Here is a 64,746-nt window from a genome sequence, read left to right on the forward strand (position 1 = left end):
TACCTGGATTCACTGAGTGTTATTTAATGTGTAGAAGGTTTCACAGAGCATTGATTCTCGAACACTGAAAATTAAAGCGTTTTGGTACTGACACAATTATTCATATCGATACAGAAGCCATCCTCCTTTAGTCATACGATATGATGAAATAGTACTTCAGAAACAAAGTAGTAGAGAAGTAGATGGCCGTATCTGAAACTATCATTAGTCGTTAGACCCCCGCATTCACCTGATTGTGTAACTTGACACACGCTGTCCAGTTGGTGATTGAGTGCACGTCTTATCAGGTGGAAGAAATGACTGATAATTCCATACCTTTTTGTTAAACGTCAAGGTTTATTTGATTTCTTTAGCGACGTCGGAGATGTTGATTATTTTATGTCTAACCTGAGTGTCGGTCTCGGCATGAATAATCTCGATTTATAAAAAGGTATGGAGTATTGGATGTAATATAATAGTATGCATGGTATAAGGTTCATGAATAAATTTACCCATTTAGTTTCTTTGAATTTCTTTATGAATACCGCAAACACATAACACATAGAATTCCAGTTTCAGTGTAGGAATGGCCCCTGTTTGGGATAATCGATAGCTGGTTTCTGGTCTTCTCCCTCGCATGGGCGTGGTCTAGGTTTCGCAACTTCTTCTTGGGTGGCGTCAAACTGACTGGATTGTGATCGCTGTACTATCCTGCTCAACTTGCAGTATCTCAATGAATATGTGCATGCCACCCCTCGAGATGATTTGGTGGCGTCGACCCACTGCTCAGGGATATATTTTGTGCTTCATGACAAAGTCTTTTGAGTAAATGATGGTCGGCTACCCTCCAATGAATGGACGTTCGACGTCCGGTCTTAATCATGAACTTGTATTCGGAACAAAAAACATGTGTTTAAGAATAGAGAATAAACTGTACACCAACCTGCGCATCTGCAAAGTCGGTATGTTGACTTTACTTTACCTTTGGTGTCTTCCATGCAGACACTTGTACTTACATCAGGTTTGTAGAATGTTCCACTTACAAAGTAACATTTTGCAATGAATATAGATGAGTTCTGACATACAGCATCTTACTGCCACTAAACAATTTCAGATTAGCTTCCACGTATCAAATTCCAAGGTTCTACCGGTGTATCTACAGAACATGTAGAAGTTGCAATCATTTCCCAGGAACCGGATGAATATATTATGTGGATTTCGCTCAAGGCTGAAGGCTGTAGTACATATTAGACATGGCGGCGTTATTGCACAGATGTTGTAATCATTGTTCTGTCTATCACGGATCAGCCGGGAAATGCATATTCGACAGGGTGCAAAGAACGTTGGTGCAAGAATTGAATAATGGACGTGTAATATCCATGTTTTATATTATGGCATAATCGTTTACTTGATGCATTAATTCATTCATCAACTTCATCGTTAACTATAATGATCACGGGGAAGGACGACGTCGTTTAACGTCCTTCATTCATTGATGCACAACTTGAAAAGAAGAATGAATGACGTCAGGGAATGACGTTGCGTTACAGTCGGGTCGTTTCTTGAAGTCTTCCTCCTGGTGTTTCACAACCAAATACACATGGTAATTGATGACTGGTTGGTGACCCAGATATTTACTGAAATGTACCTTTCCGTCGATTTATGTTTTAACGAACATGTAACTTCACATGTAACAATGTAACTCATGATCACTTTATTCTGATAATTGCATGTAACAAGGATTTCTACAACAGGTCATATTGGTTTTAACATTATTATGCAACATTTTAATACAATGTATGTGAACAATATTTTTGTCATGAAACATTATGAAACAAGGTTGTTGTTTGTTGTTTATTATGCTTATTATAACAACTGTATAACAACATGATCCTACACGCACTGATTAAATAACCAGACAGTTGGCCTGTGATGGTATTTCCACATTCACCGAAGGGACTGGTCCCTGCCTAATGAAGGAAACCTTTGAATACACCTTGAACCTCAGGAACCAACAATGTAAATTATTGATGCGGGGGCTGATACGGAATAGGTTTATATCGGCGCTTTAAGACATCTATGCCATATTTCTTGAATCAATTATTCTTTAAAACAAATTCCATCCCGAATATCCAACAGTCGGTCTTTGAACGCAAGTGTTTCCCTTCTGAATATTGTAATATACACGAATTTAGATTATGTATACTCTGGTATACAGTTTATTCTGTGTCGCCATGAATGTGAATGTGTCTGTACCCATGTTCGATCAGGGGTTAGATCATACGTCGCAATTAGCGTATGGAAAAATGGGAAATTGAAAAAAAGATTAGGAAATCTTTAACTACCAGGATGACCTACATTACTAATGCTCTTCCTCGAGACAAAACAAGCGTTCTTTAACTACGTAACTACTTGAAAGGGTTGCCAGGTTACCCCATCGCGTTGCCCCGCTACATAGTAACAGCCACCTACCCATACCAAGTCTGGAAGCTGTCTACAATGGCCCTAGTATAGTGCTACACACCTGTCTGGCAACAGGAAGTATTCCGAGATTCACCAAGCAGACACCTATGTCATAATAACATCAGCTAACCATCTCAGGATTAAATTTCAATATTCGGTTGATAAATAGCATAAATGGTCCTTGAGGATTGAGAGACTACATATGAGATGAAGTCTTTGATGGTCATTTAGAAGTTGGGAGAACATGAATACATGCAACTTTTTATGGATAGCAACTTCTTATATTCTTTGTATGACGTTTCAGAGCTACTTCTTACTCCTTCATCAGGTGAATGCATATTTTGGATGAAGGAGCAAGAGGTAGCCCTGAAACGTCGTACAAAACACATAAGAAGTTACTATCCATAAAAAGGTGTCATGTATTCATGTTCTCACAACTTCTAAATGCCCATCAAACACTGCATTCACCTGATGAAGGAGCAAGGGGTAGCTCTGAAACGTCGTACAAAGAACAAATGAAGTAACTGTAGCTATCCATACAAAAGTGTCATGTATACATAAGAGATTGATATTCTAGAAATGCAATATCTGCATTAGCAGTGATTTCAGCCACACCACACAGGAGAGGATGTTACTATTTACTGGTGTTCACAGTGTATAATCAACAAGCTATCACAGATCAATCTTTGATGTGCCATCATATGGCGTGTTGGACACAGGCTGAGTACCAAGGGTATATGAGGACACTGCTACTGCTGATGACAGCATGTCAGGACGTATGTCGATCGGATGGACAATATGGCGGACGGACACGACGCAGTATAGGCTGCTACACTACATCATAATACACGCATCTGTTCCCATCAAGGCGAATGGTAAACGGGTAGTGGTCATGGCCTATGGCCCTTACAGCACCTAGGAAAAGCATACATGTTCCGTTTGATCGCTTATTGTCACTCTCAATGAGGAAATAGTACATCGGTTGGCTATATACTGACACAGAACGAACACATTGGCTATAAAATGAACTTCTAGCGTAAATAGACTCATACTATCTACAGTATTCAGCCACGTGATATTTATATCATGTGAATATATTGAGAGACAATGACGCAAATAGCTTTATCAATATGATTGCCATGGAAGCCAGATTGTACTAAGAATGGAGACGATTTTCAAACCAATGGATACTCGTCAATATTCAGTGGACGATATCTTCATACAGATCCAGGGTATCTATTATGTCGGGCTGATTATCACAGGTACACACATAGAAGACTTATTGCCTACGGGAGGCTTTCTCAATACGATGAATATGCAGAACCAACTATGTAATATAACTATTTAAAATAATTCGATTTTTGTCAAAAATGAGGGGGACACGTGCACATCCATAATGCAAGCCCCCTCCCTTACATATCTATAAATCAAAAATGTACATTTGCGACACATTATTGGCCCCGTAATCATCTTCTGTACCACACAGAACATCACACAAACATGCACACACACACACACGCACGCACGCACGCACGCACGCACGCACGCACGCACGCACGCACGCACACACACACACACACACCTCACTACTAGTAGCTTAACAGATACATGTGATCATACAGTTACACAGAGGGACAACCGACAGGACTCACAATGTACCAATGAAGCACTACACCTGCATTACGGAAAGCATCTTCTCGAGGCAAGGGAGTTAACTGACTGTGGAAGTCCAGATTCCACCATGGCTGAACTAGGCAAGACTTATTGAGTTACATTTTGGCTGAACTAAAGAGTTTATATATAGTCCAATCAAATGCGCGCAACAACATAACAACTGCCGTGCAGATTTCGGTCGACTATAGGATTTGCAGAGCACAAGTCCGTCGACTGACCATCGACAGATATATTCCAAATCTTTTTATGTTTTTTATCAAGGTGCCCAGGTTATTAGGTGCAATTCGCAAGATAGTTCCGTTTTATTACGATAAAGATCTTGATTATCGATCAGATTGTCTTGACAGGGCACCGCCATTTTGTTTGAAGCAAATGCAAGTGATATGAGAGGTGCAATCTGATTGGTCCATAGCGAGGACGTGGAAGGGATATAACTCGATTGCGATTGACCCCAGAAATTCCAGCCCAGTACGGCAAGGATGGACTTTTACAGTCAGTTACGTCCTTGGCCTCGAGAAGATGCAAAGTAAGGTGAAATCCAAACCCAGTACGTCGCCGGCCTGCTCAGTGGTATGCGGGATACCCCGACATTGTGGCGGATACACCATCATAATCATCATAGCACAAGTCTCACATTCACAACACCCTACATACTTTGTTCGTGTACGGCCCGCCGCTGGCTACGTTTCAGCAGTTCATTGAAGACATAAATAATACAATCAGGAGTGTAATATATGGACATTGATAAATGGACATCACGTGATCACATGGAAATTGCACTTGGTTAAACTGGATGGATATGATGTAACAAGCACCATCTGCAACACAGAAGATGGCGTGGAGATGATTGTTTTGTGAAGATAATTGATTCCACGGAACCCGGTTTATCCAGACACTCTTAATGTTTAACTTGGACATTACAAAATCGGATACAGCGAAAGTAGGATATTGATAAAGTTAACCCGACATGTGATCAACGGTGATTAAAGCTACTGTGAAAATCGCTTTAGATGCAATAGCTTCTAGAAAGCAATAGATAAATTGCGCATCATTTGCGCATCATTTGGTATATGTTAAAGACACTAACTACTTGGTCACGTGACACTGATAACATCTGTCTTGGCTACGTCCTGTTCGTGTGGAATTCCTGTGAACAATATGTGGACAAGGATGGACAGTTTGGCAGGAAGTCCAGTTTGGGGCCGAATTCATATTTCCTCCCGCCACTGATGATCCTCATTTTCCAAATCTCTGCCTCGTTGCTGCAAGAAGTCTCGGAAAGAATCTTGTGACTCAAATATGTTGACCTCGAATGGACTTCCGGGAACATGTTCACCCGACCAGCGGACACTGATGATATATTGACCTTGTTCTGTTGGGTCATACCGACACAGAATGTTCCGGTCACTCTGACCTTCCCGCCTCATGTCGACCTTGAAACCTCCTGCAATGGAGACAAGAGTGAGTGAGTGAGTATGGTTTTTACGCCGCCTTTAGCAATATTCCAGCAATATCGCGTCGCGGGAAACCAGAGATGAGTACCGCTTTAACCACTAGGCTAACCGCTCGTCCCCAATGATGACAAATATATATATATTCTACTGTCTCTACAAAAATAACAGAATGTTTTAATCTCACATGAGCCTTAATTTATCACATCGGATCACCTTAACGCCCGAAGCGACTAAGGTAAATATGATCCATCTGTCCGTGCTGTTCGTTAGCTGTTTGCAGTTACTTGTTTACTACATCAAATACGACCCGCGAAGATCCGGGTTAGAACAAGTCTTCAACAACCCATGCCTAAAGTAAAAGGCGACTATATTTGTCGTAAGAGGTGACTAACGGGATCGGGTGGTAAGGCTCGCTGACTTGGTTGATGCATGTCATCGAATCCCAGTTGCGTGGATCGATGCTCATCTAGTCAATCACTGGATTGTCTGGTCCAAACTCGATTGTATGCAAACCGCCGACATATATTACTGAAATGTTGCTGAGAGCGGCGTTATATAAGAACAAACAAACATTAAATACACCTAAACACAAGAAAGAGTTTACCTTTCGGGCCTTTGATCTTGACAGCCAGCTGCCCGGCCCCCGCCCCGTGGGTGTCCACCAGGAATTTGCTCTCGTATATCTGTATTAAGCCATCGTCCAGCCCGGGCCCGAAGACCTTCACCTTGGACGGGTCCGGGGGCTCCCCAACACGGAGCACAAACGGACTACCTACAAGTGTTGAATGGCTTCAGTGGTGGTTCTCTTCGTTTATGTTTTTTTTATGGATTGTTCGGTCATCATATTCAACGCTCCAGATAACTTTTGAGCAATAGAGTTCTTACTCGAAGGTTCCTGTTTTAATTGGGTTATTACATTTTTCATTGGTTAACCAATATTTTTTCACTCATGAATTCATCACGCTATTTGTTTTTCCTTAAATTGAGTAAACATTTTGAGATTTCGAAACAAATTAAACAATGTTTTAGCTCCGTTGTACGCATGCCGAAAAGGCTTCATTTGGTATTTACGCGTGCTGTTTTAATAATTTGAGTTTTTTAGTTAATGCATGAGTTTCTGTACCCAAGTGAATTGAAAGTAATTGGGGTTTGAATATGTTTTTGGGTATTTTACGCAAATACGTAACTCTGCAGTCTGTAATTCCGCCACACCCACCTGGCACTGTCTCCCCGTCATAGCGGATCTGAAGCAGATGTTTCTCGGCGTCGACAGGTGTCACCCTCACTGTAGACAGTCCTCCGCCGTCGTCCTTGACGTCACAGTTCAAACCCGTGCGTACTCCCGTGCACGTTGCAGTTATCTCCCCTGTGGGTGACATGACACATTACATTCCAGACTGTTATACATCTCGAGTATATATAAATATGAGAAACTACCAGTATATCAGCTTCATCCTTTATGGATATATACTCACAAAAGCGGTTAAAAGCGGCGTAAAACCTAACTCACTCACTCACTGTAGAACCAGCTGAATATCACACAGCCGTATTACTGATGTCGTGACTTACCTGGACCTGCTTCCTTTGTGTTGACAAGAAACGTGAGTACTTGTCCCGCTATTCCCCCTCGCAGACCCTCCCCGGTCACCTTGACCTTGTTGACGTTTCCTTTCGGGGTCACTGTGATCTTGAACGGACATCCGGGCACTAGGTCATCTGACCAATACACGTAGAGCAGGAAACCACCTGGGAGAATAATGGCGACTGAAGTATCGTAACATCATCAACAAATGATGGAGAGAGTGTGTCACATTGAATTTATACATTAAAAGCTCACAGAACACATACGTACGTTATTATTTATATTTAAATTATTATTCCACTATAACAATGTAACCTCTAAGGATCCAAAGAAACCATTTTGTATTTTACTCTTCTGATTAACTAAGGAAAACAGGTAACTGAAACTAAGGACGCACGTTTGTTGTTCCTGATATCACTTTACCTGGGAGTGGCGATGTGTAGGTACATCTGTACCGGTCGTACTTGATGGGTTTCATCTCCACCTCCAGGTTGTCGCGGACACCCTGCATCCGTACCCTGCACACACCTGCAACACACACGTGTCATGTACCATACACCTGCAACACACACGTGTCATGTACCACACACCTGCAACACACACGTGTCATGTACCACACACCTGCAACACACACGTGTCATGTACCACATACCTGCCACACACCCACGTGTCATGTACCACACACCTGCAACACACACGTGTCATGTACCACACACCTGCCACACACAAACGTGTCATGAACCACACACCTGCAACACACACGTGTCATGTACCACACACCTGCAACACACACGTGTCATGTACCACACACCTGCAACACCCACGTGTCATGTACCGCACACCTGCAACACCCACGTGTCATGTACCACACACCTGCAACACACACGTGTCATGTACCACACACCTGCAACACACACGTGTCATGTACCATACATCTGCAACACACACGTGTCATGTACCGTAAACCTGCAACACCCACGTATCACGTACCACACACCTGCAACACACATGTGTCATGTACCGTAAACCTGCAACACACACACTTCATGTACCACACACCTGCAACACACACGTGTCATGTACCGTAAACCTGCAACACACACACTTCATGTACCACACACCTGCAACACACACGTGTCATGTACCGTAAACCTGCAGCACACACACTTCATGTACCACATACCTGCAACACCCACGTGTCATGTACCACACACCTGCAACACACACGTGTCATGTAACACACACCTGCAGCACATACGTGTCATGTAACACACACCTGCAGCACACACACTTCATGTACCACACACCTGCAACACACACGTGTCATGTACCACACACCTGCAACACACACGTGTCATGTACCGTAAACCTGCAACACACACGTGTCATGTACCACACACCTGCAACACACACGTGTCATGTACCGTAAACCTGCAACACACACGTGTCATGTACCACACACCTGCCACACACACGTGTCATGTAACACACACCTGCAACACCCACGTGTCATGTACCACAAACCTGCAACACACACGTGTCATGTACCACACACCTGCAACACACACGTGTCATGTACCACACACCTGCAACACCCACGTGTCATGTACCACACACCTGCCACACTTACACGTGTCATGTACCACACACCTGCCACACACACACGTGTCATGTAACACACACCTGCAACACCCACGTGTCATGTACCACAAACCTGCAACACACACGTGTCATGTACCACACACCTGCAACACACACGTGTCATGTACCACACACCTGCAACACACACGTGTCATGTACCACACACCTGCCACACTTACACGTGTCATGTAACACACAACTGCCACACACCCACGTGTCATGTACCACACACCTGCAACACCCACTTGTCATGTACCACACATCTGCAACACCCACGTGTCATGTACCACACACCTGCAACACACACGTGTCATGTACCACAAACCTGCAACACCCACTTGTCATGTAACACACACCTGCAACACACACGTGTCATGTACCACACACCTGCAACACACACGTGTCAAGTAACACACACCTGCAACACAAACGTGTCATGTACCAAACACCTGCAAAACACACGTGTCATGTAAAAAACACCTGCAACACACGTGTGTCATTTACAACACACCTGCAACGCGCACCCGTGTCATGTACCACAAACACCCATAACAACATATGCAGGTGTCATATGTCACACACCTCGAAGCTAAAGAATGCTCGAAATGAGACATGAGTTCCATTCAAATACCACTACTGGCACAATGTCACCCCTGTAGCTGCAGGTATATATAGTAGAGATTATCATAACACTCAGCGATGTAATTGTGGTAACCGAGTGACACTGACCAGGTCCCGCCTTCTTCCCATCCACGACGAACTCCGCAGGTACAGTGGCCCTCGCCGACTCCGCCCCGTGCCCCACAATGTTCACCTTGGTCACGTCGACCGGCAGGGTGGGCCCAGGGCAGTAGGCCAGCAGGGGAGACCACTCCAGCGGCGCGTCAGACCAGTAGATGTTGATGTAGTGGTCACCTTACAACAATGAAACAATGTGTGTTAGAACAACACAGAGTATATTACCCCAGTGCTGTGTCTTGAAGTGGGATGTTTGGTTGATATATTGTCAATCTCATTCAAATCAGATCTTAGATCTGGCTACCGCTAAACAAAGATCTGAGGACATCCCACTAGGGGTCACGTCAGAACGACCTTTCATCCGACCAATCAGAGCGTCGCTTACCAGATCATGAAAGTGACAGTCGGAATGTGATTTCTAAACACGGGGTACTCCGAACGATAGTTACGGGCTTAACTGAATCCATACAATCTGGACCATCTATTAGCCATACCAGAATGTCTTTTGTTCAGGTTTCGTATTTGTAATCGAGAATTTGTCAAAATATGTTTCGAAGCGAAGTCGCCAATTTGAAATGAGTGCCGTAAAGCACGAGAAAGCTGCCTTCTGATTGGCTGATGTCAACTTCTTGTCAGTCATTCGGTTGGTCGGTCAAAGTTCGCGCAAGGTCGGTCTGACGTGATGCGTAATGGGATGTCCTCAGATCTGTGTTTAGTGGCAGCGAGAATTAAGATTTGATTTGAATGAGATTGACAATATATTGTATTAAGATGGAACATAGCTTGTGTATACAGTTGTTCACAATAATGATGATGATGATGATGATGATGATGATAATAATAACTGTCATGAGACACTTTAGACGATAATAAAAAGGTTTGTAAAACACATTATGGGATCCAATGCCAGATTCGGCTTGATGACGACGATTGGTGTGACATTACCCCTGCTTGTGTGTTCACGTGTTTCACGTATATAACTGCTTGTTGTTACCCTGCCTTGTGCTCTGCATACAGGAGAATATAAAAGGACTGGTCGGATCAGAGTCAGTGTACTGTGTCCGAGTGGGGTATTCATGTTAAACTGGGGCATGGTGTCTCAGTGGACTGGCACTATAGTTCGGCATTAGTCCGAACTAACTAGCAGAAGCAGACACGCACGCACGCACGCACGCACGCACGCATGCACGCACGCACGCACGCACGCACGCACGCACGATGCAGCTCAGTGGAGGAAACACATCTGACTCTCTCAACCACCCTACTTATTGCATATATGAAAATATTTTACCCCTGTAAAGATCCAGACAAGACCTACCTTCATGTTTCGCTGTAAAGGATATGGTTGACTCTTCCTGTTTCTGATTCACGTGAACTGGTATCTTCCCCACGGGTCCGAGGATCTCACACGTCATACGTCCTGTACAGAGGTACCCGGTAGAATATACAAGTTATACTCTCTTTACAGGGGTACCCGGTAGAATAAACACGTTATACTCTCTTTACAGGGGTACCCGGTAGCATAAACACGTTATACTCTCTTTACAGGGGTACCAGGTAGAATAAACACGTTATACTCTCTTTACAGGGGTACCCGGTAGGATAAACACGTTAAACTCTCTTTACAGGGGTACCCGGTAGAATAAACACGTTATACTCTCTTTACAGGGGTACCCGGTAGGATAAACACGTTAAACTCTCTTTACAGAGGTACCCGGCAGGATAAACACGTTAAACTCTCTTTAGAGAGGTACCCGGTAGGATAAACACGTTAAACTCTCTTTACAGGGATACCTGGCAGGATAAGCACATGTGCTCAGCTACTGAAACGTTTAATTCACTTTATTTTGACAAAACAAAAACACCATCGATGAATAGCTATTTACAATACAATTAAGGAGAAATGAAAAAAGGCATTCAGCAAGAAGGCATTGTTTAAAGATAACAAGTATACAACTTAACACTGCTCCAGCATAATCAGTGTCAAAGTTCATGACCCTGACCATCCTTAACCCAAGAGACACTGCATACATATTAGGTAACTCATGCCAGTTCATTTTATCTATCACGCAAGAACATATTGTGCTTGAATAAAGATAACGGGTGGCAATTAAACAGATTTTACCTGGTCCTGCATTACTTGTGTCGAAGTCCAAGGTCGTGACCCTGTTGAATTCAAGGGCAATACGGTCCTGTTCGTCCTTGCGGTCCTCAAGGTCATCCAGCAAGGTCACGCCAGAGCGGTCAGTGAATCCAGGAAAGAACGGGCTACCTTGAAACAGATCCATTCGCGTTCGCAGGTTACCTTGCTGTATATTGTTCATTGTACAAGAAGTAGTGGGGTAGCCTAGAGTTTAAAGCGTTCCCTCGTCACGCCGAAGGCCCGGTTCGATTCCACAAATGGGTACAATGTGTGAAGCCCATTTCTGGTGCCTCCCGTCGTGGTATTGCTGGAGTATTGCTTTATCACTTTAACAGATTAAAGGCAGGACACACGACGCAGATAACACTCGACCATGCCGTTATCGGTACTTTCTGATTTGTGGTTTGTGTTGAAGAAAGCCGAATGGGACACAGTGTCAACCAACAAGCGCTGCAGAAGTTCGCCGAGACCTTGACGAGATTAGGGTGACCCACATACCTCAGGATAAGATCAACGTTCAGATCTCCCATTAATCTTACGACTAAAACCTCTTGATATTATATAATGTTAACAACACATAGCAATACACAGAGATGCTTGTAGGAGCATGTGTATTGTACTCATTTCACGACATGAGTATCATAATTCTTGTATTTACCGAGCGAGGTTTTTTACGTTATTTTCATTTATGTCTTAATCGTTTTCAGCTCCCCTTAAGAGAAGAAATCACGAACGCCGTCTTAAGGGCATTCACACGGTACAACTAGTTGTATCCAATTTATTGCATGCAACATATTGCGTCGTCTGAACAGGCAAGTCTGGCCAATGTTTGACGAAGGAAGGTTTGCTATACGACATATGACCTGCTTTATTTTGTCGCGACATGTTGTACACACGCAGCCAATCAAAACGCGTATTAAAATTACGTGATATTTACACGTCAATATGGAAACAAAAATGGCGACTCCGATTCACGGTGATAGGTCCTGCTTTCGGTATCCTAGGTATCACCACTCCAAGAAAGGACGTACAACGTAGCTACGTAAAATAACACTGTAACAAATTATGTATTTTGATGGTCTAATTCTCCAGCTAGGTTTAACCTTTCATAGTGTCATCTGAAACGGCAGGCTGTGATTAGATAAGGTCCTTTACGTTTTCAAAACTTAAAAAAATCGAATGAAATCCTCAACTACGTCGTTTCTAGTAATGTCGCCCTGACAAATACACTAAACATTACACTAATATTTGAACAAGTGCACATACGATTTTTATTTACTCGGTAATTCCATAACGGTACAATTTGAAGTTCCTTGTTGAGAATGTAGCGAAGTGCAAGCGTCAGTGACGTCTTTTCCTACAGGCAACTATTCATTTGAAAGTTAAAGAGTATGTCAGCAATTTTACGTCAGTAGTTGAATGACATTTTATCACGTGCCGTGTAATGCCGTAAACCACGTGACGACGCTTACCGTTGACGTGTCTGTCGCCCCACATGACGTCAATCCTGTACGACCCTGCAAGGCGGGGGATGTAGCTGTACTCGGTGCCCTCCGAGGACAGGTTGTGCCGCTGATAGTCGATCTTAGTCCCGTTCTTAGCTGAAACAGAGGGACAAGACAAGATTACACAACTGACGGTGGACTACGGCTGTCATCACGACCGTTGCTCTAAAGGGATGAGGATGCTGGATGTCAGATGAAATGGGGTTTAACGTCACATCCAAGATTATTGCACTTATTTGACGACGTGCATGCACGTGTGTGTGTGTGTGTGTGGCTGCTTGTACTAGTCCTGACTGATGCCGATTTTATGGTGCTAGCCCACTAAGATACCATGCTGCAGTTTAACATGAATACCCCACTCAGACACAGTATACTGACTCCGAGCCGAGCAGTCCTTGTTTTGTCCCCTTAATGCCGAGCGCCAGACAGGGTAACAACAAGTACCATCTTTTAACGTCTTTCGGTATGACGCGGCCGGAAATCGAATCCCGGCCGAATAGAACTTCAGTGGTGGAACAATATTATAAACCATGGAGCTTGAGTAAGTTTCAATTTAAGTTTTAGAAAAATCATTCATCTTGTCGGGTGATATTTCGTAAACATTAATCAACATATGAAAAACAAATATCGATTTAATTTTGTTGTTGGCTGTTTCTAGAAGGGCCCTTAAAATCAGCTCCTCAACACCCTGAAAGACATGGAAAACGCTTTAGGACGCTGTAACCTGCAGGTTTTCAATGTTTACATTACAACACTGAAGGCGATGACCTCAACAGAGATTGATACGCCCTCCACTGTTAGCGATGGCTTCCTAGCAACGCGGTGATCAACGGCAGAAAAAAAAGATACTCTCTTGTAATCAATAAAAAAAACATTTATTGAAATATGGAATTTTTGAAAGCATGTTTTTGCAGCTTTGAGTCACTTTATTATTTACGAAAAGACAGGCAACACGGGTACGTACACTCAATGTGGACAGTGATGTCGACGCCGGCGCCAAGAGCGTTGACAACGAAGCGTGCCTCTTCCGCCTTCACACCCCCGGTGAGCCCGTCCCCCCTCACTGTGATGGAGCTGGGGTCGTATACCTCCATGTGGCAGGGTGACCCTAGGGGCAGGACACACATTCAGATCACTGCTACAACTATACGTGGTACCATGGACGATATATTCGTGTTAAATGAGCAAGAGAGTGATTTTTACGCCATTTGAGCAATATAGCACAATGTTATGTTGCATTGCGTACGAACGTTTTACATTGCACTCATGTGGGGAAACGAAATCAAATCACTTGTTTGTTTGTTGTAAAAGGCCACATTCAGCAGTATTCCAGCTATATGACGGCGGTATGTAAATAATCGAGTCTGGACCAGACAAGCCAGCGATTATTAATACGTTCAATGTACCAGGCCGGTCCAGGAAGTAACATCCAAGCAGATGTTGATGTGGACCATTTCTTACAAGCAGAGGTTGCTGTGGGCCATTTCTTACCCGGTATACCCAGAGAGGAAACGTGTTAGGGACATTATTATATATGTACATATATAAATTTATTCAAGAAAGATGATTCGATAATTTTGATATTTGTTAGCTGTGTAAGTCCGGGGCAACGGAATCTGTTTGTTTCTACACCTTATACATACCTCGTATCTGCCTGTGTTTCAGTTTTACCCTGACAGTGTGCCGGCCTGTTTCTTGTGGTGAAAACCGTATTTCCTTGACGCCACCAGTGTTGACAACGTCCACGTCTCTTACGACGTCAGAGTTTGGTCCGGTAACATCCACAGTTATGTCGTCACTTCCGGCTGCTTTCCAGTTGACTGGAAGGAAGATCATTATCGGAAGAATCTACACCGCTTCTTGAATTGTGAACCACCACAACACCGCACGTAACATACAGAGCTGAGGAAATATACTAATACAGTACGGGATACCGCACGATACGGGTCCACTGCTCGGGGAACAAACACAACCGCATTGAGCAGGTACTAGTACCTGGATACCTGCGGTATACAAATGTATACTACTACTACTACTGCGCCTACTACTACTACTACTACTACTACTATTACTATTACTATTACTATTACTATTAATACTACTACTGCTACTGCGACTACTACTACTACTACTACTGCTACTGCTACTACTACGACTACTACTACTTCTACCACTATTACTACTACTAATATTACTACTACTACTACTACTACTATTTCTACTACTACTACCTCTACTCCTACTACTACTATTTCTACTACTACTACTGCTACTCCTACTACTACTTATACTACTAATACTAATACTACTGCTACTACTACTACTACTACTACTACTAATACTACTAATAATAAAATAATATGTCTGACACATATGAAGATGTAATGAATGAGAGTGTCCCAAAACAACATGGGACTTGAATCATGACGATATCGACAGATTGAATTAATAACTTTTGTTGAACTTCAACTCCCATCCTTCCCGAGTGCAAAACTAGTTTTTTAGCATTTAGTTATCACCACATGATCCTACCTGTTGAGGTTGTGTCTAGATTGCAACCTTTTAATTTCTTACTGAAATCATACACGCTTTTCGATACCCCCTGCGTGTTTAACAGTGAACTTCGACAACGTTACAACCTGACAAGACGTTCAGTGAACAACGTTACAACCTGACAAGACGTTCGCACTATCGATATCATACGTACCAACGAAGGCGGCCATTTCCCCCACAAAACCCTGTTGAGGGCCGGACATCCATGCCTTGTCCGTGTCGTATGCCTTGACCATCACAGGACTCCCCTGGACCTCTTGACCTTCAAACCGGACAGTCACCTTCCAGTCCCCTGCAAGAGGTCACATGTTCCGTCATTGTGCGGGTGAATGCACGACGCCATCAAGGCATAACAGTGTACTAATCACCAGGGGAAAACGTTATACGTATTGGGTGACTTTACCGGGTTCTGTTGGGCGGAATGAGCCCACGATGTTGCCGTCTTCCTTGCTGCATCCCACAGTCCTCACGTCTCCCGCCGGCGCAGTCACCTCCATCTTGCTCTCGCCACCCGTCACGCCAGCAAGGTCAACCTTAAGGTCAACAGTTCAAGGTCAACACATATTGGAAGGTGATTTTCTGCGGCTCTTACATTTCAAACACATCAGGGAATATCATGAGCGGGTGAGTGAATTTGACGCCGCTTTGAACAGTATTCCAGTTATATCCCGGCGTGTCAGCTTAATGTGGGAGGAAAGCCTCGAAGTGATGGAAGTCTCAGACGTTTACGGCTTTGATGGAGCCCGCGAGCACAGGTATGATGCTGACAAACCTAGAAACATAATTGGGGCCAACCGGGATTCGAACCCACAATCATAGGTTTCTGGCGTGCCCAAGGGACGCAACTCTGTGAAGCGAAACATAATTAGGACGAATCTGGGATTTTATCCAAGGAGCATAGGTTTCTGTCACGGATAAGGGACGCAACTCTGCACAGAGAATGCGGTGTCCTGCATCACTAGGCCACCCGTTTTTCCAGAATATCTGGACACATATAAAGCAGATTGGAGAAGGACTTTATTACCAACTCCTGACTATGTAAAGCCAAATAAAGATGGACATGGTCTGACTTGGGAGCCCCCACAAAGACATCAATACCAATACTGACCATGACCTGGAATGCCTCGCCAATCCTGCACTCGCCCGATGACGTCGTAATATTGACTCTGGAGGCGTCGGGAGTCGCCGTGAATATCATGGGACTACCCAGAATCTCTTCCCCGTCGTAGTACACGTGTATCTGTGGAGGAGAGGAAGTGGCACCTGTACTGCAGGTATAATAATTAAACACGCAAGAGAGAGTCTCCATCATTAAGCTATCACGGACCAGGGTATGGTCAAATACTTACGTCATCATGCCGGTATGAAATATTCTCACCAAATACCACTGTCATACCGTTTGACTTGTTGTGCTAATTGCTGGTGGCATTTTCATTGTCATTTTTATTGTCATGTTGATAATTCGGAGTTTCAAGTCTTTCTGATGAAAACATACGGATGCTGTCTGTGCATTGTGTTTTAGTGTTAACCGAGTCTAGTGGAGATCAAGCCTGTGTCGACATGATCCTGACGCACGTGGACATAAATCCGCTATACATGACGCAGGTACCACTGCCGTGAAGCGTCGTAAAATATACCACAAGAGTTGACGAGTACCATTGGTAAACAATTGGAAATCAGCGTTTGAAACAATTTTGTCATTTTGTATTCATTGCTGCACTCCAGAAACACTCACTCAGAACAGTCCTGCTTGTCACACACGGACACGTGACTCATTACATTCCCGCCACATACACACATTGCTCATATGCTCGCCACATAGCTCACCTGATGTTCCCCAGTCTCGGTAGGGATGAAGGAACAGTCCACGACCTTGTCCTTCCACTTCATGTCACAGCGAGGCTGAGTGCTGGAGCCCCGGATGTCAACTTTGGTTTTCCCTTTAGACACGTCAACGTCCACAATCTCCAGCGAAAACGCTGCCTAGCAACGACAACAACGCCATTACGGACACGAATGAGTATCACGAGCAGTTAAGGTGCGTTTACTGGGCTTCATCAATAACATGTACAAGTTACAAGATGAGTAGCTCCCTACACTGACATCTTCCCGAGGCAAGGGAGTAACTGACTTTAAAAGTCCAGTTTCCGCACTTGTCGAACTAGGCTGGAATTTCTGGGGTCGATCGTAGCGCCACCTGTGGCGATTACAAGTTATGTCTTTTCTATGCCCCTCCTATTGACCAATCAGATTCCATCTCTCATATCACTTGCATTTGCTAAAAATCAAAATGGCGGCTCCCAGTCAAGACGATCTGATCGATGATCAAGATCTATATTGTAATAAAACGGGTCTTGCCGCGCGAAGTGCATCAAATCGCGTGAGTACCTTGATTTGAAAAATGAAAAGATTTGGAAAATATCTGTCGACGACCAGTTGATGGGACAGATCCCTTGCAAATCCTGCAGTCGACCGATATCTACACCTTGAAATCCATGTTGTTTACGAACCGGATGTCAATCTCGTTAACTGAATTTGATTGGACTATGCGTAGACTCGTAAGTCCAGCCAAAATATATCTCCATAATCAAAACTTTGTTCGGCAAGGGTGGAAACTGTACTGTTAGTATCAGTTAACTCCCTTGCCTCGGGAGGATGTGCACCGGTGGCAGCACTGCACATTAGTACATGGTAACATGACCCTGTGTGACAAGAGTTAGACTTGGTAACTGGAGCATGCACTTTTTAAATCAACAGTGGCGTTATATATGACTTTTAGAGTTTTGCTACTTTAATAAATATGACTGGGCTATAACACCACTAGGATGATGATCATGATCATTATGATAACGATGACGAAGTATCAGTTATACCCGGGTGCCCTCCTTGATTCTAGACAGCGTGCAGTTCATGACGAGTTTCTCGGCCTTGGCCTTGCGCGGCGTGATCCTCTGGAACTTGCTGATGTACGCCATGAGAGCGAGCTGGTCCACGTTGGGGTCGGCCATCTCCGCTGCAGTCAGCAGGGGTTCGATTCCTAGGGCCTTCGCTCCGTCGATTCCTGCTCGCAGAACGCAGCTTGTCGTCAGTTACTTTGACAACGTTCGCCACAAACATACAAAGTCGTATGGAATACGAATCGTTTCTCTGAATGACGTAACGTTATCACCGGCAACCACACATCGACGTTTAACATATATGGTCTGTGATACATTATGCTACTTTGAAAATTTGCGTTTTTCTAAAGCTATTCTGAATGGGCGATAACACACCGTTTTATTACAAATACATAGTGTGGTATTAGGGTAAGGTCTAATGATATACCTGAATTATCACGCACCTGTTGCAAGGAAATGCCCAATTTAAGCAACTAAAGTGTGGATGAGTTACGTTTCTATGTACACAAGACATATTTTGTCAACAGATTTCAGACCTTTCTGGCAGTTGGATACTTGGTCATTCCTGTCAACGTTTGGCCAGCCGGACACCTCCCCTCCCAGCGAGTGGACAATAGAGCACAGATAGAACCCATCATTCCAGTCCGTCTGAAGGAGAAACAGGCAAAATAGTGACTACACACACAGACCAAAGTGACCACACACATAGACCTCAGTGAGTACACATGGTAGCCCATGGTGACTACAGACACAGAACACAGTGACTACACATGCAGACCAAAGTGACTACACACATAGACCATAGTGACTCCACACACAGACCATAGTGACTACACACATAGACCATAGTGACTCCACACATAGACCATAGTGACTCCACACACAGACCATAGTGACTACACACACAGACCATAGTGACTACACACACAGACCACATTGACTACACACATAGACCATAGTGACTCCACAAACAGACCATAAGGACTACACACACATACCATAGTGACTCCACACATAGACCATAGTGACTCCACACACAGACCATAGTGACTACACACACAGACCACATTGACTACACACACAGACCATAGTGACTACACACAGACCATAGTGACTCCACACAGAGACCATAGTGACTCCACACACACATACCATAGTGACTCCACACACACAGACCATAGTGACTACACACACAGACCATAGTGACTACACACACACCTACCATAGTGACTGCACACACAGACCATAGTGACTGCAGACACAGACCATAGTGACTGCACACACAGACCATAGTGACTCCACACACACAGACCATAGTGACTCCACACACAGACCATAGTGACTACACACACACCTACCATAGTGACTGCACACACAGACCATAGTGACTGCAGACACATACCATGGTGACTACACACAGACCATAGTGACTCCACACGCACATACCATAGTGACTACACACACATACCATAGTGACTCCACACACATACCATAGTGACTCCACACACACATAACATAGTGACTCCACACACAGACCATAGTGACTCCACACACAGACCATAGTGACTCCACACACAGACCATAGTGACTCCACACACACATACCATAGTGACTCAACACACAGACCATAGTGACTCCACACACAGACCATAGTGACTCCACACACAGACCATAGTGACTTCACAAACAGACCATAGTGACTCCACACACAGACCATAGTGACCACACACACAGACCATAGTGACTACACACACAGACCATAGTGACTACACACACAGACCATAGTGACCACACACACAGACCATAGTGACTACACACACATACAATAGTGACTACACACACAGACCATAGTGACTCCACACACATACCATAGTGACTCCACACACACACACCATAGTGGCTACACACACAGACCATAGTGACTCCACACACAGACCATCGTGACTACACACACATACCATAATGACTACACACACACATACCATAGTGGCTACACACACATACCATAGTGACTACACACACATACCATAGTGACTACACACACAGACCATCGTGACTCCACACACACACACCATAGTGGCTACACACACAGACCATAGTGACTACACACACACATACCATAGTGACTACACACACATACCATAGTGACTACACACACAGACCATAGTGACTCCACACACATACCATAGTGACTCCACACACAGACCATAGTGACTCCACACACACATACCATAGTGACTACACACACACATACCATAGTGGCTACACACACATACCATAGTGACTACACACACATACCATAGTGACTACACACACAGACCATCGTGACTCCACACACACACACCATAGTGGCTACACACACAGACCATAGTGACTACACACACACATACCATAGTGACTACACACACATACCATAGTGACTACACACACATACCATAGTGACTACACACACAGACCATAGTGACTCCACACACACATACCATAGTGACTCCACACACAGACCATAGTGACTCCACACACACATACCATAGTGAGTACACACAAAGACCATAGTGACTCCACACATACAGACCATAGTGAGTACACACACAGACCATAGTGACTACACACACAGACCATAGTGACTCCACACACACAGACCATAGTGAGTACACACACATACCATAGTGACTACACACACAGACCATAGTGACTCCACACACACAGGCCATAGTGACTACACACACAGACCATAGTGAGTACACACACAGACCATAGTGACTACACACACAGACCATAGTGACTCCACACACACAGACCATAGTGAGTACACACACATACCATAGTGACTACACACACAGACCATAGTGACTCCACACACACAGACCATAGTGAGTACACGCACAGACCATAGTCACTACACACACGGACCATAGTGACTCCACACACACATACCATAGTGAGTACACGCACAGACCATAGTTACTACACACACAGACCATAGTGACTCCACACACACAGACCATAGTGAGTACACACACAGACCATAGTGACTACACACACAGAACATAGTGACTCCACACACACAGACCATAGTGAGTACACACACAGACCATAGTGACTCCACACAGAACATAGTGACTCCACACACACAGACCACAGTGAGTACACACACAGACCATAGTGACTCCACACAGACACACTGACCACAGTGGACCACATATATTCTCTACGACATCAAAAGATGAAAACACACAAAAGCAACAAAAAAAATATGCGAAAGATGCTTTACCTTACATGCAAGCACATGGGATAATCAATAAGTGAATACAACACACGAGTTACAGTACATCATCGGTTACAGATCCACGGGGCTACGGCATGCACGCTGTCACTTCACAGTATACGTGTTCAACTGATGCACATTTCAAATAAACAGGACATTATCCGGATGTACTGTACATCAGGTAGTCGGTTGCTAGGTTACAGCAGCTTCAGATGCTATCTTATCTCCACACGGAACACATTGCACAGTTGTTGCAGACAGTGGGGTGAGACACGGACTGAGCGTGGGACAAGGATTGCGTGGTATAAGGGTCTGCTTTTAAAGGTTCTTATATTCGAATGAATTCCGCATGGAATGTGGTTCATGTTTGTAGAATTGGTGAAAAAGTACCATTTTCACCGATTTTGTTCTCTTTTGGTAACATCTTCGACGATAAAGGAATGCTCAGCGTGTTTTGAATGTTTCTAACCGGGACTTCGGAAACGAAAGAGCGTTGTTACTTTATTTAGCATGTGGCTAACTTCACCTTGAAGGCTTTGTTTTCATACATGATCCGAATCTGACTTCACGTGTTGGCTTAAAAATAAATATCGGAATGATTTCAGAAAAGCTTAAAACACGTCAAAGTCTTTTATATTTGACGACAGAGGACGGAGAGAAGATATTCGACAGTTGCGCTGGTACGCCCTTACAACGTGATGCAGATCACAACATCCCTATACTAGATTAAAAACTGTTGAATACAAACGGTATGATCGAGCAACAGGCTCCACCTATAATCCGCTCATCCGATAGCATCCGAGGCTGACATTCTTCATGATAAATGCCTGTACTACATAGTTTAGATTTACCGCTGGCTGCTCAAGGCGCATATTCTTATCTCGAGACCTGGGTAATGCAGGGAAGCCTACTCTCCCTGGTTTTATTTACTTATCCGACGAACGCATAGACCAATTACGCAAGGGACACTGTCGTCACAAGGTTTTCCTCATTCGTTTGATTCTGTGAATACCAAGTCTATGTGGCAACATGGGCAACGGAGGACATTTCCAAAGACGTCGTTGTGTGGGGACAGTGCCTACCGTCGGGGTCTTTGCTTACAGAGCTAATATTTGGTATAAGAATTTGGTGTCAGTGTGCCGAGCCTTTGAATTCTCAAATCGATGCAAGGAATTCAGCACGTAAGTTATGTCTTTTGTCTTGTACTCTAAGATACGGGAAGCATTTTGATAAAAGAACCAAGCGCATTGTTTAAAAAATGTAAATAGGTGGGTTGGTCCCATAGATGATATTTCATTTTTTAATGGAGGTAAATATTTTATTCTCAGAGCTTTTCGGCGACATAGGGGACATGAGGATTGCTGTGTCTCAGTGTTGTGATTACTTATGGACGTGATAACATGATGAACGCGGTGACCAAAGAGATAGTTTTCATTCAAGCTATATAATTTTCACATATGCGATATGAACGTTTTATGACATTAAATATTATACGGTCATGAATGAATAAGTGTTATAAACTAAAGAAGATGAGAAACAAATATTGATCAATCTTTGATATCTTTTGTTGATATTTATATCGTGCAGGGAGATATGTACGGAAAACGACTCAAACGACATTCATAGAACGACAATTGTACTTGCTACTTGTACTTGTAATTGCTAAAGGTAGTTCACTTATGTTTAGAGGTTTAAATATTTTTTATATAATATATCACTACATATAGTAAATACAATGTCAAAACAACAATCGTATATATTATATATTTAGACTTTATACTTGAAAGGACATTCAGGTAATCTGTATATTTCAAAATAACGCACAAATGAAGAATAAGAAACGTCTGAATAATTATCGTGGATTTAACAAATGATAAAAACGTGACAAACGAATAAATATTATGCATTAATGAATTCTTAAAATTACAAAATAAATGAAACTTTTATCCGTCTCCATAGTGGTTACAATGTGGGTTTACACACACACACACACACACACACACACACACACACACACACACACACACGAAACGTCAACCCTGGGTAACACTAAACGGGTGTCTACCCCCACCCCTACTCTACATCACAGGGAGGAGGATGCCTCACCGACAGGTTGCTGATGGTGGTGGTGCGGAGCTGGCGACACACCCAGTTGAGTGTGGAGTAGTACCCCGGGGAGTCCTTCTTTATGAAGTAGGAGAGATAGGTCATTGCCGAGAGATCATCCAGGTCGCTGCTGGCGAAGTCTTCAGGACTTATCACCTTGGGGACGTTCAGGTGTTGTTTTGCCAGCTGCATGGCCCGCCGACAGTTCTCCACCCTTCACGGAGGAAAAAACGAAAGGGAAAATAAAACTGATCCTTGAGGAGTAAAAAAATACATACAAGGAATCTCGCAAAAAGGGGTGAAACGCAACAAGGTCATGGGGATGTTTGGAAGAAGATTTCGATGGAGGTAAATCCACATGATATAGATTTAGTATAGATACGCAGTCTCTTTTTTCGAGAGACATTTGACCTTGAACTGTTGTCAACTTCAGTCTAGGCAAGGAGTAACTGAGATGCATTTGATCGTAGTAGCCATGTGATGTCAGAATATGTTCCTCATTTACCTTGCTGATTCAAACGGGGATCAGAGACCGCCTCCGTGGTCTAGTGGTAGAGCGTCCGCCCGGAGAGCGGAAGGTCCGGGGTTCGATCCCCGGCCGCGTCATACCAAAAGACGTTTAAAGATGGTACTTGTTGTTACCCTGTCTGACGTTCGGCATTAAGGGGCTCAAACAAGGACTGGTCGGCTCGGAGTCAGTATACTGTGTCTGAGTGGGGTATTCATGTTCAACTGGGGCATGGTATCTCAGTGAGCTAGCACTATAAATCGGCATTAGTCCGGACTAGTACAAGCAGCCACACAAACACGTACATGCACGTCGATGAATAAGTGCAATAATCTTGGACGCGACGTTAAACCTCATTTCACCTCACCTCAAACAGGGATCGGGTGGTGACCTCCCTGTCTGACTCCCTGGTGGTATTATTATCATTAGTAGTAGTAGTAATAGTAGTAGTAAAAGTAGTAGTAGTAGTATACGTTTATAGTATCAAGGTACTAGTATCTGCCCAAATGCGGTTTTACTTGTTCCCCGACCAGTGGATCCGTTTGTATTCCAGTTATCATTTTCAACTCCATGGGGAGTATACGACCCAAGCTGCCTACGGACGCTAGCGGGTTTTTACATCCACCTCATAAATCAGGTACCCATTCCCTGCTGGGTGAACAGAGGCACATTTGAACTAAGTCACTTGCCCAGGGTGACACCACAAGTGTTGGCACTTTTGATTCGGGTGTATGTAGTATTTGTGTTTCCACCATCTGGTCATCTACCATCAGATGAGGGGGTTGCTCATGCCCTCAACCACTGGTTTGCCGCGGTCTTGTGCAGACCGTCGTGTTATAGTATGTGCTGACACTCACTCACTCACAAACACAGTACATAATTAATAGTATTCTGATATTTCCAACTTACTTATTTTTGGGGTTGAGGCTTCTCCAGTCTGGGCACGTTCCCGGCTTGCAGTATTCAATGAGGGCGCTGCGAATAGACAGAGTCATGTCAAGGTGAGGTTGTATGACAGTACATCGCCCCCCCCCCCCCCCCCCCCTCCACAGTGAAATGCGGCGCCTAAAACGACTGAGCCACCCGTGCCCCTCACAAATATAGAGGTGAGTCACAGATTGTCTTGTGCACATTTTCTTCACACGATGTAATCGCTTCATGTAAGGAATTTACCCTCACTGTGGTGAATGAGGCGTTGGGTTGAACGCCGACTGGAACAATATTTCAGAAAGATCTCGGCCTGTCAATTTAATATAAACCGAAGTGATTCATGTCTTACCAGTGTAGTGAAGCACCAGTATAAGGTGCTATCAAATCAAGAAACACAATTAGAGTGAAGATGGATTCTAAACCTTGAACACGTTTCCTGCAAGGCCTAAGGGACGCAAATTGCGGTGCTTTAGACGTCTCGGTCATATGTGCACCCTGTTTACTTGAAGTCGACGTTGAAGATCTGATGAATACAGCACCTCACTCAGGGCTTGTCAGTTTGTAGTTAGTGAGTTGGGGTTAACGCCGCTCATAACAGTAACTAACTTCAGCAGCAGAGAGATTGGTGACGACAATTGGTTCTGACGTCATGGTAACAGAGGACAAACCAAAGCACTGCAATGCAATTTCATTGTAATATTATCCATATCTCCAAGGAGATATCGCTTGATTTAACTCAAGCGATACCTCCCGTGGAAGCCCGATTTTGATGATAAAAATATATGTTACCACGCCCTTTTAATGATTACTAGTCCAGTACTCGCAACCTTATATCAACTTTCAACAATTACCAGGGCATCATTGTCAACATGATTGTACAACACCCACATCACTTCTTATGTTAACAACACTTTAGTATGGCAGCAGGACGACTACGTACTGTAACGCTACGCCGTTGCTCCAGTCGGTGGTGAAGTTGCCGATGTTGATGTCGACGAGGACGGACTTAAACCACGCCATCATCAGCTTCTTGGGAGGGGCTTTGGACTTGCTGGTGCTGATCTGGTACCTCAAGATCAGATGCCATAGCAACCCCAGAACAAGCTTCAGGTTACCATTGACAACGTCCTCGTTTCCTGGAACACAAGATATGGCGGATAACAATGTGAAAAAATATATCTTTCCTCCATATCACTATACCGATAACTTTTAAGTGCATTAGGAGGAGCACAGTTAGAGGTTAGAGGCAGAAACATCGTTTAATTTCATTTGAAAACATACGCATTTGCCATGAAGTCATTCACGTTATCTCGGCTGCTCCGGTGCACGCGTTACACGCCATCCCTATTTCACAAAGCGATGTCAGGGCTGTACCCCTCGTGGGCCTATGTTTGCTAAGATCGCTTTGTGAAGCGGGCCCTTAATCCACAAGTTGTACACGTTTCTGTCCGTGGTTTGATTGACAGGTAAATGGACGTCAAGGCTGTACGGCGGTGGGATCTGCTTCTCGTAATCGTTGTGTAAGTGAGTCAGTAATTTTGCTTTCGAAACTATTTGAGGTATAACACGGAATGTCAACTGGATATGATAAGGAAAGCCCGACCTGATGCAGTTATGTTTACCACCTAGAAACAAAATCAGGAAAATCTGCGATTTCAACACACCAGGTTTCATAGGTTTCTGACACGTCTAAGGGACGCAACTCTAGAATGCGAATCGATCGACTGGGACGACTGGTGTTGTACGGAGAAGTGACGCGAGACAGGTAAGTGAGCTGATTGTGCGTTCGCCAGCCACCTAGAAGGTCGACGCTCTGTCACAAGAAGTGTCTGTTTGTAAATCCAGTTTTTGTGTTCACTGTCAACATTACCTACACAACGTACACCATAGTTGTCTTTTTGCGAAACAGTAGTGTGAAGACGACTCTACTGTACATACATACCGTGCCTTCGTCTTAAAGACCGCCTCCGTGGTCTAGTGGAAAGAGCGTCTGCCCGGAGAGCAGAAGATGTGGTTCGATCCGGAGGCACATCATACCAAACGACGTTGAAATATTGTACTTGTTGTTACCCTACTCGACATTAAGGGGACACAACAAGGACTGTCTGGCTTGAAGTCCCGATACTGTGTCTGAGTGGGCTATCCGTGTTAAACTGAGGCATGGTTTCTTAGTGGGACAGCACTATAAAACTCTCTCTCTCTCTCTCTCTCTCTCTCTCTCTCTCTCTCTCTCTCTCTCTCTCTCTCTCTCTCTCTCTCTCTCTCTCTCTCTCTCTCTCTCTCTCTCTCTCTCTCGTCAAACTTATTTCATCTCCCCTCCACGTTATAAAGAATTAGTTGTGAAGCATCAGTGCCAAACTAGTTGTGTGTAAGGTCGTCATCTCGTGTAAATACACACGTTACAATGCAGGCGTCACGCCTGCTTAAGCTTGGACAAAAGAAACGCAGAAATTCTGCAGCCTAAATCATACGCGATTCTGTTGATGAACATTGCAGGAATCGATTTGGATCGATATAATGAGAGCCAGGGTAGGTTGTCTCGGTTGGAGTTCCGCCATCCCACCAGATCCACCTGGACAACGCTAGCCCAAGTGATACTGAAAATGACTATGTCTTCTATCACTCTTCATGTATAATTTCGAAATAGCAAACGTATTTTTATTAAAATATTTCATTATTAAATTCGTTACTTCATTTTGTTTACACTTACATACATCCCTTCCCATGGGTTAGTGGCCCACGATGGCCCGGTCGTCTGAGGCGCCACAATTTGCTCCGAAAAGTTCGTCCCTTTGGCAGGACAGAAACCTATGATTGTGGGTTCGAATCCCGGTTCGTCAGCACCATATCTGTACCCGATGGTTTGACTAAAGTGGTAAACGTCTAAGACCTACATCAATTCGGGCTTTCCTCCCACATTAAGCTGAAATGCTATGACATAACTGGAATACTGTTCAAAGCGGCGTTAAACCCAACACACTCACTCACTCACTGTGAGAGTATGATTTTAAGCACCTTTTAACAATATTACAGCCACGTCGAGGCGAGGACAACAAAATATTCCCAAGAGAATCCGATCAAAAAATGTAAAATTGAGGAAATCAAACTTCACGAATTCAGATCTATTAATAGCCTTCCACAGATCGAGTGACAAACCGATGATAAATTGACACCGACAATACCATTAAAGGAACATCGAGCGCAGACCGAATCTAACTCTGAATAAAAATCATGAGAGTACCCGTTCGATAGAAAAGCAACATGGAGTATAATTTTCCTTGATTGGGAATCAATTACCAAGTTGGCCAAAGGAAATTTGATATTTATCCCGCAACTTTAGATCAATATACTTTGCCCGGAACATAAATTCTCAATCACGTGATATTGATCGAAGGCCCCGTCACTTAAGCTGGCAAACGACGTGAAGAAACAGTAAGCAGAACTTTGTTTTAGTTGTGGCCACAATACCTGTGCGACGAAACAAATTATACAGTCAATAATTACCACCTGTTCCTAAATTTCCCGTTCAGGGCCGTTTACCGCCCCCACTATAAAACTGACTTGACCATTGTGTATAGAAACATCACACATCCTTGAATACCCTAAGCACTATGCGCTGTTAACGGAATTAAATGCCCGTGTAGTTTTAAGACAAACACGCACTTGACCTCGCCCGCTGAAGGAATCCACTGGCTAAACGTGTTGAAGGGTCGCCGCTAACGATATTGCACTCATAATACGTTCTTGGCCGCTGTGTGGTTGGCAAAAGATCGGGACCGACCGTCTGATATTCAGGGTGGTGGGGACTTTGAAAAAATAATTTGCCTCAGATTCTACGAATAACATGCGTCTTGTAATAACAAATTGTATTTTTCTTTTCAGATTTTTCGGCTCCTTTCACAGACACTAACTGCCTGCTCTGAAGCAGGGGCTTGACATATCCTGTGTTAATAAATAAAAAAACACACACGCGCATTAGTCCGGACTAGTACAAGTAGTAACACTCACACGCACGTGCATTTGCCCGGTCTAGTACAAGCACTCACACGAACATACACGTGCATAAGTCCGAACTAGTACAAGCAGTAACATTCACACAGACGGGCATTTGTCCGGACTAGTGCAAGCACTCACACGCACACACATGCATGCGCGCCGCCGTGTATGCGTGGAATAGTTCAATTCCATTTGACCTCACCTGCACGTTATAGAGGTACATAAACCCCAACAGCGCTGATCAGCCTATTCTTACAGTAGTCACCTCGTATCAATACATACTTTACAATACAGGAGTCACCTCGTATCAATACATACTTTACAATACAGGAGTCACCTCGTATCAATACATACTTTACAATACAGGAGTCGTGCCTGCTTAAGAGTGACAAGAACAAACGCAGAAATTCTGCAAGCATATGTGATACTGTTGATCAACAGGAGGTGACAGAACTCGATTTGGGTCCATATCATATAAAAAACCGACCGTTTTGAGCAGTTACCCAAACCGTATCCTGTCTTTATCATGCACGCACGCACGCACGCACGCACGCACGCACGCACATCCATGAGAGACTATTATGTGGTGGGTATCTATTAGGTGAGTAATCTCTCTGGAATGTTATTATTCTGCGCGCGATGACAGTCCTGATTCTGTGGCGTTAAAGAGACATCCCCAGTCGTCGACTGTGATGTATGTGCTACAGAAAAAGGATACAAAAGTCGTAGGTAAACTTTGTGACCAGGGTTTGTACAATGTTCTGACCACTCACAACTATATGGTATGGAGGGAGCCCTGAGGGTATGTCAAATATAGACGTAAGAGCTTTTCTCGCCGTGACATACCAACCATACACTCACATCACGCCCTTGACGTTAAACCCACAGTACAGGATCACACAGATACTGCTATACGGGTATGTTAGGCCAGGTGGAGCGTGGAGGTACGTAATAATAATAATCATCATCATAATAATAATAATTCAGAGCTGAACGCTCGCAATAAAGTTAAAAGCCTCAAATATGTATGTGGCACCCGTCCTTTCATATTCTCTTGGTGGTTTGGATTGGACGAAACAGGAAATTCAGGGTATTGACACCCTCACACGAAGAATCATGTCAGACAATAGATCCAACCACCCTCGCTCTACCCTCAATCGCTTATATTTACTAATGGTATTGGGAGGGCATGGTTTGATTGACGTGGAGGCTCTTCATGATAGAATTGTATTGTGCACTTTTTCACACATTTATTTGTCTGATGATCCGAAGCATGTCAAGACTCATGCATATGACGAAAACAAGGCATTCCACAGTTTTCTTAAAAGAGCCAAGGATGTTGGACATAATCTCAATGTCAGTGTTAATTTTGTTGATGGTTCGGTACTGCTGTACGGTACAGAAATGAGTGTCAACCAAGCGAAGTTCCATAATAAGTCGGCCCAGACTCAGTTTTTCAAGGAGAGGCTATCTGAACGACCACTGCATCAAGTGTATGTCCCCAGATTGACATGCACAGATGTTCGTGATATCTTATTTCCTCCTATTGGAGTCCACAGTCAACACTGGTATCTGGGAAATGTACTTCACCTCCGCTAAGAATATATATAGGTCAAACTGTACTTAACACGCCCAAAATTTAGCATGATCGGAATATATCTGTATGGGACAAGACAGCAGTGTGTGTGGTTGGGTGAGAACTAGAGTCGTGTGTTGTGTGGTAATGAATATACTGGAAACTAATACACGTTCGTCGACGATGACCTGTCTAATTCTTATTGTACATACAGCGACAAACCATGATGTCTCGAAGACCACTGTACACTCAGTCAGAGGCCATGACACGTCACGTATACCACTGTACATTCAGTCAGAGGCCATGACACGTCACGTATACCACTGTACATTCAGTCAGAGGCCATGACACGTCTCACATACCACTGTACATTCAGTCAGAGGCCATGACACGCCACGTATACCACTGTACATTCAGTCAGAGGCCATGACACGTCTAATATACCACTGTACATTCAGTCAGAGGCCATGACACGTCTCACATACCACTGTACATTCAGTCAGAGGCCATGACACGTCTAATATACCACTGTACACTCAGTCAGACACCATGACACGTCTAATATACCACTGTACACTCAGTCAGACACCATGACACGTCTAATATACCACTGTACACTCAGTCAGATGCCATGAAACGTCTCACATACCACTGTACACTCAGTCAGATGCCATGACACGTCTAATATACCACTGTACATTCAGTCAGAGGCCATGACACGTCTAATATACCACTGTACATTCAGTCAGAGGCCATGACACGTCTAATATACCACTGTACACTCAGTCAGATGCCATGACACGTCTAATATACCACTGTACACTCAGTCAGATGCCATGACATGTCTAATATACCACTGTACACTCAGTCAGAGGCCATGACACGTCTAATATACCACTGTACACTCAGTCAGATGCCATGAAACGTCTCACATACCACTGTACACTCAGTCAGATGCCATGACACGTCTAATATACCACTGTACATTCAGTCAGAGGCCATGACACGTCTAATATACCACTGTACATTCAGTCAGAGGCCATGACACGTCTAATATACCACTGTACACTCAGTCAGATGCCATGACACGTCTCACATACCACTGTACATTCAGTCAGAGGCCATGCCACGTCTAATATACCACTGTACACTCAGTCAGATGCCATGACACGTCTAATATACCACTGTACACTCAGTCAGACACCATGACACGTCTAATATACCACTGTACTCTCAGTCAGATGCCATGACACGTCTAATATACCACTGTACACTCAGTCAAATGCCATGACACGTCTAATATACCACTGTACACTCAGTCAGATGCCATGACACGTCTAATATACCACTGTACACTCAGTCAGATGCCATGACACGTCTAATATACCACTGTACACTCAGTCAGATGCCATGACACGTCTAATATACCACTGTACACTCAGTCAGATGCTATGACATGTCTAATATACCACTGTACACTCAGTCAGAGGCCATGACACGTCTAATATACCACTGTACACTCAGTCAAATGCCATGACACGTCTAATATACCACTGTACACTCAGTCAGATGCCATGACATGTCTAATATACCACTGTACACTCAGTCAGATGCCATGACACGTCTAATATACCACTGTACACTCAGTCAGATGCCATGACACGTCTAATATACCACTGTACACTCAGTCAGACGCTATGACATGTCTCGCATACCACTGTACATTCCAGTAAGTCATGGGATGAAGATATTGACCATCACTGATTAAGGATTGTTCAAAGATAACGCACCTGCATCCATGGTGTCCCGACATTATCAGTATCGTTTACTTGTGTATTTGTCGGTCTTTGTTTGTCAGGCGGATTTCCCCCGAATTGATATTAATATTTAATAACCCCCAATGGAAATATTTGATAGCCCTTGCCTTAGGACACATCTGTCCCTGTGCCTCATCCAACACGAGGTCTCAAAACGTACCTGTTGTCATGGAAATTTATTTCTCATAAAATCATTACATTTGTTAAATCTGTATTGGTCATGTGATGTTGAGTGGTGTAAAGTATTCACAGAATAACGAGTGATAGAATAATAAACATATCCTGATCAATATTGAATTAATTCAAGGGGGATGGAGCAGGGATCTCACTAACATCTTAAACTTAATTCAATACATGTGACCAACTATGAGATAAGGGTGAAAAATCCCATTTTGACATTTCATTATATTTTAAAACTACATTATCTTCGGAATACAAAAATACAGTTAAAAAACTTCAGTTTTTATTCATTACACAAAATGTCTGACGAATTGAAAGAAGACATGTATGCTGAAAGGTTTTGAAATAATGTTTATATTTCTTAACGAACTAGCGAGAGAAAAATACGATATTTTTTACAGTCCGCACACAATGAGATCTTCACTAAAGTAAGTTGACGTTAGTGAGTGAGTGAGTTGGGTTTAACGCCGCTTTTAACATTATTCCTGTTATATCACGGCGTGTCAGCTTAATGTGAGAGGAAAGCCCGAAGTGATGCAGGTCTTAGACCTTTACCACTTCGGTGAAACCCACGAGCACGGGTATGGTGCTGACAAACCTAGAAACATAATCGGGGTGAACCGGGATTCGAACCCACAATCATAGGTTTCTGGCGTGTCCAGGGGACGCAACTCTGCACAGCGAATTGCGGCGCCTTAGACGACTGGGCCACCCGTGCCCCCAAGTTGACGTTAAATGTCTTCATGACAACTGTATCTGAGCACCCGTAAGGTCCCATTTCTCCTGGTGGGTCACATAAATAGATGAAGTTTTTAAAAATATTTCCATAGATTATGTTTTATATCACTAAGGTTATTTCCGCAATATACCACACGCTATAATAGCGCTATAATAAACAGTTGTTCCTTTATGACACGTTATACCATGGTATTGATAAACTGACCTTCACTCACAGAAATCTACCCCGCGTACACTCTCTGGTACCATGCTATATGAAGACAGAGAATATTTGACCAGCTACAGTATCAGATGTTTTACAAATATGTACGTGCGTCGCTACAAGTGGTATGTTCAGATTGTATTCATAAAATGTCTGGATTATTAGTACACAGGCGTGGACTAGTCCGTTCCATGAGGACATCTCCGCGACACGGGCAGTGTTCTAGACCCAGTGTGGTACTAACAGATCCGTTCACGCGTGACGATCCGGGGTAGAATAGGTCTTCAGCAACTCATGCTTGCCGTAAAAGGCGACTATGCTTGTCGTAAGAGGCAACTAACGGGATCGGGTGGTCAGGCTCGCTGTCTTGGTTGATGCATGTCATCGTATCCCAATTGCGTGGATCGATGCTCATGATGCCAATCACTGGATTGTCTGGTCCAGATTCGATTATTTACAGACCGCCGTCATATAGCTGGAATATTGCTGAGTCCGGCGTTAAACAACAAACAAAACAAGAAACAAAAACGTAATATCAATCACTGGATTTTCCGGTCCAGGTTTGATTGTTTTCGGACGCCGTTACATACTTTGAATAGAGCTGAGTGTGGCGTTGAACAACAAGCAGCATGACATGACTCATGGCTTCATAAAATGTCACTGAGCACAACATGACCCAACTATCAGCCAAAGTGAGGAGCGTGACATGTTTTTATAGGAGTCCGGGCAACCACTGGCATGTCCTATAAATCAAATATCATATACACCGTACGGAGGCTGTTGACACTGCCAGGCATGGAGTTGATACCCCTTAATACATGTGTAACACGAAACAGGAATTACGTTAATCTGAATTCCGTTATAGTCACACCGCAGTAAGAGGACCGTAATAAATACGACGTGGTGATATGTCCCAACCCACGGCAAAAAAACGTCACGTGTTCCGGGACGTCATAGCATGTTCATATTTTGCACTGCGGTGACCTTGAAAGGTATTCAATACTAAAGCTTCCATATCATTTTCCTTAACGCTTAAAAACTATGGCCAATTCTCAATATACGAATTTTAAAAACAAATTATTTTGTAGTTTTGTTTAGATCAATTGTGGATAAATAGGTAAAGTGCGTGTGAAATATGATTGCATGCATGTACATATATATGTCATTTTTTTGTAACATACTTTGAAAATATGTCAGCTAAATCATTCGAAGTACGAGTGTTATGTTTAGTGTAAGGTATTTACATAATCTGGGGATTTTACTTGTTTCAGAAAGGGTTTTGTCTCAAGTTTAAGCTAAAACCCAATATATTTTCCCCAGACAACATTATTTGTTGGTCACGACGCTATATTTATACACACGAACATCCCCGCTAACCTGGCAAGGCAACAACAATCATCTGATGATGCGGACGGAGGCAAATTGTGACCACATTATCATCTGAAGCCGAAACTCGTTTTTCTTGACGACTAAGGCGTTGATGCATCACAACATTTTCACAGCAGTATTCAAAAGAAAGTGCGTTTTCCCATAGAAGAGTGCATTGCTACAAGTACCAGATGAACATAAATTCAGGTGCCGTTATCTTGACAGGGTGTTTGTTCCGTGTGATATACCGTCCTCCAATACGGTGACGGTCTTATCTCTGCTCAGCAACAATCTCTCCCTCCCTCTTGTCTCGGTCTGACTGTAGCAATAGTATCACTCTACACAAACTGCGTGCCTTGGCTCAAAGTTCAGCAGGCCCATTTAGGATCAGGAATGTCAATGTACGCTGTACTGATCTGACGGACAGGCGCTGTAACGATGTCCTGTCTTGACTTTCTCATCTGTCACGCTATGTGTGTGGATGGCCACTGTCATGTATTGATTGTCTTGTTACACGCATGGTCTCACTAGTCACGCCTTGATTCTCTCACCTGTCACGTCTTGATTATCTCACCTGTCACGTCGTCATTGTCTCACCTGTCACGTCTTGATTGTCTCACCTGTCGCATCTTGATTGTATCACCTGTCACGTCTTGATAATCTCACCTGTCACGTCGTCATTGTCTCACCTGTCACGTCTTGATTGTCTCACCTGTCACGTCGTCATTGTCTCACCTGTCACGTCTTGATTGTCTCACCTGTCGCATCTTGATCGTCTCACCTGTCACGTTTTGATTGTCTCACCTGTCACGTCTTGACACACCCGTCACATCTTGATTGTCTCACCTGTCACGTCTTGATAGTCTCACCTGTCACTTCTTGATTGTCTCACCTGTGTCACATCTTGACTCACCCGTCACGTCTTGATTGTCTCACCTGTCACGTCTTGATAGTCTCACCTGTCACATCTTGACTGACTTACTTGCCGAGTCTTGATTAACTCGAATATCACACCTTATTGTCTCACTTGTCACCATTTGATTGTCTCAATTGTTACGCTTTGATTGTCTCACTTGTCACGTCTTGATTGTCCCACCTGTCACGTCTTGATTGTCTCACCTGTTACGTCTTGATTTACCTGTCACGTCTTGACTCACCTTGCACGTCTTGACTGACTTACTTGCCACACCTTGATTGTCTTACTTGACACTATTTGATTGGCTCACTTGTCACGTCTTTATTGCCCCTCCTGTCACTTCTTGATTGTCACACCTATCAAGTTTTGATTGTCTCACCTGTATCGTCTTGATTAGCTTACAGGTCACGTTTTGATTGCCTCACCTGCCACTTCTTGATTGTCTCACCTGTCACGCCTTGACTCACCCGTCACGTCTTGATTGTCTCACCTGTCACGTCTTGATTGTCTCACCTGTCACGTCTTGATTGTCCCACCTGTCACGTCTTGACTGACTTACTTGCCACACCTTGATTGTCTCATCTGTCACGTTTTGATTGCCTCACCTGTCAAGTCTTGATTGTCTCACCTGTCACGTTTTGATTGCCTCACCTGTCACGTCTTGACTGACGTCCTTGCCACGTCTTGATTATCTCACCTGTCACACCTTATGGTCTCACCAGTCACGTCTTGAATGCCTAACACTGCTCCTGTTATAACGACCCACAAGGATATTCAAACGCACTCAGTTGTATCCACAGGTTCATTAAACTCGTGGGGAGTCATGGTAAAGAGTGATCGCCAGCAACACATGCTTGTGATAGGAGGCGACTAAATGGATCGGGTGGTAAGGCTCAGTGGCCGGCTTGATTGCATGACATCGTATCACAATTGTCACAATCGATGTCCATGATGACAGTCACTGGATTGTCTAGTCCAGACTCGAATGATGACAGACGGCCATCATATAGATGGAATATTGTTCTCTGCGGCGTTAAACAGCAAACAAACATATCCAAATTCTTCGATTTAAATATATTCAGACGTTGCCGTTATAGCCGACCTCGACATAGCCGGATTTGACTTATAAGTGTGTGGGACTTGTGATTATGAATAGTTATGAATGGCTGGACTAACGAGGTAATGCAACGTCACCACTACACAACAGCGCTACAGTGAGCTTGCTGGTTACACAAAACCCCCGTTATACAGCACCGGAAGTACAGTGACCAGTCGACAGTCGGCGTTGTTTGTGAATGTCGAGGTTCGGTTATAACGAAGTGATCTTGTATCGCCCTTGGACCTCGTTTAATCTTCAGTCTCTATATATCCAAGTCTGTCTGTCACGCCGCTGATTTATGAGATTCCGTATGTCTGTGGACTCAACTTTATTCACTCTCTCCATAAATAAATCGTGACAAAAGCAACGAGCGTCTCTCGTTTTCTCCTCGCGAGGCCTCATATTACCGCAGTAGAATATATTACAATAAAACACATCTTTGTGATGTAAATTAAGAGTGTGTGTTGCATTGTAAAAAGCTGTTTAAATCGGAGGTCTATACATGTTGTGTGTGTGTCGTGGTTTATTTCTCGCAATAAAATAGTTCATTTACAAAAGAGTTGTGTTACGCCCTGATCTATTAAGTGCACTGCTGGTGTCAGAACATACCGACACAATGAGACGCACTGTGTTGACGGAGAGAGACTGTGTGTGTGTGTGTGTGTGTGTGTGTGTGTGTGTGTGTGTGTGTGTGTGTGTGAGAGAGAGAGAGAGAGAGAGGGGGGGGAGAAAAGAGTGAGAGTGTGCGTGAGTGACTGAGAGACAAACAGGCAGAGTGAGAGACACAGCAAGAGAGAGAGGGAGAGAGAGAGAGTGCGTGTGTGTGATGAGAAGGAATCAGATATAGTTAAACGTAGATGCAAGGTGAACGAAGTTGAAATGGGGAAGATGAATCCCCTGTCTACCCGTATAACACATTCACACAAATATAGTGCGTCTTGTCAATGATGCGAAAGGGGGGCGAACAGAGGACGGATTGAGAGAGAAAACCACCAATATGTAGGGACGACAGGAGACGAGACGGAGGAAGGAAGGCGGGAAAAGGAATGCAGAGAAGACACTTACAGCAGTATGTAGAGAAAAATATATTTTGAAGGAAATGTAAATTACACTAAGGAAAGCGAAGAGGGGGAACTGTGTTGTAAGGAGGGGGTCACCGAGGGTAGGCCTATTCAGTAAACGTGTAAGAAATTCACTTTACTTGGATATTGTTCCGAATGAATGAGCATGTACACTGTATAGACAGAAACCACACAGCTAGTCCCGGGTCTGTCACTATCTCTGACAACATGTAATTGCCAGCAACAGTGGAATGTGACCCAGTGTCAATCATGTAGTAAAGTGACTTCTGCAGATACCAAGTCAGTCACACCTGTTGTCCGAGGTACGCGTGATTATTACGCTGAAATACTCACCGTCTCGCCCACATGCAACTGACAATCCAGCATATCATAATACAATATAATGTTTGTGAAACGACTTTGTCTCGCATGAGCTGCTATCTTAATCCGATAAGGCGGGCGTGTACCAACAGTTTATATGGCGATGTGTATGCATGTGAATTTGATATACGACCCACTCACCTATATTTACGAGGCGGATTTGATCCTCTGCAATGGCTTCAAACGCTAGTTGAACATTCTGCAACATCTGGATTTTACTTCTGGGTTTGGTATAAACACGTCCAATCTTTCGAAACTGCAACGCTTCGATTAAAGCCACGAGTTTAACACCATCACAAAAATCGGTGGCCAAATTGTCCACTGTTCGGCCAGTGCTGGTCAATTGTTCGTTCACCCAGTTGGAGAAAGTCTTGTGCTGAATCTGAACCCATGTATCCTCGGGGCCCTTGGAGGACACGTTCCCCACCCCCAGGCGGGACGGGGAGGGGTCCTGGCGTTGCTTGTTAGACATGGTCCCGTGGGGAGGGGGCGTTGTGAGCGTCACCTGCCGCTGCTGGTATCTCCGTAGTTGGTTAGGACATCAATACCAACGCCAGTCCGCGAACAGGTACAGTTACGTTCTGCCTAGCCAGGTAAATCCTTGGATCGATATATCTCTATAATGCTCTTCGTATCAAGGGCGGTAACTCGCAGTTGTCACCCGACCTGATAAAGAATCCGGGTTACGTTTGAACGAGATAAATTATGACAGGATCGTGAACACTGGGGAATAAATCTATTGCTGGTTCTCTTGTGCATGTGTTTTGATTAGAAAATCATTGATTTATTAACTCTGTAAACATTTCTCATCTGACAAGAAAATGCACTCACTTCAGAGCCGCATCATCAAAGAGTGCTTTAGTAATCGTGTGTTGTGTTAAACGGCAACACGCATATCTAGAACTCATCAAATGGTTAAGATTTTTTATATTTTGAAAAATTGCTCTTTGATGAAATAATTCAATTGATTTCAAACAAGACTGTTTGTTAATGTTAGGCTAATAAGTAAATACACAAGTGAGACAGACAAACAGAAGCTCGTGATTGTGTCAATACTACTACGACTACAACTAAGACTAAGACTAAGACTACGACTAAGACTACGACTACTATTACTGCTACTACTACGACTACTACTACTAACACTACCAGTACTACCTCTCCATAACTTCTCAATAACTGTACCCTTCCATAACTGTACCCCTCCATAACCACACCCTCCTTAACTGTACCACTCCATAACCACACCCCTCCAAAACTGTACCCCTCCATAACCACGACCCTCCATAACTGTACCCCTCCATAATCACACCCCTCCATAACCACACCCTCCATAACTGTACCCTTCCATAACTGTACCCCTCCAAAACTGCACCCCTCCATAACTGTACCCCTCCATAACTGTACCTCCATAACTTTACCCCTCCATAACCACACCCCTCCATAACCACACCCTCCATAACTCTACCCCTCCATAACTGTACCCCTCCATAACCACACCCCTCCATTACCACACCCTCCATAACTCTACCCTCCATAACTGTACCCCTCCATTACAAAACCCCTCCATAACCACACCCCTCTATCACCACACCCTCCATAACTGTACCCCTCCATAACTGTACCCCTCCATAGCTGTACACCTCAATAACTGTACCCCTCCGTAACCACACCCTCCATAACTGTACACCTTTATAACTGTACCCCTCCATAACCATACCCCTCCATAACAACACCTCTCCATAACCACACCCCTCCATCACCACACCCTCCATAACTGTACCCTTCAATAACTGTACCCCTCCTAAACTGTACCCCTCCATAAAAACACCCCTCCATAACAACACCCCTCCATCACCATACCCTCCATAACTGTACCCCTCCATAACTGTACCCCTCCATAACCACACCCCTCCATAACCACACCCTCCATAACTCTACCCCTCCATAATTGTACCCCTCCATTACCACACCTTCTGTAACTGTACCCCTCCATAACTATACACATCCATAACCACACCCCTCCATAAACACACCCCTCCATAACCATACCACTCAATAACCATACCCCTCCATAACCACACCCCTCAATAACCATACCCCTTCATAACCATACCCCTCCATAACCCTCCTTAACTGTACCCCTCCATAACAATACCCCTCAATAACCACACCCATCCATAACCCTCCTTAACTGTACCCCTCCATAACCATACCCCTCCAGAACTACACCCCTCCATAACCCTCCTTAACTGTACCCCTCCATAACCATACCCCTCCATACCCACACCCCTCCATTACCCTCCTTAACTGTACCCCTCCATAACCACACCATCCAAAACTGTACCCCTCCATAACCACGACCCTCCATAACCACACCCTCCATAACTGTACTCCTCCATAACTGTACCCCTCAATAACTGTACCCCTCCATAACCACACCCCTCCATAACCATACCCCTCTAAAACCACACCCCTCCATAATCATACCCCTCCATAACCATACCCCTCCATAACCATACCCCTCCATAACCCTCTTTAACTATACCCCTCCATAACCATACCACTCCATAACCTCACCCCTCCATAACCCTCCTTAACTGTACCCCTCCATAACCATACCCCTCAATAACCACACCCCTCCATAACAATATCCCTCCATATCCATGACCCTCTATAATTGTATCCCTCCATAACCACACCCCTCCATTATCACACCCCTCCATAACAATACCCCTCCAAAACCACACCCCTCCATAATCATACCCCTCCATAACCACACGTCTCCATAACCATACCCCTCCATAACCATACCCCTCCATAACCACACCCCTCCATAACAATACCCCTCCATAACCACACCCCTCCATAACCACACCCCTCCATAACCACACACCTCCATCACTACACCCCTCCATAACCACACCCCTCCATAACAATACCCCTCCAAAACCACACCCCTCCATAACCACACCCCTCCATAACAATACCCCTCCATAACCACACCCCTCCATAACCACACCCCTCCATAACCACACACCTCCATCACTACACCCCTCCATAACCATACCCCTCCATAACAATACCCCTCCAAAACCACACCCCTCCATAACCACACCCCTCCATAACCATACCCCTCCATCACTACACCCCTCCATAACCACACCCCTCCATAACAATACCCCTCCAAAACCACACCCCTCCATAACCATACCCCTCCATAACCATACCCCTCTATAACCACACCCCTCCATAACAATACCCCTCCATAACCACACCCCTCCATAACCATACCTCTCCATAACCACACCACTCCATAACAATACCCCTCCATAACCACACCCCTCCATAACCCTCCTTAACTGTACCCCTCCATAACCACACCCCTCCATAACAACACCCATCCATAACCCTCCTTAACTGTACCCCTCCATAACCATACCCCTCCATAACCACACCCATCCATAACCCTCCTTAACTGTACCCCTCCATAACCATACCCCTCCATAACCATACCCCTCCATAACCATACCCCTCCATAACCATGCCCGTCCATAACCACACCCCTCAATGACCATACCCCTCCATAACCACGCCCGTCCATTAACACACCCCTCTATAACCACAACCCTCCAAAACCATACCCCTTCATAACCATACCCTTCCATAACCACACCCCTCCATAACCACATCCCTCCATAACAATACCCCTCTTAAACCATACCCCTCCATCACCACGCCCCTCAATAATAAAATCCCTCTATAACCACACCCCTCCATAACCACAACACTCCATAACCACACCCCTGCATAGCCACAACCCTCCACAACCACACGTCTTCATAACCACACCCCTCCATAAGCACACCCCTCCATAACCACACTCCTCTATAACCACACCCCTCCATAACCATACCCCTCCATAACCACACGTCTTCATAACCACACCCCTCCATAACCACACACCTCCATAACCACACCCCTCCATAACCATACCCCTCCATAACCACACGTCTTCATAACCACACCCCTCGTTAAAACACACCCCTCCATAACCACACCCCTCCATAACCATATCCCTCCATAACCATACCCCTCCATAACCAAACCCCTCCAAAACCTTACCCCTCCATAACCACGTCTTCTTAACCACACCCCTCCATAACAATACCCCTCCAAAACCCTCCTTAACTGTACCCCTCCATAACCATACCCCTCCATAACCACACCCCTCCATAACCCTCCTTAACTGTACCCCTGCATAACCATACCCCTCCATAACCATACCCCTCCATAACCACACCCCTCCATAACCACACGCCTCAATAACCATACCCCTCCATAACCACACCCCTCAATAACCACACCCCTCCATAACCACGCCCGTCCATAACCACACCCCTCCATAACCACACACCTCCATAACCGAACCCCTCCATAACCATACCCCTCCATAACCACACGCCTCAATAACCATACCCCTCCATAACCACACCCCTCCATAACCAGGTCCTGGAAGTAGGTGCAGATCACACCGCACTCCCTTGAAGACCTAGTGATAAATATTACAACTTATATCTGTTCTTGTCATAAACCAGATGAATTGACGGACCCGTGTAACCCATGCATGCTGTAAAAGGTGACTATGCTTGTCGCACGATCGGGTGGTCAGACTCGCAGACTTGGTAGATGCATGTTATCGTATCCCAATTGCGTGGATCGATGACCATGATGTAAATCATTGGATTGTCTGGCCCAGACTCGATTATTTACAGACTGCCGTCACATTGCTGGAATATTGCTGAGTGCGGCGTTAAACAACAAACAAGCTGGTCGGACGGACAGTGGCTACAGCGCTGAGTGAAGATTTGGGTTAATTTCCCAAATTAATACAGTCTGTGAAGCCCATTATCGTATAACCTGCCGAGACGGCTTGACTTGTGCCGAAGGCGACGTCAAACACTCATTTCCCGTCCCCGGCAAAGACACTTAAGTAACATTCATGTCAGTCTCGACGTTTTATTCAACCATAGTAGAACTCTAAACACACAGAATGCATCCGATTATATAATAAGCATATATATGTTACGTGGATACTGTTCATAATAAACACAGGCAGTACAGTACATCACACAGGATAAAAGGACGCTGTCGTCTCGACTATTCACAGCAGAGTTACCTCCCTTAGATGCAGATTCCCGATGCTGATGAAGCAGCCACCGTGTGTGCATTACAGGGCGTAACGATGTCATCATGTGTCCCAGGTGATGTCCTAGGGTGAGCTACACATTATGGGGACAACCTGCCCCTCCAGAAAAAAACTGACCAAAAAACTGACCCGAAAACCACCCTAGAAATCTTTGCCCCCTCCCCCAAATGCTGCTGTCAATACTACGGGACAAATATCTTAGGAAACACTATTTCATTATTTCCTTCTAACTTAATTATTTCAAACAATGAAGCTACAATTATTTATTCTAATTCATGATGAGAATAAAAAAACAATTCATCATTAACAGGTGAGTATGTGTTAATGTTTTGGATAAAAATGATAATTGAATCATTGCCTACATCAGATTCCTGATAGCGGAAACTATTGAGCCAAAGACAGGGAGGACAGATAGATGCTTCAAGGTGCTACATAGTATGTGCTGTATCTTCGCTTTAATTACAGTATAATACTATCGAGCGTTTTAACATACTGAAGCGCTGCTATGTACATGGCATTCCTCAGGGTAAGATGCAACATTATAATAGTTATCTATAACGTATTGCCATTTGTACACATGTGTATTGATACATCTGAAATATGACCAACACTATAATGCTTTCATTTGGGCAGGGCATCCTTCTGATATTCCATTTGCACTGTTTCTGTTATCACAGAGTGTAGTTTGGAGTGAATGAGTGAGTGAGTATGGTTTTACGCCGCTTTTAGCAATATTCCAGCAATATCACGGCGGAAGACACCAGAAATGGGTTTCACACATTGTACCCATGTCGGGAATCGAACCCGGACCATCGGCGTGACGAGCTAACGCTTTAACCACTAGGCTACCCGACCGCCCCGTGTCTGACTGGATATAACGTATTGAATACAACAGCTTTTCTGCCGGACATTTGCGAGTGGTTTTCAAGGTCATACGAAGGTTAACTCTTACTTCCTAAAACATATTGTAGAACATATCAGTACATCTAAATAAACGGAACAGATTTAATAGCCATAAAAAAAAAACGAAAAAATAAAATGCAAAAATTACATCCAGACTATTAACAACATTTTGGAAGAAGAGTTCCTTTCATATTTTTATATATGAATAGGTTGTATGTAGACATCTAAACAGAATTATTTGTTATGATATCTATGCAAATAAGAATTCATTTCCATCTTATTTTAAAAATCAGGCTATAAGTTATATAATATGCATCGCAATGTACAATAACAACACAGATTAGCTTCTGCGAGTGTTACAGACACTGTCGATAAAAGCGATGTATTTTGTACAAAACTGATGTGACGAAGTTGTCCTCCCTACCGATGACCTCATCACATACCAATGACGTGACGTAGTTCGCGACCTCCTGATTCCGCACAGCTTTGGGACGTCCGGTAATAAAACTGCCACCTCACATGTCGTCACCTTCGTGTACTCGTAGCGACATCGCAAGTTCTCACAAGGAAGTATTAATTCCTACATTGCTTCATTCTTAAGCCTTTTAAGCCTTTTTGTCTAGGATAACACGGAGTGATCCATATTGACGTCTTAAGCAGCACTCGGAGGTCGGAGGGAAAACAGCCATTAGGGGCATAACTGAACTTAAGGAACAAAGAGTTCATATATTTGAGTGAGTGAGTGAGTATGGTTTTACGCCGCTTTTAGCAATATTCCAGCAATATCACGGCCGGGGACACCAGAAATGGGCTTCACGAATTGTACCAATGTCGGGAATCGAACCCATGTCTTAAGCGTGACGAGCGAACGCTTTAACCACTAGGCTACCCGCCCGCCCCTCTTATATTTGACATAAATGAGTGACCTGTGTTGAAAACGCCGAATTGATCAGGGTTTCAGGTATGTGACGGCGTGTCAGTTTGATGCGGAGAAACTTTGAATGTGACATTGGATGTGACGTCAGTATGGTGCCAACAAGCCAAGCTTCAGTATAAGGGAGAGTGCCATCTTCTACTTGACATACTCTCGCCATTTGAACCACTGGACACACATCTGCCCAGATCACCAAGACAGGGTTCATGTTCAGCAGGTATCACGTCAATATTCAGAATGAGGTGCCGACGTTACGCAACACCTAGGCCCATGAAACCCGTGAAACCAAATGAAATGTTAGTGTTTGTTTTATAACTATCATATTCTTCGCAGTAACAGAAACGATAAAGCTGGCAACACAATCAAGAGTTTGAATGACAGCATTGCACCAGCGGTCTCCCAGTCAATGTGATGTAGATATAGAACGTCAAGGCCAGAGCATAACCAGTCTCGATTATCTGCCGAAACAGATTCCATTAGGTGTAACAGGCAAAATGGTGAAAATTATTTGAATGGCTCTCTGAACATCGGTAAAACCTTGTCGCGCTAAGTCTATATTCCTCAGTTGAAGCTGACACATTCCCCAACTCAATATGGGGGCACGGGTGGCCCAGTCGTCCAAGGCGCCGAAATTCGATGTGCAGAGTTGCGTCCCTTGGACACGCCAGGAACCTTTGATTGTGGGTTCGAATCCCGGTTCGATCCGATTATGTTTCTAGATTTGTCAGTACCATACCCGAGTTCATTGGTTTCACGGAAGTGGTAAACGCATCACTTCGGGCGTTCGGCCCACATTAAGCTGACACCGTGATATAACTGGAATACTGTTAAAAGCGGCGATAACTAAACTCGCTCACTCCCTCACTCACTCCATATAATGTATGTGATGAAAGTAAACCTGGTCCCGACGTCTTGTTTTATCACTCGAAGCTAGAACAATCTTCAGGAGTGACTGAGTTGAGGGGACGCCATTCTGACGCAATGAGGGGCGGTCGGGTAGCCTAGTTGTTAAAGCGTCGAAGACCCGGGTTCAATTCCCGACATGGGTACAATGGGTGAAGCCCATGTCTGGTGTCCCCCACCGTGATGTTGCTGGAATATTGCTAAACGCGGCGTAAAACCATACTCACTCACTGACGCAATGATGAAGGACACTGACAAGTACTGATCCCTGCAAACAAGAGGACATCGGCGGACGTTCTAACACATACATTACTTTGTGATCACTGAAAGGTCACTTCATGCACGTGCATGTGGTTCCATTGTTCCTGATGGTCACTTGGGGAGACGTTGTTCATGACTATCCCACATAATCAGATGCTTTGACACACGTCTCGGGGTCAAGGTCAAAGCAGAGGTTAGAAGGACAAACGAACACCAAGACGTCGTTGTCGATGCACCTAATAAACTTGTGGCAGGTGTACGGATGTTTGATGAACGTCCCGTTACTTGAACCGTGACACACATCAGCTGAAACAGAAAATGTTTATATTTCTTTATCTACATGTTATTTAATGCATTGTATCTTCAGCCTCGTAGGGATCCTCGGGTAGAATAGATGCCCAGGTGTCTAAGCGTGCCATAATGATCGACTGATGGGTTACCATGGTATTTCTTTATCTACATGTTATTTAATGCATTGTATCTTCAGCCTCGTAGGGATCCTGGGGTAGAATAGATGCCCAGGTGTCTAAGCGTGCCATAATGATCGACTGATGGGTTACCATGGTAACAATAAATGCAGCCTGTGGGAAATACGTTCAAGCAGTTTGACTGTTTCCTTTTGGCCGTTTACTTTCCACATAATAATAAAAACATTAAAAATGCCTCTTTAAAAAAAATGGGATGAACTTCAAGTACAAATGCTAGCGTATAATTTGGGGAACAGTATGCGTTTGTTACCCCCAAATTAGTAAATAATATTTTCTTGAAAACCATCTGATTTAATTCTCTCTGCATCTGCGTGCAAACACAAACAGTACCTGGCACGACCAGTATTTCCTCGTGTTGAGATTCCAGAGTAACATTGGCCGCTTTGTCCGCCGTGTCTGTAAACGAAGGGGTGGGAATAACACTGGCCCTGATCGTTGTCGCATTCCAAGACAGTTTAGGTGTGACTAGGAACTGGCTCTCAATGATAGTTGAGCAGTTAGCACGAGTCTGTGTTTGTTGGTAGTCCGTGTAGGCCAACTCAGACCAGGTGTTCTTATCCAGAAGTTCCCATTCTAGAATTCCATTGAATTCAGGATGTCCCGCATCCCACGTGGTCTTCAGGCGGGTAGGTTTGGCCTCCACTATCTCGTTTGGCACGTGCAGAACGGGACCTTGGGACGGAGCTATTAGAGAAAATTAGACCTGTTCAGATGACTTTAACGCGGTATTTGAACAGCGTATCATATGTTATCATATGTTGGAGGAAGGACCAAGTGTTGTTGTTGTTTGATGTTTAACGCCACACTCAGCAATATTCCAGCTAAATGACGGCGGTCTGTAGATAATCACGTCTGGAACAGACAATCCAGTGATTGACATCATGAGCATCGATCCACGCAACTGGGGTACGATGATATGTATCAAGCAAGTCAGCGAGGCTGACAACCCGATCCCGTTAGTCGCCTCTTACGACAAGCGCAGTCGCCTTTTACCGCAAGCATTGGTTGCTGAAGAACTATTCGACCCCGGATCTTCACAGGTCAAGTGATGGAAACTTCAGATAATTAGACATACAACCCCTCCACACACACACAGACATACACCCCCTCCACACACAGAGAGACAAACAACCCCTCCACACACAGAGAGACACACAACCCCTCCACACACAGAGAGATACACAACCCCTCCACACACACAGAGACATACAACCCCTCCACACACAGAGAGACACACAACCCCTCCACACACAGAGAGACATACAACCCCTCCACACACACAGAGACACACAACCCCTCCACACACAGAGACATACAACCCCTCCACACACAGAGAGACATACAACCCCTCCACACACAGAGAGACACACAACCCCTCCACACACAGAGAGATACACAACCCCATCCATACACAGAGAGACACACAACCCCTCCACACACACAGAGACACACAACCCCTCCACACACAGAGAGACATACAACCCCTCCACACACACAGAGACACACAACCCCTCCACACACAGAGAGACACACAACCCCTCCACACACAGAGAGACATACAACCCCTCCACACACAGAGAGACACACAACTCCATCCATACACAGAAAGGCACACAACCCCTCCACACACACAGAGACACATAACCCCTCCACACACAGAGACATACAACCCCTCCAAACACACAGAGAGACATACAACCCCTCCACACGCAGAGAGACACATAACCCCATCCATACACAGAGAGACACACAACCCCTCCACACACACACAGACACATAACCCCTCCACACACAGAGAGACACACAACCCCTCCACACACAGAGAGACACACAACCCCTCCACACACACAGAAACATACAACCCCTCCAAACACACAGAGAGACATACAACCCCTCCACACGCAGAGAGACACACAACCCCATCCATACACAGAGAGACACACAACCCCTCCACACACACAGAGACACAAAACCCCTCGACACACAGAGAGACACATAACCCCTCCACTCACACAGAGACACACAACCCCTTCACACACAGAGAGACACACAACCCCTCCACACACAGAGAGACACACAACCCCTCCACACGCAGAGAGACACACAACCCCATCCATACACAGAGAGACACACAACCCCTCCACACACACAGAGACACATAACCCCTCCACACACAGAGAGACATACAACCCCTCCACACACACAGAAAAACATAACCCCTCCACACACAGAGAGATATACAACCCCTCCACACACAGAGAGACACACCCACCCAACACACTCACCAACACACTCAATTTAAACATTTGCCTCAGGTATTGTGAGTGACACTCCTGCTTCACACTATTTTGTGTTGCGCTTTTTTTGTATATTCGTATTTAGTACTTACACGTGAGAGCTACCCTGAACCTTGAGGTCATCACGGTACCCGGGGTCAAGGTAACCACACACTGGTAATAGCCATGATCGCTGCATACGGGGTGGGAAATCTTCACAATGAATTTGACGTCATTTCCGGACTTGATGACGTCATATTTTACTCTCCGGTCGGTTCTTGTTGCAGATGCTGGATCAGGTTTGGTAGAAAACTTTGCCACCTCCTGGGCATCCGTCGGCCCCGACTCCCCCAGCTTGACGATGGCGACACTCTGCCAGTCCGCCTCCCCCTTGATCAGACAATCCAGCTGCAGCTCCCGCTCCAACATCGTCGACAGGACGTTGGGGGCGGTGACGGTGATGGGAGCTGTGCGGACGGAGACACACTCGATTACCCAGTTACCCAGTGCATTATGTGAAGGTTAAAGCATGACTCCGATGTCATGGTCGGTTGAGTATCATTATGAATCGGAATTTCTGGTCGGATTGGCAAAGCCAAAACAAGATAATTTGGCCAAGATTTTTAACTGAAGCTTGAGGTATATTGCTGATCTGGTATCGATGATCGTTCAATTACCATCAAATAGCCGTCCACTGATTTACCCACCTGAACAAGAAATTAAGGAGAGCAGTGAGACCGCCTCATCTGTTTCATGTTTGGATCTCAGCATAAAGATTCAGAGTGACGAACAACTCTCCACACGACTGAATAACAAGAGGTATGGCTTCAGCTTTGCATAGTCAACTTTCCCGTTCAACGATTGTTGCTCAAAAGCTGTTTGATCAGAGATACAACATTCGAGGTCTTAGTCAAACTTTCAAAACGTTTTATGGTAGACAAGTTGAGAACATTTCCAAATATGACGCATCCGTGACAAGTGTGATGTCCGATGCAATTCCCAGTTTTGACTCTCTCTCTCTCTCTCTGTTTCTCTCCCAATGTCAGTCAACAGATTGGGAGGTACCGAGAACAATGGGGAGTTGGAAAACTTGGTACTTGGGACGCAAGCGTGACAATTCAAAAGCGAGGTCCGCATATTTGCAATGTTTTTTCCTGAATCTTGTCAATCACATTGGAGTCAATAGGGACAGAAAATTCAATAATATAAATGATTTCATTGGATTTATCAAAAAGGACGCAATCAGATTTGTTGGACTGGATACGTCTGAGGCTGTATACTGGCCTATTTCAAAGACTTTTGCATTTATCATTTCCATGACGCCCTCTACATATTCCGGGTCGTACCATGGATGGAGCTCTGTGTCAAAACCACAAACATGGCGAAGACGGTAATAAAATGATCGAGCTACACCATCATGTCGCTTAAGATATTCTGTTTGTGCCAAAGCTGGGCATTCACTGACAATGTTTTGGACAGTCTCATTAAATTCATTACATAATCTACATTTCATATTTACATTTTGATGCAAAATCACACATTGATTGTTTCGAGTGGGAAGTGACTGGTCCTGAGCAGCAAACAGAAAGACTTCTGTTTCACTTTTCAGGGCAGACGACTTCATCCAAGCGAAGGACTCTGCAGGACTGCTGATCTTCACTGCACATAAACTCGATGCAGTGGTCGTTTAAAAACTTGGTCTGGGCCGACTTGATATGGCACTTCAAGCAGTACAGAATTCGAACCATCAACAAAATCAACACTGACATTTAGATTATGTCCCACATCCTTGGCTGGTTTACGAAAACTGTGGAATGCCTTGTTTTCGTCATGAATCTTCACATGCTTCACGAAAGGATCATCAAACAAATAAATGTTATTATTATTATCATTATACATTTATATACCGCAGGAATTCAAGTACTAGTATCTGCTCAAATGCGGTTTTATTTTTTTCCGTACTCGTATTTACCGGTTACCGTGACAACAAAAGCTTGTGAAATGACGACTTTGTGTATTGTATTCAATGGTTTTGAGCTAATCAAATACTTCAACGACTTTACCTGGCCTTAAGCCGAAAACGGAAGCCTCGATTCCAGATGTAGGGATCATGGTGACGTCATTAAGGAACTTGGCAGGCTCAAAGGGAGGTAAGTCGCCGATAACTTTGTTGGCATCCCGGGATATCGTCTTCAAAAAATTAGGATCGGGATGATGGAAAAAAGCTGAGGAAGAAAATAAAAAATAACAGTGTCGATCAGTGATGAAGGTAACAGTGTTAGTGATGAAGATAACAGTGTCAGTGATGAAGGTAACAGTGTCAGTGATGAAGGTAACAGTGTCGGTGATGAAGGTAACAGTGTCAGTGATGAAAGAAACAGTGTCAGTGATGAAGATAACAGTGTCAGTGATGAAGACAACAGTGTCAGTGATGAAGGTAACAGTGTCAGTGATGAAGATAACAGTGTCAGTGATAAAGGTAACAGTTCCAGTGATGAAGGTAACAGTGTCAGTGGTGAAGGTAACAGTGTCGGTGATGAAGATAACAGTGTCAGTGATGAAGATAACAGTTCCAGTGATGAAGATAAAAATGTCAGTGATGAAGGTAACAGTGTCAGTGATGATGGTAACAGTGTCGGTGATGAAGATAACAGTGTCGGTGATGAAGATAAAAGTGTCAGTGATGAAGATAAAAATGTCAGTGATGAAGATAACAGTTCCAGTGATGAAGATAACAGTGTCAGTGATGAAGATAACAGTGTCAGTGATGAAGATAAAAGTGTCAGTGATGAAAATAACAGTGTCAGTGATGAAGATAACAGTGTCAGTAATGAAGACAACAGTGTCAGTGATGAAGATAAAAGTGTCAGTGATGAAGATAACAGTGTCAGTGATGAAGATAACAGTGTCAGTGATGAAGGTAACAGTGTCAGTACTCCTACCAATGTTACTACTGCTTGTACTACTACCAATGTTACTACTGCTTGTACTACTACCAATTTTACTACTGCTTGTACTACTACCAATGTTACTACTGCTTGTGCTACTACCAATGTGACCACTGCTTGTACTCCTGCCAATGTAACCACTGCTTGTACTCCTGCCAATGTGACTACTGCTTGTACTCCTGCCAATGTGACTACTGCTTGTACTCCTGCCAATGTTACTACTGCTTGTAGTAGTACAAATGTTACTACTGCTTGTAGTAGTACCAATGTGACTACTGCTTGTACTCCTGCCAATGTGACTACTGCTTGTACTCCTGCCAATGTTACTACTGCTTGTACTATTACCAATGTTACTACTGCTTGTAGTAGTACCAATGTTACTACTGCTTGTAGTAGTACCAATGTTACTACTGCTTGTACTCCTACCAATGTTACTACTGCTTGTAGTAGTACCAATGTTACTACTGCTTGTACTACTACCAACGTAAATACTGCTTGTACTACTATCAATGTTACTACTGCTTATACTAGTACCAATGTTACTACTGCTTATACTAGTACCAATGTTACTACTGCTTGTACTACTACCAAAGTTACTACTGCTTGTTCTACTACCAATGTTACTACTGCTTATACTAGTACCAATGTTACTACTGCTTGTACTACTACCAAAGTTACTACTGCTTGAACTACTACCAATGTTACTACTGCTTGTACTACTACCAAAGTTACTACTGCTTGAACTACTACCAATGTTACTGCTGCTTGTACTACTACCAATGTTACTATTGCTTGTACTACTACCAATGTCACTGCTGATGTTGCTACCACTTCAGCTACTGAGACTTACTTCCATTCTTCACGTTTGCTCCAGATCTGTCAGTTGACCTGATGTTGGGCGTGGTCTGAAAGGGGTTGATGCTCGCAAAGCCAGGGGCAGGGGATGTTGTGGCGGCACCCCTGCGGGACGCACTACCAAACAGAGCTGTGGGAGAACATTTCAACCTTTTATATCACAAGTACCAGCACATGAGACAGTAGACGTTGTACATGTACGAGTGAGTGAGTGAGTGAGTGAGTGAGTGAGTGAGTGAGTGAGTGAGTGAGTGAGTGAGTGAGTGAGTGAGTGAGTGAGTGAGTTTGTGGGTTCGAATCCCGATTGGCCAGATTATGTTTCAAGGTTTGTCAGCACCATATCCATGCTTGCGGGTTTCACCGAAGTGGTAAACGTCTGAGACCTGCATCATTTCGGGCTTTCCTCCCACATTAAGCTGAAACGCCGCGATATGACTGGAATGCTGTTAAAAGCAGCGTTAAACACAACTCACTCACTCACATAATCTATTGTCATGGCACAGTGAAACAGCATCCGAAATTGTCTCGTACAACACAAGATTTCCAAATATTGCGCAATTCCTTTTGTGGGAGATACAGTACCTATCACCCGACCGTCCGATATTTATGGTGTTTATATTAATATGTGCCAGTATTGCACCATGGCGTGTTTGTTGTGCACATATTTCTTTATTCATGTGTTATGTAAAGTACTTCTATTGCAGGATCTGAGGGTAGCATGTTGTATCTGGTTGGAAAGCAAGACACCCTGCATCACGACTGATAGACTGCAATATTATATTTAATGTTAACGTGACCTTCCCAGGGTATAATGTCTCGCAATGTGCATACACGACAGCCGGAGACAACATGCTCATAACTGTCACGAGTGCCACAGCCGAAACAGCGGGATGTAGAGGGCGCTGAGGTCACTCCACAAAGTCAAAGTCACAAAAAACGGCTGCTCGTCGGCATCAGCCAGACACGCCATGTACCTCAATCAACTACAACGTCACACAGCATGAACAACGAAACCCGTGACGTTGACATCTTGCTCTTTGGGCGTTAACGTCTTGGGAATAATAAAAACATTGAATTGACATTTTCGAGAAAGTGATGCTTTGTACACTCACACTTTTGAAGATGAAAGTGAAGTAGCAAGGCCACTAACATGGCGACCAAGGACATGACCAGGATGCCGAGAAGGACGTATGTCCGAGTTCGCTTTCTCCGAGCCTTTGCTTCCTCTGCTGAGGGGAAGATGACATCAGGTGGAAGTGCCCTGTCAGCGGGAATCTCCGAGTATTCTGCATCCGGGTTTGAGATTGGGTCATCGGCTGGGTGTGACGTCATTTCCTGTTGAGGCCATGTTTTGAGATCCTGAAGTTTGGATTTATCTTCCGCTCTTTGGCTTTGGAGGATCTGCAGGTACAGAATAAATACGATCGGTTCGTTTATACTTAAATCTTTTAATAAGTTTCATTGTTCCTCTATGTTCATACATCCTTACCATGACGTAACTGTGAGCATTCAATAAACTGTCTTTAAAGTGTAAAGTGACCGACATGTCTATTTTGAAAGAATATCTGAACAGAATACACTAGGAGAAATGGAAATATGAATAAAAACAGTTTCATGTTTTTTATTGTTTTTTTCGTTAAGAATAAAGATTTTGTTTGTTGCATGAAAGGATTTTCTGAACGAGTGTCCTATGTCGGTTTTTCATGATCAGACAGCAGATGGTTGAACCAATAGGTCTATATTCATCACAAATTACCACTTTCAAGTTAAGTAATGTTAAAAACCAATCTTATAAAATGTTCTTATCTACCCTACACTGATCATTGACATGTAATACTAGCTTATGTTTCACATTTGTTGTGTTCTATAATACCCTTTATTGTATATTAAACCTGTATTAAAGTGCATGTTTGTTTCTTTTGTTTATTCGTTGTTTAACGCCGCACCCATCAATATTCGAGCTATATGACGGCGGTCTGTAAATAATCGAGCCTGGACCAGACAATTAAGTCAATGATATTATGAGCATCGATCCACGCAATTGGGGTACGATGACATTCATCAACCAAGTCAGCGACCCTGACTACGACAAACATGGGTTACTGAAGATGTCTTCTAACCCGGATCGTCACGGGTGTAACTGAATGTGTCTTGCCTGCAAAACACCAGGGCGACATGGATGGACCATATTCAAAAACGTTCTAAAATGTGTCTAAAGTTTTCAACAATAATAATTTATAATATGTCTGGAGCACGTTTTCGTTAAACCCAAAGAGTAACTCAGTCTGTAACAGATAACAACTGGCAATTCCGCTGTCTGAGGTACATCACTTGTTATTTTATAATGTTGGCACGCTTTCACCTTGGAAACTCGAATGCAGACGGGAAGGCTATTCTGTAGAACCCGTAGATGTTCCATGGCTCACAAATAGGAGATATTTTCTGTGTGATGAGTGTGTCTTAGACGGACCAACCTGTGATACCATGCCACACTCCGGAGGTAAATGCTGTGTTGTGAGAGTGTATCTTAGACGGCCACACCTACGACGACGCCATGAGAGCGTTCCCCATACGGCCAAGACGATGGAGACACCATGCCACTCAATCGGGAGGTGTACCCTGAGTGTCACAGACGACTAGACAAAGCATCTGTAGTTGCCATAGTAACCCATCTGTTGGCATTTATATTGGTGGTAGCTGTCTATCATGTAATCTGGGGCGAGAGATCACATAAACACGTGACATGACAAGGGCGTCACGTCGGGGTGTGGGAGACCCATGTACCACACAAGCATCAGTTGATAGAAATGTCAGACGCCCTCTGGCCAGTACAGCTCACGCTACAGTGTTTGTGGAGATTTATAGCCGCGTTAAGTGTGAAGACGGAAAGTTGTGCCCATGCTAGGAGAATCACAAATGTTCATGCGGCATAGCTGGGATATTTGTATTTTCCTACAAAGTATATTTGAAACATCAGCGTCATCCACATGTTTACCATCAAACTATTATATATAATGAATACAGAGGTCTTGAAAAGTATTTCCAAATACATCTTGTGAGTGAGTGAGTGAATGGTATTCAGATACACCACGCCGGCTGTTAAAAGTGGACTCTGGACTAGAATTGAGTGAATATGGTTTTACGCCGCTTTTGGCAATTTTCCAGAAATATCACAGCGGGAGACACCAGAAATGGGCTTCACACATTGTACCCATGTGGGGAATCGAACCTGTGTCTTAGGCGTGTCGAGCGAACGCCTTAATCACTAGGCTACCCCACCGCCCCTCTGGACTAGGACAACTCGTGACTGAAACCATCAGTGTTGACGCCTTGTCGCATGTCTCCCGGCATGCGTTATAACGAGTAAGTGGTGTCAGCTGATTGTTTTGTTCTCTCTATGTCTGCTGAACATAGCTTCAACGCAATGTGTTGTGAAACATAATTAAACTGTTCTGCTCCACCTTACTAACTGCATAACTCAACATATATATACTCTATGTCTTGTCACAGTTAGACATCCCGAATCTGAAAATGAGGGACAATCCTAATATGAACCAAATACATGTTCGTCATGCTTGTGGCAATGGTCATCATTGTTATGATGAATACTGAATGACTCAGATCGCCTAATCACCAGGTTGGATTAAAAGAAGTCAAATTGGTAACAATCTCTGTCAGTCAATCAGTCCTTGTACACAAGACAGCACGTATTGTATCAGATGAATACAACAGCCGGCAGTAGACTTCAACAATCATACACATCACTAGAGCAGACATCAGGCTCAACTGCCGTCGGTTCCACCCGTTCATGCATAATCCACATAATATGCATTCTCCCCAGGGAGTTGAGAATATATTTGGGATCCACACTGTCCCGTTGTATTTGGTAATATATAGCGTGGCGGCTCACTGTTCATGTACACATAAATGTGTAATATATACACCTCGTCACCACCATCTTTGAAGTGTAATTGCGAGTTCATTTGCAATGTAGAGATTCACAAATGGTACACTGTGTATTGACACATCAATCATCTGCCTGAAGAATGGTAGCCACCTTAACTGCCAACCTTGTGGGTGTGATTGTGTGAGCCATATGCACACCTAAGGGGTCCCTATAGAGAAATTCCTGTTTATTGAAATAAATGTGTTCAGTCTTTCTTGCTATTAATTCGTTGGAACGATTGTAGCTGAAATGCCTCAGCGTACTATCACAGAAAATTAAACATGGCAAATCAAAGGCATGCACCAAACTGACATGTCATGTCGGGCTGTTGCGACCGTGTCGAACATTAATCATACTGTAATCGGTCGACTGATTAGAAAACACATTGACTGGACATGCGAGGGACTTGTCGAGATCAGGACGTCCACGGGAGACCAATGCCAGAGAAGACAGTCGACTGATTAGAAAACACACTGATTGGACATGCGAGAGACTTGTCGAGATCAGGACGTCCACGGGAGACCAGTGCCAGAGAAGACAGTCGACTCATTAGAAAACACACTGACTGGACATGCGGGGGACTTGTCGAGATCAGGACGTCCACGGGAGACCAGTGCCAGAGAAGACAGTCGACTCATTAGAAAACACACTGACTGGACATGCGAGAGACTTGTCGAGATCAGGACGTCCACGGGAGACCAGTGCCAGAGAGGACAGTCGACTCATTAGAAAACACACTGATTGGACATGCGAGAGACTTGCCGGGATCAGGACGTCCACGGGAGACCAGTGCCAGAGAGGACAGTCGACTCATTAGAAAACACACTGACTGGACATGCAGGGGACTTGCCGAGATCAGGACGTCCACGGGAGACCAGTGCCAGAGAGGACAGTCGACTCATTAGAAAACACACTGACTGGACATGCAGGGGACTTGCCGAGATCAGGACGTCCACGGGAGACCAGTGCCAGAGAGGACAGGGTCCTTGTACAAAGGCAAAACGGCTGCCAGCTTCAACTTGCACTGTTCTTCATCACCATTGGTATACAAATAGAGTGTCTCGAAGAGCATCAGACGTCGACTGAATGCAGCAGGATTAAGGGCTAGAAGACCAATCAGATGCCCACTCCTCTCACCCCAACACATTGACGACAATGCCCGACCCCCACTCCTCTCACCTCAGCACATTGACGACAATGCCAGGCCCCAGCGAGCACGAGTTGAGACTTAAGTCCAGACCAAGTCTTTGAGACTCTGCCTTGGCCTTCTGGGAAGCCCAGACCTGAATCCAATCCAGCATCTGTAGGATCAGTTGGGACGTAGTGTTAGAGCCAGGGGCCATCCAGTACAGAACCTTCGAGAATTGACCAGGCACTGCATCAGGATGGCAACACATCCCTCAGTTGAGGATCAGACGTCTGAGATGTCTTGTGATGCATGTGACCCGTGTACGGGATGGCAACATCAGATATTGAATTACACTGTTGATCATTTAACTGTGACATGGGTACGTTACGAAGACACCTACGTGTTGATCTGTCCACCTCCTTCCTGACAGTACCCATACACTTATACTGCCTGTATTTATCCCCAAATAAGTCCTTATGGTCGCTTGTTAACAAAGTTGCTTTTTATCTTTACAAATTTACATTTTGTTATTTTGTTCTATTATTCATTAAATTAACATCTTATTTGATATTAAGTAGCAGTTTTTATTGCTAACAATACGCTTCCCAGCTTCACCTTAAATATCTCTTATCTGATTATCAAAACATCTTGGTGGTGCGATATTTAAAATATATCCACTGGGAAGACTTGTGGACAGTCAGTGTTCCAATCATGAGCGAGGCAACTCACTCACGGAGTCACACTCGGACTCATTCAGGAGCTCACTGGATGACATGATACACAACATCACACGAGCGTTCTAACACCTGGATACAACATGTGCATCTTTAGAGTTTAGCAAGCTTTGTTTTGAAGGACCTGAATCAAAGATAATAAATGTCGAATACCATCTAATAAATCATCATTTCAATACTTTGGTGTTCTTCTGTCGCACTGATAGCAAGCTTTAACCTCTGGCTGAGTGTGTCTCTAAATGACACTGAAGAATAAATATATATATGCTAGATTAAATATAAATCTAACTTACCACAACACGACATCAAACAATACAAACTACACGATTTAAACATAAAGTGACTTAGAATAACGACAATACTAAGATATATTTTAGATATGATATTAATAAATATAGCGACAAAGCCCTTTCCATATCCAATAGAAATATCTGCATAAAGCAGAGTAGATTGTACGATTCCGACTATATCATGAGCATATGTTTATGAATCACTATCAAACAGTGATGATACCAGGTCCTCGCGAAAAGGTGACCGTATCCTGCCAGTTGGCACTCGTCACAAACACATGCAAAGGCAAGTCAACATGGGAACATACATGAGGGGGAATGAGGTTATATGAACAGTGTGCTGAGGATATGACCTCTGGAGTCCAGCATTAACTACAGGAGGTATATCAGCTGGTACATGCGCCGTGTGCAGTGTGCGATGTTCTCCATACCTCCTGCACTGTACCCTGGCGAGATAACCGCCACCGTGGTCTAGTGGAAGAGTGTCCGCCCGGAGAGCGGAAGGTTCGGGGTTTGATACCCGGCCGCGTCATGTTGAAATAAGTTAAAAGATGGTACTTGTTGTTACCCTGCCTGGAGTTCGGCATTTAGGTGCTAAAACAAGGACTGGTCGGCTCGGAGTCAGGGGGTATGCTGTGTCTGAGTGGTGTATTCATGTTAAACTTCGGCATGGTATCTCAGTGGGCTAGCACTATAAAGTCGGCATAAGTCCGGACAAGTACAAGCAGCCACACACGTACATGCACGTCGCTAAATAAGTGCAGTAATCTTGGGCGCGACGTTAAACCCCATTTCACCTCACCTCACCTGACGAGACATCTCGGGGTACATGCAGGTGTGCGCATTAGACACGTCACATCCTGTGTACTTCCGATTCCGTCGTTGATGCCGTGGGGAATATCTTCATAACAAAGCATCTGTTCTGCACACTGCCTCTGTTCCGTCAGAGATACCATACTGACAACAGGCGTGTCTCATCCGAATGTACGAGGCATTCAGAGAATACACACCGACTCTACAGCAGCATATTGAACAGAACATGGGGCTTTGGTGTCACTGCCTTTGTCATTTGAGAGTATTTAGGAACATGTAAATGAACATATTACCTTTGTAAAATCCCTTGTTTTCACAAAAGACTGGTACTGGTGATATACTTCCCCGTCAAAGAAGTTAATCCATGTTGGCTTAACGGTTGGGTGGTCCATTGTGTCGGACATACAGTCCAGCCTGTTACGTGCTGAAGGCGACACTCGTCGCCCAAGCATTGTCTGGGTATTTCATACTTTGTGTTAACTGTTAGTTTTTTCCCTGTCACGCGAGATATATAGTCTTTACCGGGCTGGGAACCCGGCGATGCGAGTATGGATCATATAGCCTGGGGCTGGTATGAAAAAGGCTACATCGCAACTTGGAGTAGCCCACGTGACACATTGAGTGATTGTTTACGAGTGGGCCATTGGGTGATGTGTAAAAAGCTAGTTATAAACACACATTTCTCAACTTCATCAGATAAAGTTCAAAGGACTATGTTTTATGTACATATACATGTGTTTGTAACAACGGGGAGATGTAGCGAGGTGTAAACGTCAGGAACGACGCACACAGGCAACATGTGCTCGAGCTTACGAACAAGGACATTTAATCTGTTACAGCAGCCATGTATGTAGCTGGATAATCCGCACCACTGGCGATTTTCAACCCATCAGTTTTAAACACTCGTCGCTTGTCACATAATTTGCGTATTCTAGAAAAAAAACTTGAAGGATGACAAAACATTGAGGTAGTGAAAAATATTTTACACCGCAGTTTGTAATATTCCACCTACATGCACATGGTGGCCGAGTGTAGAGGAATTGTCAAGAGACACACAAGTGGTTGGTTGAGTGAGTGAGTGATCATGAGTGAGTGAGTATGGTTTTACGCCGCTTTTAGCAATATTCCAGCAATATCACGGCGGGGGACACCAGAAATGGGCTTCACACATTGTACCCATGACGGGAATCGAACCCGGGTCTTCGGCGTGACGAGCGAACGCTTTAACCACTAGGCTACCCGACCGCCCCCACAAGTGGTTGAAGCTATTAGCATCGATACGTGCCAACGATATACGATGACGATATTGTAGCCAGCTTTTGTAACAATAACAGGGTCTCGGGGAGTCCGGACTTATTCTAAATTTATTATTCTATAATATTATAAATTTTATAATACCAAACTCTTCCCTACCCCATATCCTCTGCCAATTCATACTTTATTTCATCGGGGCGGTCGGGTAGCCTAGTGGTTAAAGCGTTCGCTCGTCTTGCCGAGGACCCGGGTTCGATTCCTGACATGGGTACAATGTGTGAAGCCAATTTCTGGTGTCCCCCGCCGTGATATTGCTGGAATATTGCTAAAAGCGGCGCAAAACCATACTCACTCACTCACTCACTTTATTTCATCGTAAGTAAAACTTCAAAAAACAGATTTCATCGAAAAATAACGGGAAGTGATGCCTTGTGGATTGTCAGTTTGCTTTCCCTAGCTCTTCGTGTTTAGTTTTCGAACAGAAATCCATAGTCATATTTTACTTTTCATGAAAGGAAGAGATTGACACCCAAACCTGTAACAAAAGGGTTTAGATCCCAAACACAAACATAAACACGCTCCTTGACACCTTACTGTGACATGTTAGGACTGTAAGTGGAGCGGGTGGAGGTGGTAACTAAAACAGTTGAGGGTCTATCGTAGTAGACAGATAAAGCAAAGCTTTCATTATCAGCTTCCCGAATGAAGCAACAGCAACAACACATTTAAGAAGTCTTGAAATGTCGAACTCGACGGGATACGACCCTGCAACCGCTTGACTTCCTGTTCGTCACGTTACCACCTGTGCTACGGAGACAGATGCCATCCATTTTCCTAGGCACCATTTACGGAGCGTGTTCTTGTACATCTGTATGTTAGTATTGTGCCAGGTGTGTTGTAAGTCCTGGTGGCTATGTGTTATGCAAGTGCCTGTGAATCTGATTTGGACATATATAGGATATAAACACGTTCCTAACTATGTTCAGATCTAAACATGTCTTGTATGTGTTTACATTCTAAACACAATTCTACAGTGTATATATTCTAATGATGATTTAATACATGAGGTCGTTTAAACGATAGAGACGCCAAGGTAGGGAATTCATACCATTAATGCACTCGGGGCAGATAAATCGAAATTAATCGTTGCTCGTAGTATCCCATTGTTCAAGATATACAATATTACACACATCCATCACTTAACGTTTTGTACACTCCTCACGAAATCATGACATAAAAAAATAAACAAAGAACAACTACCAACAAAACTTTGATACAAATACATTTATTTCAATGTCCCAATTACTATTTTACGAGTGTTGGCATTCCATGAAATCCCAGCAACACACACGAGCACTGTACACTGAACACAGCCATTCTGTGTGATACAATACACAAAAATCAAATCGTCTTTAAAAAGATAAATAACCCTCAATCGACATTACATGAACGTAGCCCATCCAGATAATGAGAATGATAAATGAGATACATTGGCTAAGGGGCCAGCCATTTGCTCTATTAAGGGATCGTAGGGCGTTGGCTTGTGTTTTGCAGAACAGTTTTTACACAAAAAAGTATCAACTTACAACATATTGATTCTGGTCCCAATCGCTCGTCTTTCAAGAAGTGACAGAATATACCCTGCGGGGATTTCATTCCTGCCAGAATGTTACCATGGACAGGTTACATGAACGGTGTATCAAGATACACTTGACACCAGTAAAAAAGGATACCGAAAGAGATCAACATTTGAGTAAAAGATACAAGACAATGCTGAACGACATCATCAGCCCAGCGGTAGTTCGGATATGTCTGTGCATAGACTGGGTGGGGACTGAACATGTAATAAATATACACGCCAAAACATAATGTGCAACAACCTGCCTCACGCGTGACACTACCTGCCACACTGCACGTGCGTGACACCCCAGGACATGCACCTTCGCAGTAACCTGAACGCCAAACACATCAGCTCCACCTGTGCACTGAGTTAAATCTGGGCGTGTTTGCGACTCAATTAATTTGTGAAAATCGTCGGACCGAGTCGTCCCAGGTACATCTGCTGGTTGAGTGAAGCCTTGGTCTCACGTGACCTGGCATTCTGCAGCAAATTCTTAATCACGAAAACTTCGCTCCAGATACAGTAAGCTACGGTTATAACGAACTGAACGGGACCACAAATTGTAGTTCGTCATAACCGAAGTTCGTTATATGCATGTAAACAACAAAATGGCCGGGATAAAAAAATAAGTTCGTTACATCCGTTAGTTCGTTATAAGCGTGTTTGTTATAAACGTTTACTGTACACTGTACACGCGACGCAACATACTATGACCTAGGTGGCGCGACCCAACATCATCAGCCAGCATCACCACAACTCCTTGTCACAGCCTCATCATGTGTCCATATATCTCCATTGAGTAGAGCGTCTTCACGGAATCATTGCAAGCACTGTACAATATATACAACATCTCGTATCGGCATGCACTCATTGTATGCACTCCTTGTATGCACTCATTGTATGCACTCCTTGTATACACTCGTTGTATGAACTGGGGCGGTCGGGTAGCCTAGTGGTGAAAGCGTTCGCTCGTCACGCCTAAGACCCGGGTTCGATTACCGACATGAGTACAATTTGTGAAGACCATTTCTTGTGTCCCCCGCCGTGATATTGCTGGAATATTGCTAAAAGCGGCGTAAAACCACACTCACTCACTCATTGTATGAACTAGCATCAACAAGTATGTCAGCTCGGCGTCCACGACGTGGAGACACGCGCTAAGTACAACACGTCCCGTAGGCCAGCCCTGTGTCACGTGTGAGGACTGTTTGTTTGTTTGTTTGTTGTTTAACGCTGCACTCAGAGCGATAGGGGATAAATTCACAGCCAATTAAAGATCGTCACATTTGGATCCCGCGGATAACTCAGGTCCTGAATGTGGTGAGATATCAGTCATGCCTGTCCTTTTACACAGGTAATCACCTAGACATTGCACCAGGACGCCATTAACATCAAAATGGCGTCTGAATG

At 44.1% G+C, this 64,746-nt stretch overlaps 2 protein-coding genes across 2 annotated transcripts; both read right to left on the reverse strand.

Moving 5' to 3' along the window:
* Nucleotides 1-1,684: 1,684 nt before the first annotated feature.
* On the reverse strand, nucleotides 1,685-39,378 carry LOC139448237 (filamin-A-like). Its single transcript, XM_071229757.1, has 21 exons — nucleotides 38,914-39,378; nucleotides 26,379-26,574; nucleotides 25,418-25,483; nucleotides 24,001-24,214; nucleotides 19,166-19,277; nucleotides 18,606-18,793; nucleotides 17,560-17,715; nucleotides 16,841-16,972; nucleotides 16,136-16,265; nucleotides 15,887-16,024; nucleotides 14,823-14,999; nucleotides 14,144-14,287; nucleotides 13,147-13,275; nucleotides 11,657-11,803; nucleotides 10,850-10,951; nucleotides 9,523-9,708; nucleotides 7,576-7,680; nucleotides 7,140-7,316; nucleotides 6,787-6,936; nucleotides 6,175-6,342; nucleotides 1,685-5,560 (listed from the first exon to the last, which is right to left on the reverse strand). The coding sequence occupies exons 1-21, from the start codon at nucleotides 39,242-39,244 to the stop codon at nucleotides 5,325-5,327; spliced, it is 3,384 nt and encodes a 1,127-aa protein (XP_071085858.1). The 5' UTR covers nucleotides 39,245-39,378; the 3' UTR covers nucleotides 1,685-5,324.
* A 7,740-nt stretch (nucleotides 39,379-47,118) lies between these two features.
* LOC139448239 (uncharacterized) lies at nucleotides 47,119-60,865 on the reverse strand. The gene is made up of 7 exons (XM_071229760.1): nucleotides 60,755-60,865; nucleotides 54,662-54,950; nucleotides 53,545-53,679; nucleotides 51,810-51,971; nucleotides 49,860-50,213; nucleotides 47,801-48,154; nucleotides 47,119-47,288 (listed from the first exon to the last, which is right to left on the reverse strand). The coding sequence occupies exons 1-7, from the start codon at nucleotides 60,863-60,865 to the stop codon at nucleotides 47,119-47,121; spliced, it is 1,575 nt and encodes a 524-aa protein (XP_071085861.1).
* Between the last annotated feature and the right edge of the window lie 3,881 nt (nucleotides 60,866-64,746).

This window comes from Haliotis cracherodii, unplaced genomic scaffold, assembly GCF_022045235.1.
Source record: "Haliotis cracherodii isolate W230 unplaced genomic scaffold, xgHalCrac1.p SCAF_7, whole genome shotgun sequence".
In the NCBI taxonomy this organism is placed as follows: domain Eukaryota; kingdom Metazoa; phylum Mollusca; class Gastropoda; order Lepetellida; family Haliotidae; genus Haliotis; species Haliotis cracherodii.

What these genes read in the sequence shown, in the direction of transcription:
- LOC139448237 (XM_071229757.1), bottom strand. Translation starts at nt 39,244, where the DNA reads ATGTCTAACAAGCAACGCCAGGACCCCTCCCCGTCCCGCCTGGGGGTG. An exon ending in CCACCATCAGCAACCTGTCG is followed by an intron (nt 19,278 to 24,000) that starts GTGAGGCATCCT and finishes TTTCTCCTTCAG; the next exon opens with ACGGACTGGAATGATGGGTT. An exon ending in CCGAGACTGGGGAACATCAG is followed by an intron (nt 16,973 to 17,559) that starts GTGAGCTATGTG and finishes TCTCCTCCACAG; the next exon opens with ATACACGTGTACTACGACGG.
- LOC139448239 (XM_071229760.1), bottom strand. Translation starts at nt 60,865, where the DNA reads ATGTCCGACACAATGGACCACCCAACCGTTAAGCCAACATGGATTAAC. An exon ending in AGCAAACGTGAAGAATGGAA is followed by an intron (nt 51,972 to 53,544) that starts GTAAGTCTCAGT and finishes TTTCTTCCTCAG; the next exon opens with CTTTTTTCCATCATCCCGAT. An exon ending in GGAAATACTGGTCGTGCCAG is followed by an intron (nt 47,289 to 47,800) that starts GTACTGTTTGTG and finishes TTTCTGTTTCAG; the next exon opens with CTGATGTGTGTCACGGTTCA.